Source organism: Durio zibethinus, chromosome 1 (assembly GCF_047325235.1).
Source record: "Durio zibethinus cultivar Kanyao isolate XHJ-2024 chromosome 1, ASM4732523v1, whole genome shotgun sequence".
NCBI lineage: Eukaryota > Viridiplantae > Streptophyta > Magnoliopsida > Malvales > Malvaceae > Durio > Durio zibethinus.
Genome location: NC_143162.1, coordinates 32,962,202 through 33,023,149, shown reverse-complemented (window position 1 = coordinate 33,023,149; position 60,948 = coordinate 32,962,202). Strand labels below are relative to the sequence as shown.

Below are 60,948 nucleotides of genomic sequence, written 5' to 3'. Positions count from 1 at the left end.
TTTAATTTACTTCTCGCTTGGAAGGAGGGTTTTAAGAAGATGATTTGTGAGTTAGATGCCAAAATTTTTTATTGACTTGATTAATTCTAGTGATATTGCAGTGTCCATTAGTCATGTATTAAGGGAGGGGAATTTTTGTGCCACAGTTAATCTAAGTGTGGTGGATTGAATTTGGGCCCAGACCTCCATAATATGTAATATAAAGAATGGGCCTGGATAAGTAAAAAAAAACAAAACGAAAAACTAAGAAACGAAAGGTGTGGCCGTGAGTCGTGAAGTGGCCGGGGATGGAGTTTCATAGCATACAGTAAAAATATAGACGGCCCGTGGGGCTCGAACGCACGATCACAAGGTTAAGAGCCTTCCGCAATGAATTAATGTTGGTTTTATTTTCAAGGTTGGAAATGCGTTTTAGTCCATCCATTGTGAAGCGGTTCTATATGTTGCCCTTCCATGTCCTATTTCTAGAAGTTTATAAAAAACCAGAGAAAGCCCACTTCCCTTGGAGTTATCCATGGCCGAGTCCAGACACCCAAAAGTTGACAAGAAAATCCATCAAAGATCCGGCGCATCTCTTCCTCTCCTTTAATTCATTGTCATTTTTTCTTGAAATTTCAGGTATTGCAAAACCCACGTCGCCTTGACAGTCTCTTCTTCTATCTTCGAAAGCTATCCGCTTTCTTCTCAGGAAAGAAAAAAGGCCTCTTCAATTACTACGAAGATAGTGAAACGATCAAAGAAAAAAAAAAAAAACCATGACGACAGTTATAACTGGTAATTTCGGACCCGCGTTTTGCTTGTTCAGACTCTTCAATAGAAATTCGGCGCATTTCTTGTTCAGACCCTTCACTATTCCCATCTTCAGAAGAAGTTTAACCGCTAAAGTTCGCGTTTCTTCTACTGCCTTTTTTGAAACTAAGCCTATGGTATGCAACAAGAAAACCCGGATAATTGGGTTAATGGTTCTGACTTTTTTTTTTCAATTTTAAATGGTATAATTTGATTTCGAAGTTATTTGTTTTATTGTTCTTTCTTAGAATTTTTAACTTCGTAAACGTTTTGTATGTTTTAGGAATCTGTAGAGGTGGAGAAAGAGGACAGTGGCGGTGAAAGCGGTTTAGCTTGTCCCATTTGTTATGAACCATTAACCAGGATCGGTGACTCCCCTTTATGCGTGTGAGTTCATATTGTTGTTTTTTCAAATGATACGTTTTTCAATTTCAACTTGTGTTTGTATTGATTTGAATTTTGGAATGGAACAGAGGATCGACAGCTGGGTCTAATTTGCAGTGTAACACTTGCAACAAGACTTATTTTGGTAACGAAACGCATCTTGACCTCGTTGCCTCAAGTGGGTGCAAGCAGCATGATGAATCTATGCCGCTGACTACTGAACTGTTCAGGTCTGTCCCTGTTATTCCTTTTTTTACTTTTATAGTTTTGGATAGTGTTGTAAACATTTGCATTTGAGAGTTGAAATTAAATGGAAATATCTGCAGGTCATAGGAGATTGAAAATAAGAGTTTTACTAGTTTCACAAAAAGGTCATAGGAGATAGAAAATTAATCGAGTGAGTCTTTGTTGTGGCACATGATTTCTCTCCTTTGTCTCCTTTATTTTCTATTTCCTTTCTCTAATTATAGAAATTGTAAATAAGTAGGCTGTACTGACTCTGCCAACCACATCTTCTGTCAATGAAAGGGTTGTTTTGCTATCTCAAAAAGGTCACGGATCTGTTGTTTAACTAGTACACCATTGACCATTTCGCATGTTGCTCTCACTACTTATGCCCTCATTTAATTAGTATATGTGCTTGATGCTATGTCCTAGGATTGTTTTGCTTTTATCTTACTTGCAGCCTGTTGGTCATTTCTTAACCAGGACTCCTGTGGTATCGTTTCTCTATGAGAGGGGATGGCGTCAAAGTTTTCTATTTGGTGGCTTTCCAGGTCCAGAGAAAGAGGTAATATGAGATGACAACTTCTATAATCTTGTTCATTAGGAAGGGACTATGAAGTGTTTAATCAGCTTATATCATAGGTTAGCTTTATGTTTTGTGAAGCATCAACCTGAGATCCTAAAAGGTTGACACTTGCAGTGTTTATCTTAATCATGCGTGGGTGTCCCTTGGAAGTGATATCTGTTCATCTGCCATGTATATTAAACGAAAACTCTTAGAAAATAACAATATTTGAAATGCTAACAAATATAAAATATCAATGTGTAATCATCCTACAATTTGTGCAATTGATTTGGCATGATATGCATGGAATAGTTTTCTCAATTCATGTCATTGTTGTTTCATTCTTTCATTAGTGCTAGAGTCAGTAAGTAACTAATGATTTACATTGCAGTTTGATATGGCTAAGAATTACCTAAAGCCAGTGCTAGGTGGAAACATTGTTGATGCTAGTTGTGGTAGTGGGTTGTTCTCCAGACTTTTTGCCAAGAGTGGATTATTTTCACTGGTTGTTGCTCTGGACTTCTCAGATAACATGCTGCGACAATGCTATGAATTCATCGAGAAGGAGGAAAACTTCCCCAAAGAGTATAAAAGTTCACCTTTAGATTAAGCTCATTTGACTTTAAATATTTTTAATTTTAAATTTGAGATGTTACCTCTGACTTATTTATTTATTTCAAAGGAAAGTGACCTTGGTCAGAGCTGATATCTCTAGACTTCCTTTTAAGTCAAGTTCAGTTGATGCTGTGCATGCTGGTGCTGCTTTGCACTGTTGGCCTTCACCATCAACAGCTGTAAGCAGTTCTTTTAAATGTGGTGATTAATCATTACAGTTGCTTGTTGTCCCTAATATTACTGGCATAGAAGGGCTTACGATATAGGTTGATACTCAAAGGTGAAATCTTAAGGCTCATTTCTTAAAATGATGGCAGCAAGGCTGGAAAACTTTCATAACTTAGACTCTTGTATGTTTTGTTGAAATGAGTGTTTTATGCCAACAGTACACTTTGTGGAGTAGAAAATAGAGTTCACCAGGAAACTGGAAGTGTTGACATTAATCTATGTTGAAATAAATATTTTCTGTATTTTGGAGAAATCTCTAGTAAGGATATTATCCCCCTAAGCTGGTAATGTCCTCCAGACTAAATACTTATTCCAATAAGAATTAAGGTCATTGAACAAATTTGAAAAGAGCAAAATTGTTTCCGGCAAATATAGCTTCTGAAGAAAAATAAAATATGTGTTAAACTTGGCATTAATAACATATATTATAGAATCAGCTTTCCAAAATGTATGGATCTGCACAAGAATCTGAGACGCTGTTTTGGTATTCCTACTGCATCTAATGCTTACTTGGTGGCATGAGATCATGCTCTTTGTTTCTTGAGCTTTTACCTTTTATAGCCTATGTTTTAAATGATTCTATGTTTTAAATGATTTTGAAATGGTTTACCTAGGTGGCTGAAATAAGTCGAGTTCTTCGACCTGGAGGTGTTTTTGTTGCTACAACCTACATACTTGATGGGCCTTTTGCGTTTGTGCCATTTTTGAGGACTTTCCGCCAGGTATGGTAATTATTTCAGCTTTGCTAAATGCATTAACCACTTCACAAGTTTAGACTGGAGTTCATTATGCACTATACCAAAGCCGAATTTGGCACTTGATTTTGTTTTTTGAATAATGAGAATTGAATTTGTCATGTTTTTCATTATTTGCCCAGTGTTATTGAATTAACTGAAGAAGCTTTATCTAAACCTTTCTTGCATCAGGAAAGTTGGTTATTCTTTTGATTGCTGATGTTGGCTTATTTTTCTGTGTAGAATATAATGGGAATCGCAGGCAGCCATATCTTCCTTTCTGAACGTGAACTTGAAGATCTCTGCAGAACTTGTGGGCTAGTTGGTTTTACATGTATAAGAAATAGACTTTTTGTGATGATATCAGCTAGAAAGCCCAGCTAACGAGCCATCTTCCTAATTACAGTTGCACAATATATTGTAGTTTCAATAATTTTACAAAGCCAAATTTGTAAAGCTATAGAGTGTCTCTTTTCCAAGTTTATGTTTCTCATGTTTCAGTTCTTTGGTTTATATAGATGATTTTTAATTTGTAAGGGACTTGTACCGTTCACAAACATGCAAAACAAATGGAAAGCAAAAAGGTATAGCGTTGTTTCATTGATGCTTATCCGAATGTGATCAAATTTGACTGTTCAGATGTTGCCATTTCAAACAAAAATGTAGCTCTTCAATGTGTGTGCCTTTGAATTTGTAACTCTTAGTTGCATTTGGCGGTAAAGGACAGTCTTCTCATCATTTTCATAGGGATCAAGGTCAACCTCGCCTTCGTAATCCACTTCAATAACGCTTGTCTGCAACATATGTTTTTTTTTTTATTCAAATGATTGAGTTTGAGAATGATCTCCACGTTCAGGCATAGTATCTGACAATGGCTCTTGCATATCTTATTCTGTTAGTGCTTTAGTCATTTGTGCTCGCTCTCTATCCCTTGGGTAGGTGAAGTAGAGGAAAGAATAGATGAAACAACGGAGAGCCATTGCAATTCCTATTGCTATGTAAAGTGCTTTTGCCAATGATCTAGAGGAAAAAAATAGATGAAACAACAGAGCCTCAGCTTCATTTTTTTTTGGCTTTTCATGTCTTTTATATATGTGAACTTCCAATGCTATGATCTAGACTCTTCATTCCATGATTCAATATTTGATGGGACATTTTGGAATACATTTACTTTTGTCCACCTCCAAAATTGAGATTGATAGAGGACTCGTATAAATGACTTAGACCCACATATTTTATACACAATGATTTGGTTCTCCTTTCCTGATTTTCTTACTTCAGTAAGACTCCAGCCTGTACCATGAACTTGTCTGTTCTAATTTAGCTCTATCGAAATGCTAAATATGTAACAACTTATGACTTAAACTGGTTTGATAAATGCAGCTTTTTTAATATGTACAATGTAATTTCATCTAACAAATAATATTAAAAAAAATGAAGGGTGGGGGGTGGGGAGTTTGAGAAACTTGTATGTAGCCGGACATTCCAGGAAATGCGGAAAGCTACAATGATTAAGACCAATCCATGCATTACACCTGTGGACAGATCATCAGGTAAAACAAGAAAGATATTACTGCTAGAGCGATGGCTGATGCTGAGCTTATCTGGGCCAGAATGATCCTTCCGGAATCTGGCAGACGTGCGGAAAGCAAATCCCCCATCCTACCTCCAAATAGGCCCCCCACAGAAGTAGCAATGACAAACATGGCTATCAAGAATGCGGTTTTCTTGTGGGAGAATCCAAGTAACTCCAACCCCATTGGTGCAAATCACTAACCAGTAAGACCCTGAGCCACAATAATTTGGAATGTTGGAATCTTTGTAACTGTTTTAGCTTCCTGAACTAGGTCCTTCACTTCAGGCCATAAGGATCTATTTGAAATTTGATTGCTAGATTATTTTGTACCACAATCTGAATTTGGATCATAGGCAGTGAGATTGGACAAATGGAGGCTGTGTGGGCTACGTGTAACACAGGCAAAATAGTGGACTTTGTTGGAGATCAGCTAAATTTAATCTGGAAATTTATTTTCTTTTTTGGTAAAGAATCTGGGAAAATTGAAGTACTGTACGGTAATGATAATTGAGGCTCCAGGATCAAGATATCGTGCTTTTTGACTTTTTTTTTTTTAGTACAGGGGGTGGAAGAGGCTCATAACCTAGACCTCATGCCCCCCGTAGGCTCCCCTCGGCCACTAGGCCAGGGGGCGGGGGACATCGGGGCTGTTGGGTTTAATTGCCTCTTTTCTATATAACCACAGCATAGACAGATTACAGGGACCTGAGCTCGGATGTGGCTTACTTTGGCCACAGAGTGAATTACAAATGGCAACTCAGGGTGAGGAGTGCTACGCATGGGCAATGAAGGGAAAAAGATGGGGTTAAGTTTGGCTGTCGCTGTCATGCTCCAATAAATCAGTAGAGTAAAATGTCACCAAGAATTATAGTAAAATATTAAATATATTATATAAATTTTAAAATTTTTAATATAATATTTAAATTATAAATATATTAATTAATTTGATAATTTAAAAAATTAAATTATTTGTTAATATTATTGTTTAGACTTAATCAAATTAAAGATATCATATTAATTAATAAATTTATAATATAAAAATCATATTAAAAATTTAAATAAATAACATATGTGGTTTCTAAATTTTTTATCGAATTTTATTTTGATTTTTAAATTTTAAAATATTCTAATCAAATCTTTAATTATTTAAATATATATTAATATAATTTTTTCGTCTGCTGAACCGTCTAAATTAATAAAAAATCTCATTCGACACAACACGTAATCTTTAAAATTTTCAATATATGAAAATTTAAAGTTTTGTAATTAAAAAACATGGAATTAAAAACAAAAAAAAATTAAATCAAAACATAACACAATAAAAAATAAAATATTAAACTGACTCAATAAGGATTTGTTTCTCACTAATCTGTTGAGTACATGTAAATTAACTCAACACATATATTAGTTCGTAAAAGAATTTAACACAAATTCGTATCAATCTATTGCTAATGTATACATTTACTGATAAAAATATTATAAATTAAGATAACTCCAAATTCTTGATAGGATTCAATTTTTTTAATGCAAAAACAAAGATAAATTATCTAAGTTTCCTATAATTATAAATAACAAGAAACTTCATTTTTATCGATAATAATAAGAGCCTATAAAATTCTAACACAAGACACCACAAAATAGGAACCAAAAAACTATTTTTACCATCTTGAATATCAACCAATGCCATTAAACCATCAACCAATCTAAAACAAATGAAAATGATTTCATCAATTTCTTTTCTCTCAATTTCTTCTTGTTTTCTTCTTCTTAATTTTAGAAGGAACAGAGAAAAAGATAGAAAGCAAGGTTGCTAAAATCTCGATTAGAGAAGGATTGGATTAGCCTTAACAATATTCAATTTGATCCCCTGCATTTCATTCGATAAAGGTAAAGCTATTGTTGAACTTCAACTTTCGATAAAGGTAGTGGAAGGGCCATATGCTACCCTTTCAAATGGTTCTATCTCTTGGCCATTAGAGGAAAAAAAGGAGCAAGAAGAAGGAAGGAAAAAGAAAGTAATAAACAAAAACAAAAACAAAATAATAACAAAGTATTGATTTAGCTTTTTTTTTGTTTTTAATTTCATATTTTTTAATTACACATATTTAAGTTAACTTTAAATTTTCATATATTTAAAATTTTAAAGGTTACTTGTTATGTTACATAAGATTGTTTTGTTAATTTATATTATCCAGTAAATAAAAAGATTATATTGATATACATTTTGATAATTGATGACTTGATTATAACTTTTTAAAATTAAAAAATTAAAATAAAAGTTGGTCCAAAATTTAAGAGTTACATACGCTATTTGCTCTAAAAAATTTTAAATTTTAAATGTCATATTAAATATTTTATTATATTTTAACCATAACATTAACCCACTAAATTTACTTTCCTCGTGTAGCTTCACTCTAATGTAGGGGAATAGAGACGTTACCGTTCCCTACAAAAAGAAAAAAAGAAAATCGTGGGTGATTAATATCATGAATGATTTCAAATAGTACAATGCCAACCACCCAAACAATTGAGCCAGGCTTAAAGTCCATTGTAGAATATAGTTTCAGGCTGGCAAGGGAAGATGAGTTAAAGCCACTATAATAAAAACTTGGCCCATTTTTATTTGGTTCAATGAAACTTTAAGAATAGTACTAGGTATAAAGAAATTTTTGCCTATGAATTTTCGGCTCATATGAATTCTACAAAATACAATGATTATTTTTGTTTGGTAAAAGAATTAAGGGTGGGGGGATGAATACAATGATTCATTTTGTCATGCCATGTTCCCCCTATCTTTTAAAAAAAAATGGTGATTTTGAATTGACGTGAAAGTATTAAATTAAAAACGGTGGAATGTGAATTAGAGTCTAATTTATAAGCCAACAAATAATTTATTTACAATTAATCACTGGTTAACAAATGAAGAAAATGAGCTATATTAAAAATACCTTTGAATTGCCAAATGAACCAGATAGAATGGTGTGGCCCTATAAAGAAGATGGGATGTATTTTGAAAAAAATGGCTATAGGGTATTAAGAAAGAAAATGGTGCTACTTGGTTTGAAACAACCTTCATGTTCATTTTTTGTTGATAGATGGTGTGTAAACCAGAAGAAGGAGAATTGAAGTTTAACTGTGATGGTGCATATTGTCAGTAAATAAATAAGTTCGGTATTGGAGTGGTGGTTAGGAACTGCTATGATGAACTGGTGGATGGTGTTAGGAAAATGGTGAAGGCTGATTTTGTTAGGCTAAAAAGTCCCAATCCAATTAAGTCAGTGAAAGTATAATCAAACAATCAATCAAACATACAAGAAATAATAATTTAACGTGGTTCGATCCAATCGACCAACGTCCACAGATGCGAAACAAGATTTACTAGTTGTAGAAAATTACAAACATATAAATCAAATCATCAATCACTTAACAATCAATACCCATGACCCTTTCAATTTCTTCTAGTCTTATGAAGTATTTTCAATCCAAACAAACACATACCCATGTACACTTTTTTAACACAACCAAACACATACATATATGCACCCATACATCATATCTATGTGGACCTTTTCAATTTTTTTTAGTCTATTCACAAACAAACATACATACCTATAAGACATAAATTCTCAATACTCTTATGGGGTGTCTATCCCATAAAATCCTATAACTCTCTTACATATTTTTTTCATACCTAATTCTGTAGAGACTTCATATATTTATAACTATACAAACTTACCTATTAAGAATTTTTTTTCTTTTAGAATTCTTCTTCTGTAAGTCAAACTTGCCCATCAAGTAATATCTAACAAATTTCAAACAAATCTCTAACAAATCTTAAACAGATCTCTTATGAAATTTAAGTCATTATTTCTAACAATCTCTACCTTGACTCAAATTTAATCAATAATTTATTTTCATGTTAGATATGTTTGGCACCACCTACAATAGAAGTCTCACAATCATTTTTTTATGTGCATTTACACTTCATACAAATGATCTTCAATTCTCAAAACTTAAACTCGAATTTTTTTCTTGAATCGAGCTCCTCTATGCTTACCTATTTTCATGTCTTGAACCTTCAGATCACCACAGCTTTGATACCACTTGTTAGGCTAAAAAGCCTCAATTTAATCAAGTTAACAAAAGCATAATCAAACAATCAATCAAACACACAATAGATAATAATCTAACGTAGTTCGATCCAATCAACCTACGTCCACGGATGAGAAAAAAGATTCACTAGTTGTAGAGAATTATAAATATACAAATCAAATAATCAATATCTCAACAATCAATACGCATAAACCCTCTCAATTTTTTTTAGTCTTATAGAGTATTCTCAATTCAAACAAACACATACCCATGTACACCCTTTCAACACAATCAAATACATACCCATATTCATCTATACATCATAATTATGTGGACCTTCTCAGTATTCTGTAATCCACTCACAAACAAACATACAAACCTATAATACTCCTGTAGGGTGTCTATCTTATAAAATCCTATAACTCTCTTACATCTTTTTCTTATACCTAACCCTATAAAGACTTCACTTATTTATAATCATACAAACTTACCTATTAAGAATCTTTTTTCTTTTAGAAATTTTCTTCTACAAGTCAAACTTACCCGTCAAGCAATATCTAACAAATTCTAAATAAATCTTTAACAAATCTCAAACAGATCTCTTATGAGATTTGAGTCATTATTCCTAACAGATTCTGTAATTGTTACAGTGCAGACTTTGGCATGTAGGGAAGGAGTGAAGTTAGCAATGAAGAAGTATAACAGAATTGTGATTGAAACTGATTCTAAAAATTTGTTCAGCTATTATAGTAACCCTGGGTGGAAGTTAATGCCTGTATTGTATGACTTTGTAAAAATGTTAGGTGTTATTGAGGAAAAAATTTAGGTCGATTCGAAGAAAAGCTAATGAGGTAGTTAAATGGATAGCAACTAAGCAAAATGAGGGGATGGCTAAGGCAGCCACCATCTTTTCTGGTGCTTATCCTAAAGCAAGGATGATCTTACAGCACCATTTTAGGAGTGTGTAGTTTCTATCTTTGTTAGATTGAGTTCAGGTGTAAAGGTTTTGGATTGTCTAACAGACTTGTGGTGTTGTACTTTGATGAAAGTTTTAATGAAAAATAATTTTCTTGAGGCAAAAAAAAAAAAAAAACAATTCCCCTACAAAGCATTTGCCTAGCCTAGATTCAAGCATGGTTTGCGTCAAATTTTAATGGTCAATTTTTTTTTCTTTTTAAACAAGGGATATCCTTAGTTTGAATCCAAATTATTGTCAATATAACTAGCTACCATGATGTGAAATGATAATACCCAATGTACAAATCCGATAATCTTTGACTTCATTTATATATTAATGAAAATTTTAAAATTTACAAATTAATTTAAAAATTATGTATGTTTATTTTTAATTATATTAATTTTTTATTTTTTAAAACATTTTATTGACAAATGCTCTAAAAGCATTCTTTAAGAATTAAGATTATTGTATAAAGTAATATTTTCATCCAATGTATTAAAAATTATACATAAAATTATCAATTATTCATTTAATGCAAAATTATTACTACCTATAATAAGTAGTGTATAAAAAAACCACAAAGAGTATTTTAAAAAAACCTTAAAGAGTGTTCTAAAAATGCTCATCAACACTTTATTTTAAAATATATAAAAAAATATGAAAATTTTTAAATCTACTTATGAAATTCAAAATTTTTTTATGCTATATCAGATAATTTTTCATAATCTTTTACAAATTATTATGTAAATGACCAATCGAGTCAGGTTGAACTTAAAAAAATCTGATTGATAAGCTTAGTCTTTGAGCAAATCTAGTCTCAACATGAATCAAATGCATAAATATGGAGTATGATTTAAGATTGTTAATATCATACCATATAATATTTTGATTTTTTTTTAAAAAGGTATATGTTACTATTAGTTGTTTTGACATATTATTTCAAAATTTTTTATTTAACACAAATATATTTATAAATATACATAGATTTGTAGATAATAATACTTAATAATATACAAAATAAATATACAATATATTCAAAAATTAAATAAATAAATTTAAAAATTAGCAAATAATATCATCAATTTATTATGATATTTTTAAATACTTAATGTAATCATATTATATATGAATAAGCATTATTCTTTTTCATATAAAAATATGTTAAGATAAAAATAAATAAATGAAAAAATAATTTTAGTTTTAAAATTCTTAAACTTTAGAGAAGTGCTACTACTTTTTTAAAAAAGATTGAAATACTTATAAACTTTAATTTAGAAAGATAAAGTGTAAAAAAAAAAAATAAGTTGAAGTAAAAAATAGAGAAATCCAATTTTCAAGGGTTATTTGGCTCTTTACTTTTATTGTTATTAGGTTAAAGATAATCAAACAATAAAAAATAAATTAAAAATTATAAAATAGTTTTATATTTACTTACTAGCTAAAATAAACTACTCCACCAAAATTTATAAAATTCAACAGAAACCAACAAAAACAATCTATATTATTTGATACCAAATTCAATGTAAAAAACCATCGCTAATAGGGATGTTAATAGATAATAAATAAATGTATATTTGTTATTATTCAATCCTTTTATGTCGAATTCAGATAATTATAAATGGATAATCAATGGATTTGAATAAAAGATTTACTATTCGTGATGGATTCAAAACGAATACAAATAATATTCCTTGGATATCTAGTATTCGAATCTGTTTAAATTTTAGTGAATAGTAATTGATATTCATATCGTTACTTGTTTATATATGTAAACTATATAAAATTTTATATTTATAGAAAGTTACAAATTTTAAAAAATAAGTTTTATTTATTATTAATTAAGAGTGAATTTGATATTTAAATTAAATTTTTGTTTATTTTATATTTTGACAAAAAATTTAAATAAATTGATATTTTAACGAATTCAAATATTTAAATAGATAATATTTATCTAAACAAATTTGAATATTATAAATATTAAACAGATTCGGATATGAATATCTTAAAAAATTATGAAAATCTATTCTGTTGCCATTTCTAATTGCTAATATAATTGAAATACATCAATTGATACAATAGATACTAAATAAAATTAACAACAATAATATGATCTACCAGGACTTGAAAAAAAGAGTGTCATAATGATTTTTCATCCAATGGGACTCGATCGTTAGACTTAGTAAAAATTTTCAGAGTCACCACTAATCTTTTTTTTTTGTAGGGTGTAATTGACCACCCAAAAATATAATCTTTTTTATAAAAATCTTAAAATTAATTAAAATTTATTAAAAGACGTTTAGGTTTGCAAAATTATGGTTGGGTCTAAAAGTATGATTATGAGTGAAAAAAGTATTAATATCCTTACATTATTCGTCCAAAGAACAATTCCAATTAAACATGTGTAATCATTTAATTTTGAAGATATTATTTTCATTATATTTAAATTTAATTTCCTAAAATTTATTTATAAAAGAATATTTTTTTTGTGAAATTAGTATTATTATTATTATTATATTTGTATTCTATAAATTCTTCAATACTTTGATGAAATTTATAAAAAATATTTATTAAAAAAATTTCAAAAAAATTAACCATTTATAAAATTCTCAAAATTTTGTCATAAAATATTTTATTTATTTAAACTAATTTTAGGATTATTCTAATCTTTAGCAAAATCTCACAATTTTATTAAACTAATTTTAGAATTATCCTGACTTTTTTATAAAATCTTAAAAATTTTAAATATATTTTAAAATTATCCTAACTTTCTAATTAGATCATAAATAAAATTATTTTTTATTGATGACAATTAAAATGCTTAGTTAAATTTTTATTGTGAATATTTTTCTTATTTTTCTTATTATTATTATTATTATTATTATTATCTCATCCTTAATGTTGATAATTTTTTACTGAAGCCATAGTCTTTTGGGTTGGAGCAAGTGAGCTCTTTGCGCCCGTGTCTTAGGACTAGGGTTGGCAGCCCAACCCGAAACCGACGGGTTTCAACCCGATCCGACCTTATAGGATTAGTTTTTTTTTTTTTGAAAATCGAATTTCGGATCGGATCGGTTATTAATAAGTGAAAATTGGGTTCGAATTTTAGACAAATTCAACCCGACCTAATATTATATAAAAAATTATTTTTAAAAATTTTTATTTATATATATTTTTATATATTTATATTTAAAAAATAATATTTTATTAATTTTGATCGGATTAGATTGGATACGATTTATATAATGTCATATTCGAGTAAAAAAATTTTAAAAAATTTTGAATCGGGTACAAATACAAATTTTATGATTTTAAAATCGAGTCAAATTGGAGAGAGCAAAAACTTACCCAAACCCGACCCGTTATCATCCCTACTTAAGACACGTGTCCCATGCAAATGTGCTTTTTGCATAATTACATTGAGTGGTTTTTTTGTTATTCCAAGATAAAACTCTTTATATATATATATATATTATAGTTAAATTTAGTGATCATTAGCCAAATAAGTGTGATTTCAAACAATTTGGTACAAATTTTGACATTCTTAAAGAACTGCTTATTATCTTTCAAATTGAATGTTCATTTTGTATTTTTTTTGGAAATTTTTATAACTTATTTTTTTTATATTTTAATTACTCATAAAATTATAATAAAATAAAAAAGTGATCAAAATAAATATTTTACTTGACTAAAAAATGTAAAAAAGTGGACATACAATTTGAAACAGATGGATATCAACAAAGACGCTCGAATATAATGTTCTTTTTCTACACTTATAAGTCCATTCTTTTAGCTTTATTGAAAGCAAATTGTGTTGGCAAAAGCATACACTGAACAAAAGGTTCCCTAGCACATGCATGTTGCTGAATTACATATACATTCCGGTTACCTGGCCATATGTGGAACAGTGAAAGGCAAGCAAGAAATCAGTAAGTAACAAAAATAATGCACGGAATAATAAATATTTATTACTTCGAGTGATAACAATTTTAATTTTTTTAAGTAAAAATTTTAAGTTTAAATTTTATGAATAAAAAAATAAACGTTAAAAAATTTTATTTTTTTTATAAAATTTAATTCGATTTAATTTTAAAATAATTATCAAACATCAAAATATCGCAGATAAATAAATAATGCATGGGATAGGAGGCATTTGGGCTTACCTGTTTTTATCGAAATTAAAGCGTAAGTAGTTTCAAAAACTGAACTATAGCTCGCCCGGAGCGAAGGTGAAAAGCTCGGCAACCAAAACTGGTGTCGGAGGTAACTGCGAATCTCATGTTCAGGAAAGTAATGGTATATGTACCATTAAAATAATATTCATATTAACTAAAATTTTAAATATAAAATAAATAAATAGATTTTGAAATTAAGAGGAACAACAATTAATTCAAGAAAGATTTTGAGTTGAATTTTTAATTTCTTTTTTAAAACAATTTAAATTTTCATAAAATATATATTTATTATTAAATCAAATATTCAGGTGAGACAATGTTTAACTGTTATATATAAAAAAAAACCTTCCAGAAGAATATCGTGTTAATTATGAATTATTAAATAAAATGTTTGGATCTGATTATCTTTAACTTTTATATACAAAGCCATTTAGGAGAATATTATGTTACCAATTCATAGTTTGTTTCAATTGTTTCTTTCGAAAGAAAGAAAATTTTCCATTATTAAAAAAAAAATTTTAAAAAAAAGTGCAATGAAAAGTGTTATAAGTAGAAGAATTTTGTTGAAGGTCCAAATGAAAATACAGAGCTGCAGTGAGCGGGTTTTTATTTTTGCTGTCTCTCAAGATTCTGTCTGATAAATGAATAAATTTATCAATAAAAGATATGTATTAAAATTTTAATTTTAAAAATTTTAAGTACTGAATTTATGATATAAAAAGTTGTTCTTATGCTACTGAAATTAAATGTTAAGTAAAATTTTTATTAATCTTTTATAAAAAAAATGATATATGATTTTATAATTATTTTTACTTGTTAAAAGTTAAAGAGGAAAGAATAAATTATTAATGTTAAAATGAAAGAATATGAAATTAATGTAATTAGATAACATTTTTTCCTTAAATAAAATTAACTTAATACATTAAATAGTTAAAATAAAAGTCACATTAGCATTTTCAATATTTTTTCATTAAAAATCTTCAATTAGGTAAATTTTAAATAATATATCAAACACATTAAAAATATATAATTTAAAATTTTTGATGATTTATCAATTGCATTGTAAGTAAGCAAGAATTCATATTCATTTTACTAACATTGGGCGAGCTTAAATCAACATTCAAAAGCCCTCAATATAATGTTATGTTCCTTCAATAATTAGTTGATGTAGAGAGAATAAGGTTAAGATTATTATTTTATACACAATGATAGAATTTTAGAATTTCATAAGTGTTGTTAAAAGATTTAATGTATGTACATTTAGTAATTAATTAATTAATTAATTTTTATAAATATATCTAATATATAAAACTTATCACATTTTTAATTTCTTTTGATGTTTGGTGGAACTTAAAAACTCTTATCGATTATGACAATGGGATATGGTTTGCTTCTCGCTTGAAAGCAGGGTTTTAAGAAGATGATTTGTGAGTTAGATGCCAAAATTTATTATTGACTTGATTAATTCTATTGATATTGCACTTCACCCTCTTAGTTGCCTAATTGGTGACATTAGTGAGTTAAACGAGAAGGCAATTGCAGTGTCAATTAGTCATGTATTCGGGGAGGGGAATTTTGTGCCACAGTTAAATCTAAGTGTGATAGATTGAATTTGAGCCGAAACATCCATAAAATGTAATATAGAGAATGGGCCTGGACAAGTCTGAAAAGAAACGAAAGGTGACGCCGTGATTCGTGCAGTGGCCGGAGCTGGAGTTTCAAAGCATACAGTAAAATTAAAAACGCCCACCGTGGGGCTCGAACCCACGACCACAAGGTTAAGAGCCTTGCGCTCTACCGACTGAGCTAGACGGGCTTTTGCAGATTTATCCTATTATTATATATTTAAAGTTAAAATCCAATTTATTAAGAACCACTTTGATGATGATGTTTTTTGTTTTTATTTTCCATTTCTTAAATGGAAAAGCAAAAAATCAATTTATAATTTTTTGAAAGCTAAAGATAGTTTATAAGAAAACGAACAATAATTAGTTAAGTTGGTTAAAATAAAAAAGAAATTGAGTAAAAAGATTCTAAGAGAAATATAAAATATCTTAATGTCGTTATATCAAAAATCAAAAATAAAGAAAGAGCTCCTTTTTTTATTTATTGATCTTTTAAATTTTTTTTACTTTATAAGCAGTGTTAAAAAGACCGTCACGTATCTCAAATTTTTAATTAATTTTTTTTAATGGTTAAAATTTAAAAAAAAAATCAAAGGATCTTTCATTGTAAATGGTTTTTGAACTGCAAATTAGAAATGAATTAATGTTGGTTTTATTTTCAAAGTCGGCGATGCTTTTAGCCCATTGAGAAGCGGTTCTATGTACTGCCCTTCGCATGTCCTATTGCTAGAAGTTCAGAAAAGACAAGAGACAGCCGAAAAGGAAAGTAAAAGAAAGTAAAGGAAGTAATTTTTTTTGTTATGATAAATTTTTAATTTAAAAAAATAAAAATCAAATAACTTTTAATTTTATTTTGTATTAAGTTTTTTAATATCTGAATTTGAATAAAAATATTAAGGAAAAGAAAGTTAAAAAGAAATTTTTATAAAAAATTATTATATCTTATTTTTATTAATACTAAAAATTTAATAAAAAATATAAAAAAATTATAATTATCTTACAATTCTTTCAAAATTATCTTTCTTTCAAGTAAGTTTTACTCTTTTTTTTTTCAATATAAAATTTTTTTGTAATTTTGTAATAATTTTAATGAATGAGTGAACGTAAATAAACATATCATGATTTAAAAATATTATAAAATTATAAATAATAATAAATTATATTTTTCATGGTTGATAATTTTTTTATTTTTTTAATTATTCAAATAAAAATTACATATATCTTTTTATTTTAAAAAAAAACTTTTTTTTAATATTTATCCGAACGTAACGATAAACTTCAGTAATCGTCAAACCTACGTCTCCTTGACAGTCTCTTCTTATATCTTCGTAAGCGACCCGCTTTCTTCTCAGGAAAGAGAAACGGCCTCTTCAATTACTACGAAGATAGTGAAACGATCAAAGAAAAAAAAAAATCGTGACGGCAGTTATTACTGGTAATTTCAGACCCGCGTTTTGCTTGTTCAGACTCTTCAATAGAAGCTCGGCGCATTTCTTGTTCAGACCCTTCACTATTCCCGTCTTCAGAAGAAGTTTAACCGCTAAAGTTCGCGTTTCTTCTACTGCCTTTTTTGAAACCAAGCCTATGGTATGCAACAAGAAAACCCAGATAATTGGGTTAATGGTTCTGACTTTTTTTTCTTCAATTTTAAATGGTGTAATTTGATTTCGAAGTTATTTGTTTTATTGTTCTTTCTTAGAATTTTTAACTTCGTAAACGTTTTGTATGTTTTAGGAATCTGTTGAGGTGGAGAAAGAGGACAGTGGCGGTGGCAACGGTTTAGCTTGTCCCATTTGTTATGAACCATTAACCAGGATCGATGACTCCCCTTTATACGTGTGAGTTCATATTGTTGTTTTTTCAAATGATACGTTTTTCAATTTCAACTTGTGTTTGAATTGATTTGAATTTTGGAATGGAACAGAGGATCAACAGCTGGGTCTAATTTGCAGTGTAACACTTGTAACAAGACTTATTTTGGTAACAAAACGCATCTTGACCTCGTTGCCTCAAGTGGGTCCAAGCAGCATGATGAATCTATGCCGCTGAGTACTGAACTGTTCAGGTCTGTCCCTGTTATTCCTTTTTCTTTTTTTTTTATAGTTTGGATAGTGTTGTAAACATTTGCATTTGAGAGTTGAAATTAAATGGAAATATCTGCAGGTCATAGGATATTGAAAATAAGAGTTTTACTAGTTTCACAAAAGGTCATAGGAGATAGAAAATTAGTCGAGTGAGTCTTTGTTGTGGCACATGATTTCTCTCCTTTGTCTCCTTTATTTTCTATTTCCTTCTCTAATTATAGAAATTGTAAAACATAGGCCGTACTGACTCTGCCAACCACATCTTCTGTCAATGAAAGGGTTGTTTTGCAATCATAAAAAGGTCATGGATCTGTTGTTTAACCAGTACACCATTGGCCATTTACCATGTTGCCCTCACTACTTATGCCCTCATTTAATTAGTATAGGTGCTTGATGCTATGTCCTGGGATTGTTTTTCTTTTATCTTACTTGCAGCCTGCTGGTCATTTCTTAACCAGGACTAATGTGGTATCGTTTCTCTATGAGAGGGGTTGGCGTCAAAGTTTTATATTTGGTGGCTTTCCAGGTCCAGAGAGAGAGGTAAGATGAGATGACAACTTCTATAATCTTGTTCATTAGGAAGGGACTATGAAGTGTTTAATTAGCTTATTATATCATAAGTTAGTTTTATGTTTTATGTGAAGCATCAACCTGAGATCCTAAAAGGTTGAAACTTGCAGTGTTTATCTTAATCATGTGTGGGTGTCCTTTGGAAGTGATATCTGTTCATCTGTCATGTATATTAAACGAAAACTCTTAGAAAGTAACAATATTTGAAATGCTAACAAATATAAAATATCAATGTGTAATCATCCTACAATTTGCACAATTGATTTGGCATGATATGCATGGAATAGTTTTCTCAATTCATGTCATTGTTGTTTCATACTTTCACTAGTGCTGGAGTCACTAAGTAACTAATGATTTACATTGCAGTTTGATATGGCTAAGAATTACCTAAATCCAGTGCTAGGTGGAAACATTGTTGATGCTAGTTGTGGTAGTGGGTTGTTCTCCAGACTTTTTGCCAAGAGTGGATTATTTTCACAGGTTGTTGCTCTGGACTTCTCAGAAAACATGCTGCAACAATGCTATGAATTCATCGAGAAGGAGGAAAACTTCCCCAAAGAGTATAAAAGTTCACCTTTAGATTAAGCTCATTTAACTTTAAATATTTTTAATTTTAAATTTGAGATGTTACCTCTGACTTATTTATTTATTTCAAAGGAAAGTGACCTTGGTCAGAGCTGATATCTCTAGACTTCCTTTCAAGTCAAGTTCAGTTGATGCTGTGCATGCTGGTGCTGCTTTGCACTGTTGGCCTTCACCATCAACAGCTGTAAGCATTTCTTTTAAATGTGGTGATCAATCATTATAGTTGCTTATTGTCCCTAATATTACTGGCATACAAGGGCTTACGTTATAGGTTGGCACTCAAAGGTGAAATCTTAAGGCTCATTTCCCAAAATGGTGGCAGAAAGGCTGAAAAACTTTCATCACTTAGACTCTTTTATATTTGTTGAAATGAGTGTTTTATGCCAACAGTACACTTTGTGGAGTAGAAAATAGAGTTCACCAGGAAGCTGGAAGTGTTGACATTAATCTATGTCGAAATAAATATTTTCGGTATTTTGGAGAAATCTCTAGTAAGGATATTAATTCACCTAAGCTGGTAATGTCCTCCGCACTAAATATTTATTCCAATAAGAATGCAGGTAATTGAACAAATTTGAAAAGAGCAAAATTGTTTCCGGCAAATAGAGCTTCTGAAGAAAAATAAAATGTGTGTTGAACTTGGGGTTAGTAAGGTATATTATAGAATCAGTTTTCCAAAATGTATGGATTTGCACAAGAATCTGAGACGCAGTTTTTGTCTGCATACTGCATCTAATGCTTACTTTGTGGCATAAGATCATGCTCTTTGTTTCCTGAGCTTTTACCTTTTATAGCCTATGTTTTAAATGATTTTGAAATGGTTTACCTAGGTGGCTGAAATAAGTCGAGTTCTTCGACCTGGAGGTGTTTTTGTTGCTACCACTTGCATACTTGATGGGCCTTTTGCGTTTGTGCCATTTTTGAGGACTTTCCGCCAGGTGTATTAATTATTTCAGCTTTGCTAAATGCATTGACCACTTCACAAGTTTAGACTGGAGTTCATTATGCACTATTCCAAAGCCGAATTTGGCACTTGATTTTGTTTTTTGAATAATGAGAATTGAATTTGTCATGTTTTTCATTATTTGCCCAGTGTTATTGAATTAACTGAAGAAGCTTTATCTAAACCTTTCTTGCATCAGGAAAGTTGGTTATTCTTTTGATTGCTGATTGTGGATTATTTTTCTGTGTAGACTATAACGGGAATCGCAGGCAGCCATATCTTCCTTTCTGAACGTGAACTCGAAGATCTCTGCCGAACTTGTGGGCTAGTTGGTTTTACATGTATAAGAAATAGACTTTTTGTGATGATCTCATCTAGAAAACCCAGCTAACCTTGCATCTTCCCAATTACAGTTGCATATTATATTGTAGTTTCAGTAATTTTACAAAGCCAAATTTGTAAAGCTATAGAGTGTCTTTTCTAAGTTTGTGTCTCATGTTTCAGTTCTTTGGTTTATATAGATGATTTTTAATTTGTTAGGGACGTGTATCATTCACAAACATGCAAAACAAATGGATAGCAAAAAGGTAATAGCATTGTTTCATTTATGCTCATCCGAATGTGATCAAATTTGACTGTTCAGATGTTGCCACATCAAGCATAAATGTAGCTCTTCAATGTGTGTGCCTTTGAATTTGTAACTGTTAGTTACATTTGGCGGTAAAGGACAGTCTTCTCATTATTTTCATCGGGATCAAGGTCAACCTCACCTTCGTAATCCACTTCAATAACGCTTCTGTCTATAACATATGGTTTTTCTAATTCAAATGATTGAGTTTGAGAATGATCTCCGCGTTCAGGCATAGTATTCCTGCATATCTGATTCTGTAAGTGCTTTTGTTATTTGAGCTCGCTCTCTATCCCTTGGGTAGGTGAATTAAAGAATAGATGAAACAACAGAAAGCCATTGCAATTCCTATTGCTATGTAAAGTGCTTCTGCCAATGATCTAGAGGACAAAATAGATGAAACAACAGAAAGCCTCAGCTTAATTTTTTTTGGCTCTTCATGTGTTTTATATATGTGAACTTTCAATGTTATGATCTAGACTCTTCACTCCATGATTCAATATTTGATGGGGCATTTTGAAATACAGTTACTTTTGTCCACCTCCAAAATTGAGATTGATAGAGGACTCGTATAAATGACTTAGACCCACATATCTTACACAATTATTTGGTTCTCCTTTCCTGATTTTCTTACTTCAGTAAGACTCCAGCCTGTACGATGAACTTGTCTGTTCTGATTTAGGTCTATCGAAATGCTAAATATGTTACAACTTATGACTTAAACTGGTTTGATAAATGCAGCTTTTTTAGTAAGTACAATGTAATATCATCTAACAAATAAATTTTAAAAAAAATGAAGGGTGTGGGGGGGGGGGGGAGTTTGAGAAACTTGTTTGTAGCCGGAGCATTCCAGGAAATGCAGAACCCTACAATGATTAAGACCAATCCATGCATTACACCTGTGGACAGATCATCAGGTAAAACAAGAAAGATATTGCTGCTAGAGGGGTGGCTGATGCTGAGCTTATCTGGGCTGGAATGATCCTTCCGGAATTTGGCAGACGTGCGGAAAGGAAATCCCCCATCCTACCTCCAAATAGGCCACCCACAGAAGTAGCAATGACAAACATCGCTATCAGGAATGCAGTTTTCTTGTGGGAGAATCCAATTAACTCCAACCACATTGGTGCGAATTACAATGCAGACCAAGGGACTGAACCAGTAAGACCCTGAGCCACAATAATTTGGAATGTTGGAATTTTTGTAATTGTTTTAGCTTCCTGAACTAGTTCCTTCACTTCAGACCAAAAGGATCTATTTGAAATTTGATTACTAGATTATTTTGTACCACCATCTGAATGTGGATCATTGGCAATGAGATTGGACAAATGGAGGCTGTGTGGGCTACGTGTAACACATAGGCAAAATAGTGGATTTTGCCTGATTTGAACGGTTGTCACCTAAATTTACTCTGGAAATTTATTTTCTTTTTTGGTAACGAATCCGGGAGATTGAAGTACTGTACGGTAATGATAATTGCGGTTCAAGGATCAAGATTATCGTGCTCTTGGGATTTTTTTATTTTTAGTACAGAGGGTGGAAGAGGCTCATAACCGAGAATTCATGCCCCTGTAGGCTCTCCTGGGCCACTAGGCTAGGAGGCGGGGGACATCGGGCTTTTTGGGTTTAATTTCCTCTTTTCTTGTATAACCATAGCATAAACATATTACAGGGATCTGGGCTGGGATGTGGGTTATTTTGGCCACAGAGTGAATTACAAATGGCAACTTAGGGTGTGGAGTGCTACGCATGGGCAATGAGGGGAAAAAGATGGGGCTAACTTTAGCTGTCGCTGTCATCCTCCAATAAATCGAGTAAAATGTTACCAAGAATTACATTAAAATATTAAATATATTATATAAAATTTTAAATTTTTTAATATAATATTTAATTTATAAATATATTAATTAATTTGATAATTAAAAAAATTAAACTGTTTGTTAATATTATTATTTAGAGATAATCAAATTAAAGATATCATAGTAATTAATAAATTTATAATACAAATATTATATTAAAAATTTAAGTAAATAATATATGTGGTTTTTAAATTTTGGACCAAATTTTATTTTGATTTTTAAATTTTAAAATATTCTAATTAAATTTTTAATTATTTAAATTTGTATCAATATAATCTTTTTATCTACTGAACAGATTAAATTAATAAAAAATCTCACTTGATATGATATATAATCTTTAAAAATTTCAATATATGAAATTTTAAAGTTCTATAATTAAAAAATATGAAATTAAAAAAATCTTAATTCAAAACATAATACAATAAAAAATAGAATATTAAACTAACTAAATAAAGATTTGCTTCTCACTAATCAATTGAGTACATATAAATTAACTCAATATATATATTAGTTCACAAAAGAATTTAGCATAAATTTGTATCAATCCATCGCAAATATATACATTTACTAATAAAAAGAATTATAAATCAAGATAACTCTAAATTTTTCACAAGATTCAATTTTTTTAATACAAAAAGAAAGATAAATTACCTAAATTTCTTGAATCATATACAGCAAGAAATTTCATTTTTATGGATAATAATACGAGCCCATAAAATTCTAACACAAGACACTACAAAATAGGAACCAAAAAGCTACCTTTGCTATCTTGAATTTCAATCAATGCTATTAAACCATCAACCCAATCTAAAACAAATGAAAATGATTTCATCAATTTCTTTTCTTTCAATTTCCTCATGTTTACTTATTCTTAATTTTAGAAGAAACAAATGAGAAAATAGAAAGAGAGGTCACTAAAATCTCAAATAGAGAAGGGTTGGATTAGCCTTAACAGTATTGAATCTAATCCATTGCATTTCATTCGATGAAGGTAGAGCTGTTGTTAAACTTCAACTTTTGATGCAGGTAGTAGGAGGGCCATATGCTACCTTTCTAAATGGTTCCATCTTTGGCTGTTGGAGAACAAAGGGACCAAGAAGAAAGAAGGGAGAAGAGAGTAGTAAAAAAAAAAAAAAAATCAAATTATAACAAAGTATTGATTTAGGGTTTTTTTTTTGTTTTTAATTTCATACTTTTTAGTTACATATATTTAAGTTAACTTTAAATTTTCATCTATTTAAAATTTTAAAGGTCACCTGTTATGTCATATAAGATTTTTTATTAATTTAGACAATCTAATAGGGGAAGGATTATACTTATATATCTTTGGATAATTAATGATTTGATTAAAACTTTTTAAAATTTAGTCCAAAATTTAGGAATTAATTATGTTATTCACTCTAAATATTTTTAAAATTTAAATATCATATCAAATATTTTATTATATATCAACCGTAGCATTAACCCACCAAGTATACTTTCTTCAAGTAGATGTAGGGGAACAGGGACGTTACTTTTTCCCACAAAAAGAAGCAAAAAAAAATCGTTGGTGATTAACATCATGAATGAATTCAAGTAGTACAATGCCAACAACCCAAACAATTGAGCCAGGCTTAAAGCCACTATAATTAAAACTTGGCCCATTTTTATTTGGTTCAATGAAACTGTAAGAATAGTACTGGGTCTAAAGAAATTTTTGCCCATGAATTTTCGGCTCATCAATATTCTGCAAAATACAATGATTATTTTTGTTTGGTAAAAGAATTGAGAGTGGGGGGATGAATACAATGATTCATTTTGTCATGCCATGTTCACCCTATCTTTTAAAAGAAAATGGTGATTTTGAATTGACGTCAAAGTGTTAAATTAAAAACGGTGAAACGTGAATTAGAATCCAATTTATAAGCCAACTAATAATTTCTTTACAATTAATCATTGGTTAACAGATGAAGAAAAGGAGGCTATATTGGAAATGCCTTTGAGTTGCCAAGATGAACCAGATAGAATGGTGTGGCCCTATTGGGATGTATTCTGTTAAAAATGGCTATAGGGTATTAAGAAAGACAAGGGTGTACTTGGTTTGAAACAACCCTCCTGCTCGTTTTCTGTTGACAGATGGTGTGTAAACCAGAAGAAGAATGACTGAAGTTTAATTGTGATGGTGCATATTGTCAAAAAACAAAGAGGTCCGGTATTGGAGTGGTGGTTAGGAACTGCCAAGATGAACTGGTGGAAGGTGTTGGGGAAATGGTGAAGGCTGATTCTGCAACGGTTGCAGTGCAAACTTTGGCATGCAGGGTGTTGGGCTAAAAGCCTCCAATCCAATCACACCAGCGGAAGCGAAATCAAACAATAAATCAAACACACAAGAGACAACAATTTAACGTGGTTCGGTCCAATTGACCTACATCCACGGATGAGAAACAAGATCCACTAGTTGTAGAGAATTACAAACATACATCAAGTCATCAATCTCACTCAACAATCAATACTCATAAGACACTCTCAATCTCCTCAGTCCTATGAAGTATTCTCAACCCAAACAAACACAAACCCAAACTCTTGTGCACCCTTTCAACACAACCAAACACATACCCATATGTTTCCATACATCATACCTATGTGAACCCTCTCAGTCTCCTCTAGTCCACTCACAAACAAACATACACACCCATAAGACGTAGAGCTCCAATACTCCTATGGGGTGTCTATCCCACAAAACCCTACAACTCTCTTACATCTTTTTCTCATACCTAACCATGTAGAGACTTCACTTATTTATAACCATACAAACTTGCCCATTAAGAATCCCTCTCCTCTTAGAATTCTTCTCCTGTAAGTCAAACTTGCCTATTAAGAATCCCTTTCCTTTTAGAATTCTTCTCTTGCAAGTCAAACTTACCTATTAAAAATCCTCTTTCTCTTGGAATTCTTCTTTTGCAAGTCTTCTTGTCAATCAAGCAATATCTGACAAATCCCAAACAAATCTCTAACAAATCCCAAACAAATCTCTTATGGGATTTAAGTCATTATTCCCAACACAGGGAATGAGTGAAGCTAGCAATGAAGAAGTATAACAGAATTGTGATTGAAACTGATTCTGAAAATTTGTTCAGCTATTATAGTAACCCTAGGCGGAAGTTAATGTCTGTATTGTATGACATTGTAAAGATGTTAGGTGTTATTGAGGAAAAAATTTATGTCGATTCGAAGAGAAGCCAATAAGGCTGTTGAATGTGTAGCAACTAAGCACAAGGAGGGGATGGCTAAGGCAGCCACCATCTTCTCTGGTGCTTATCCTAAAGCAAGGAAGGTCTTGCAGCACCATCTTAGGAGTGTGTAGTTTCTGTCTCTGTTAGATTGAGTTCCTGTGTAAAAGGTCTCGGATTGTCTAGCAGACTTGTGGTATTGTTCGCTAATGGAAGTTTTAACGAAAAACAATTTTCTTGAGGCCAAAAAAAACAAAAACAATTTCTCTACAAAGCATTTGCCTAGTCTGCATTCAAGCATGGTTTGTGTCAAATGTTAATGGTCAACTTTTTTTTCTCTTTAAACAAGGGATATTTTGGGGGAAACGAATATGTCTTTTGTTCGAATCCCAATTATTGTCAATATAACTAGTTACCACGATGTGAAATGATAATGCTCAATGTGCAAATCTGATAATCTTTGACTTCATTTATACATCGATGAAAATTTTAAAATTTACAAATTAATTTAAAAATTGTGTATGTATTTTTTTTAATTATATTAATTTTTTATTTTTTAAAACATTTTATTGACGAATGGTCTAAAAGCATTCTTTAAGAATTAAGATTATTGTATAAAATAATATTTTCGTCCAATGTATTAAAAATTATAAATAAAATTATCAATTATTACATTTAATGCAAAATTATTACTCCCTATAAGTAGTGTATCTAAAAACCACAAAAAGTAATTTAAAAAAACCTTAAAGAGTGTTCTACAAACACTCTTCAACACTTTTTTTTTTTATAAAATATATAAAAAAAATGTGAAAATTTCTAAATCTGCTCATGAAATTCAAACATTTTTTTTTATGCTGTATGAGATAATTTTTCATAATCTTTTACAAATTATTATGTAAATGACCAATCAAATCAGGTTGAACTTTTAAAAATCAGATTGATAAGCCTAGTTTTGAGCAAATCTAATCTCAACATGAATCAAATGCATAAATATGGAGTATGATCTAAGATTGTTAATATCGGATCATATAATATTTTGATTCTTTTTTGAAAAAGGTATATGTCAATATTAATTGTTTTGATATATTATTTTAAATATTTTTTGTTTAACACAAATATATTTACAAATATGCATAAATTTGTATATAATAATACTAATAATATAAAAAATATATATACAATATCTTCGAAAATTAAATAAATAAATTTTAAAATTAACAAGTAATATCATCAATTTATTATAATACTTTAAAATACTTAATGTAATCATATTATATATGAATAAGCATTATTCTTTTTCATATAAAAATATTTTAAGATAAAAATAAATAAATGAAAAAATAATTTTAGCTTTAAAATTCTTAAATTTTAACAGCTACTTTCTTAAAAGGTATTGAAATACTTATGAACTTTAATTTAGAAAAATAAAGTGTAAAAAAAAAAGTTGAAGTAAAAAATAAAGAAATCCAATTTTCAAGGGTTATTTTGTTCTTTAGTTTTATTTTTATTAGGTTAAAGATAATCAAACAATAAAAAATAAATTATAAATTATAAAACATGTTTTATATTTACTTACCAATTGAAATAAACTATTCCACCAAAATTTATAAAAATCAGTTAAAACCAACGAAAATAATTTATATTATTTGATATTAAATTCAATATGAAAAACCATTGCTAATAGGGATGTCTATAGATAGTGAATAAATGGATATTCATTGTTACCCGATCCTTTTATGTCAAATTTGGATAATTATGAATAGATAATTAATGGATTTAGATAAAAAAATTTACTATCCGTAATTGATTCAAAGCAAATACGGATAGTATCCCTTGAATATCAAATATTCAAATATATTTAAATTTTAGTAAATAGTAATAGATATAAAAATTTATTATTTGTTTATATATGTAAAATATATAAAATTTTATATTTGTAGAAAGTTTTGAATCTTAAAAAATAATTTTTATTTATTATTAATTAAGAGCGAATTTGAATTTTTAATTAAATTTTTGTTTATTTTATATTTTGATAAAAATTTAAATCACTTAATATTTTAATAAATTTAAATATTTAAATAAATAATATTTATTTAAACAAATTTAAATATTATAAATATTAAATAAATTCAAATAAAAATAACTTAAAAATTATGAAGATCTTTTCCGTCGCCATTTGTAATTGCTAATAAAACTGAAATAAATCAATTGATACAATAGATGCCAAATAAAATTAACAACAATAATATGACCTACCAGGACTTGAAAGGGAGACAAGAAGAGAATGTGAATGAATTATGATTGCAAAAAGAGGAGCAGAGAGCACATCCCTAACTCGGTTAATGGATTCGACCCCATCCACCAATCCATCCATCGCAAGGATGAAAATAAATGACAAAAAGAAGGCAAAAGATTAATTTTTATTTTTATATTTACGTAATCATCATTGTATCTCTCTCCTTATTATCTCTCACGTGGGGCTTTCCATCCTACCATTGACAAGTGTATTCCGTCCTTCCGTCTCATCCTTGACACGTGTCCTCTCCCGTCTGCCAGCATGAGCTCCCACTGACGTCCCGTTTTGCGTCACGAACCCTCCTAAACGCCTCCGTTTGTACAATCAAAGTGCTGAAAATGCAATAATCGGGTAATATTATTCACCAAGGATATTATATAGTTTAAAAATTGATAAGCTTACGAATAATCTCAAAATTAATATTTCTACTTTGAAAAATCAACTTTGATTGATTCCTTTCAAATTTATAATGTGAAAACCTGTCCTCAGTTTCTCTGTCGAAAATTCAAGTGACAATTGATTGATTTTAACGCCATACCCTTCTCAAACTTGATACAATAGCATGAAAATTGACCGTGATATTGAATCCAGGTAATTTTGTTTTTTCTTTACAAGTATAGCTTTGTATTTGGAATATAATATCTTTTCAAACTAAATTTCATTTCTCTAACTAGTTCAGATAAGTCTAAATTAGATAATCTTTTCGTATCTTTTCATTTGCTGGCTCTATCAACTAATAAATTTTAATTTAAAATTTATATAATTATATATTTTTTTAAAAAATTAATATCTAATAAATTTTAAATTCAGATTTTATTATTTTTAATCTTTTTCTTTCTTTTCATATTTTAACCTCTTTTGTATAAAAAAATAATTTTCATACTCAATTTATTTGGATATTTATTGAAGGAAGATTAATTTTAAAGCATTTTTTACAAAATTTTCTTAATAAAAATGCAACTAAATAGTAAATAGGGATTAAATAGTACTTTTTCGTTTTCATGAATTCAGCTGAAAAGTTTTTTTCTTATCTAAGCAGTAAGGAAAAAAAAATAGTGGGAAAGTAAATACTTTTGTAAAGAAGTCAGTTCATGCATTTAACAGTGAGGAGAATCAAACAAAAGAAATGGTGGAATAAATTAACAAGGAGGGCAGAAGAAATAAAATCCAGTTTCTTCTGTTCTTATAATTTTAAACTACGTTTCTTTTTCCTGTGTTTGACGCAGTGGAAAATATTATTCCAGGCGCAGCCTTCTTTCGGTGAGTTCCAGGGAGAAAAAAGAAAACCCAAAACTCCACAAACACTGGCTGTAGGTATAATTATTTTTTTGAAGGGGATTCTAACAACAATTTCCAAAGTAGAATATTCGCACAGTTGCATGCCATCCTCCCTTGCTTTTACTAAGCATGTGAAAAGGGGCCAATTTGCTTAATTTTACATTTTTTTTTTATTTTCTATTTAGCTGGTTGATAAATCGGGCATAACAACAAAAAACATCACAGTTCTCAGTGGTTGCTGTCAAGACATTTATCTTTATGATGCTCAATAGGAGGGGAGGAAAGCGTTTTAGTGGGAAACATGTGGGGTTCATGAAAATCACTTAAGACCTGCTGAAGCAGACAAAGATAATGTCTCCATGTCTGCAAGAAGGAACCCCATTTTCTCTTTTTCGCTAAATTTTGAGCTTAGGGAGAAAACTGTTTCATTTTTATGTTATGTTAGCCCCTTCCAAATATCATCAAATTTGTTTTAACATAATGAGATAAAGCGTAAAATTATCATTATACTTATTGGAGCGGTTCAAATTTATCATCAATTTTATTGATATAATATTATTATCATACTTTCGATCGGTACAATTCATGTCAAAATAAAATATATTACATTTTATGAAATCATATATTTAAAATTAACATTAATAAAAAATTAATCACCAATAAATTTTAAATTCATATCTTCTTAAAGAGCCGGCTAACTAAATTATAGATGGAGTGAATTCTACAACTTGAATGATATTGTTTTTTCCGTAAAGAAGACGGATGATTTTTGTTGGACATAGATATTTCTAAAGAGGTTAGATGTAATTAAGAAAAGAGAGTATTACATTTATGTAACCTTAGCAATCAATAGAGGAAAAGTAAATACTATGTGTGTCCCCTAAAGGCTATTACTCTGTTTTTGACTGGTAAAAAAAGTATTAAGTGTGGTAAACTCACCTTCGGATGTAAGATTTTCTGCCTTTTGTATTACTCTAGCTAAATAATAGCTTGAGTCGTGGAAACGGCATTTTCTCCAACCAAACTGAGGTATTCTCTCATTGATGCATTTTTTGTACCACAAACAACCGTGCTCAATGGCTATCTTAATTCCATAATTTTTGTTTGAAGTTCAAATTTAAAAGGAGAGAGATAAAAACAATGATAAACTAATACATGCAAATAATACAAATTTTATGTCTTTTTTATATTAAAAAAATATAAATTTTTAATATTTTAATTAGAGTTAGTTTTTGATTTATATCAATATAAATTTTTAATTTCATAAACAATGTTAAGAGATTGATACATATCTCATTTATATTTTTAATTATTTTTAATTTTTAAATATATCTTAAGAAATATGTATTATCTTTTTAATTTTACTTGTGGATAGGATGGATCTCCTTTTTATATTAGGATGTTTATAGATACTTCCAGGAATTATAGATAAGAAAATTTGAAGAGAGAATTTTCTAGTACACTTTCAAAATTTTCTCTTGGACACTCTAAAATTTATAAAATAAAAAAATTTGAAGAAAAATTTTCTCAAAACATCCCAAAATTTCGTCAATAAAATTAATACATCCGGTAGTAATTTTTTATATATTATAACTGAATATCTTTAAAAAAAAAAATCACTATTACTTATAAAATCTAAAACTCTACTGTAACTATATTTAATAAATTCTTTTTTAATGAAACTGTTAACTTGGACCACTATAATTTCCCTTGTTACATTTGTGCACAAATTTGTGAAAGACATGATCCATATGTTTAATTCCAGATGATGAGTTTGCTTAACAGGTTGAAACTGCAGATCATCATAACCATTGACCACTAACTTGTCCATAACCTTGGCATATATTTGAAGTTTGAACAAAAGCAGGCCAGGAATTGGTTTGTCAAGAGACCTCTACTTATGGAAGGCCTATCACTACTTTCGAAGAACAGGTTTGAAGCTTGAAATCTCAGGCTCATCAGATAAGTACAAAGTTCTATGTTTTTTTTTTTTTGAAGTAGCGGGACAATTCCAAACCTTTCCAGACCCAATGCCTCGGTGAGTCTAAAAGGGACTAGGTGGCTCGACATAACTTACCTTAAACAAAATATATTGTATTGAATTTATTTATTTATTTATTTGCAAAGAAAACAGGGTTTTTCTGGTGTTGTTTCCAAGCAAGGACTTTTATTCTGTAGTGGGCTACCGAACTGCACCATGATAGAGACCTGGCTGCCTAGGACGCCAACCTCTTCCTAATCAGCCAACAGATTTTGTTCTAGTGTGGTCACTGCTAACCCCTTTGGCTTCGTAGATAGGTTAATGCTTGCTCATATTTTGGCTTCTGTTAAGGACCAGACTCATCTCTCCCTGCATTATAGCCTTATCTTGATTCTAGTTCTAGCACTCCTCCCCCAACTGTAATGTCACATGCTTTAATAAAATATTCTTCGGTCTACAAAACCAAAAGAAGCGTCAAAGGAATGGAAAAAATGAGGGAAAATGTCAATTCTTCTCTCTTTTGGATGGGTAAAAAGGAAACCCAAGCGGTCTAAGATTGCAGCATTGGCAGGCGTGGTTGTTTTTAGTAATTATTTGCATTTGTAGTTCTTAAAATTAGAATTAAATTTTATTTTAGTTTTAAAATTTTAAAAAATTTTAATTGAATTTTTAATTACCTAAAATTATTTTATTTTGATTTTTTTAATCTATAAAACTGTATAAATTAACAATAAATATTTATTGGTTTCATGTGAATGACATTAATTAATATTTCACGAGATAAATTAACGAACAAAAATAATATTTTGCTTAAAATTGAGGGATCAATGATGTTACTTTCTTTATTTTTTTATTTTTTAGATATATTTTTAAAATATTAAATAATATTTTTATATTTTTATCTTAAGATAATTTATTAGGGAAATACTTTTTATTTTTAATAAAAAATAAATTTTAAAAATTAAAATAAAGTTAAATATTTCAAAATTATTTTTTAAAAAAATCCATATCATTTTAAATGAAAAAAAATCTATTTTCTATTAGAAATATCATTTTACTATAAACCATAATAGAAAATGTTATTTTTCTATCCAAAAAAAATTATTTTCTATTAAAAATATTAAATATCTTTTCCTTTTTCTTTTTTCGAATTTGTTTTATAAAATATAATTTATAAAGAAGATAAAAGGAAAACAAAAAGAAAAATAAAAATAATTAAAGAAAAGACTGATTTTTATATTTCAAATATATTTTATGAAATAATATAATTTAAAGTGACATGAAAATTTTTTCTTAATATTTTAAAATGATAAAGAGTTTTTATTTAAATTTTTAAAATTGGCGTAGAATTTTTTAGTTAATTTTTTAAAATGATATTGAATTTTTTCAAAAAGATTTTGAAAATTTAACTTAATTTTAATTTTTAAAAATATATATTTCTATTAAAAACAGAAAAAAATTAAATAATAAATTATATGACAATAAAAAATATAAAAAATATTACTTTTACATTTAACATTTTATAAAATATATCTAAAATTAAAAAATTAAGATAATAGTATCATTAACTTCTAAATTTTGAACGAAATTTTATTTTGATTTTTTTATTTATCATATAAGATATCAACTAATGGTATCCAATATCCACGTGAAGTCAGTTGATATTTATTATTAATTTATATAATTTTATTGGTGGAAAAAATAAAATATAATAATTTTAAACAATCAAAATTTTATTTATAACTTTAATTTTTAAAAGTTCAAATAAAATTTGAATCAAAAGGAGATTGCTATTAGCCTTTTTTTTCTTCTCCAGTCTTCAGACATGACCAAACTGTGACAGGTTGCAATTTACTTTCATCATTGCTTACGTACTCTAACTTACACAACTAAAACACAATCAATGCAAACAAGGATGATTATTTTGGTTGGAAAAGATGCATCAACAGCCTGATCAGAGCTGAAAAGGGGGCTTTTGCTTATATAAAATATCCATACTTCTAAGTGTCAGCTTGAATTATTATACATACAAGGCAAGGTTCTTGCTTAATGCCTTTTTTAGCATATGTTTTATAATCTAACTAATCTTGCTTTGCCCACAAAATTATAATACTGCTATACATATAGAATATGTGAATATGTTTATGTTTCCTCAAAGAAAGGATGTGATCAAGTGAAAAGGTTTGTGACTTTTGAAGCAGCTGGTTCGAAATTGAAATGGTGAGGGGGAGGTGGGACTTGGCAAAAAAGAAGAAAGGAAATGGTGTGTCAGTTAATTTAAAAACCGAGGATTGGCAGTGCAGTCGCTCTCACATGACTAAGAGAAGTGAAAGAGAGTGAGTGAAAGGTGGATGGATAGAGATCAGAAAACAATCATAATTGCTAAAAACCAGATTATTCTCTGGCATGGGCCACCATGATTCCAAAAGAGAAAATATCACATGTCCATTGCCCACAACTCTCTCAAATATGTCCTCTTCCTGCAAATTGCCATACCGCTAATAATCATCCCCTTCCTTATGTTACTTGTTTTCCAAATATTTCATCATTATCATGTTTTTCTTGACAGGGTTATTATTTGCATCCTCCTTCTCCTACTCATCTCCCTAATTCTCATGTTTAATCATTTCCCCAAGCTTTCAAAATGATTCACAAAGAATTTTAACCCCAAACTCTCTCTCTCTCTCTCTCTCTCTCTCTCTCTCTCTCTGATTCATATGGCCATTGATCATCATGTGTATCTCTCAGTATATTTTCCTGTGAGTAGGCCAAAAGATCTACCATGCGAAGCAAAATCTAGGACGACCAATCAAGTTATGAAAAAGGAATTAATGATCATTGACTTTTAGGCAGATAGCACTCTCATTGCTTTATTTCATCAAATAAAAATTAATGTAATCCCATCTCTAATTATTTCGTAAACATATCTGACATCTACAGCTCTTTGGAAAATTTTTGATAATTCAAAGCTTACCAGCCTAAATTTCACAAATTATACATAGACCATCACACGCAAAGAATCATTCTTTCATCGACTTGATCAAAAATTGTAGCGTGTGTACGGATCACACGCTTATTATTATTCTCCATTAGTTTGTGCATTGATATATTATTATTATTTTCTTATTTATAATAATGGCAGCTATGATAATGCCAGAGGAATAGTCTAATTTAAGAAAATGAGATTTTCTTTTAAAAAAAAAAAGAAAATGATATTTTTGTCTGGGGGTTTATCTCTTAATTCTTTTTCCAATTAAAACTAACATATAAAATTTTCTCTCCTTTCTTAAAAATAATAGTCATATATAAAACCGTTGGTTCATTATTTCTCTAAATCAAAAAGAAAAGTAATGGATTTTTATTACAAAAAAGATCAATCGTAGTATGACAATATTGAGTGAGATTTGAATTTCATAATTATTAAATATCAATTATTAAAAATAATTATATAAATTAATTAAGTTTCATATTTAAAAGAATGGATTTTTTTCATTTCTATCATTTGTAGATTTACAAAAAAATTAATTTAAGAGTTTATATTTTGATGCATTATTAGTATATAAACTTTATATATTATTAATAAATTAAATGATATTATTTTATTAATTAGTAAATATCAAATTTTAAAATAAACATATAAAATATTAATATTTTTTTTAAAAAATTATTTATTAATAAAATAATATCATTTTATTCATCTCATTAATGGGATAACATCATTTAAAATTATTTTAAGAATTAACCTAGCTAGCTCCTAAAATTTCCATAGGTAATACGAAGCCTAACAACTTTGATAATTGAGTATATCTTAATGTCGACGGCACCTGTTTTTAAAACTAATAATAATTTATGATATTAATCAAACTTAAAATCAAAATAAAGGACAAGAAAGGAGAATAATAACAATTATTGAAATAATAGGATTAGGAGCCATGTTTTAACTTGTAGTTTATGATTACGGCTGGTTGGGATTCCTTCAATCTTGCCACCGATTGCTCCGCACTATCTCTCTACCCCCTCTCTCTATAATTAATTAAAAAGGTAAATTAACAAAAGGAAGAGACATGACATAGGAAAATAATAATTAATCACATTAATTAACATTAATACTATTGAATTTATAATTATATTTGAAGAAAATTATTATTATTTTAAAAAATTATTTCATTCATTATCAATAAAAATTTTAAAACTTATAATTGAAAGTGATAAGTTGATATATAAATCCCTTAAAATATATTTAAAAATAAAAATTAATTAAAAAATGTGTCAATTTTTTAATTTCATTTATTGAGTTGAAAAATTAAATTGATATTGGATAAAAAATGAATTTTTTTTTGAGCGATGAAGAAAAATATTTATAGCATAATAGAAATTAAAATACCCAAAAGAGAAAATTTGAGGAATTATTGGGATTGTACGTAAAATCAATTAATTCAAAAATCCTTGTCATTTTTAATTTTTTTTCTTGTAATTATTAGAAGTTGAACAGGTTAAAATGAAAGCCCGTGGGACAGGCGAGGGAAGGTCGTTTGTCCTATATATATATATATATATATATTATATTATATATATTTCACTTTAGTCACATATGATAAGTATATAGTTCCCAAGACGAACAAGATTTCGGACCACTTGGGAAATGGGTAGACAAGGACCACGGGGAGGGGGTTGGGGGGATTCAAGGAATAGAACAGCCCTTTTATTAACGGCACCGACCTATTTATTTTCTCCCTCTAGCCAAGGTACGAGGATGAAAGGCTTTTGCTTATTGCGGTTTCCTTGTTTCTTATCATAGATAGATGATGCAGTCGAGTTCCAAAACCCAATATTATTGAAAACATAATTGTACTAATGTACATGTTAGAAGAAGAAGAAGAAGAAGAAGAAGAAGGACAATATTTATCTGCAGCACATATCTGACAGAATATAGGAACAATGATGGAATTGAACACATATTGTTAATTAAATTTCTTATTTATTTCTAAAATGAACAAAAGAAAATATATAAAAAAAGAGAATATGATTACTGCTGCAAAACCATCTTCACATTCTTCTGCATGACAATTTTCTGAAACATTGATTAAGTTCTAGTAGTAAGTAATTCTACTCTGCGGGACAAATCCATGAATCAACTGTACCTTCAGCTCTAGACGAAACGTTCTCCAATCCCTTCTCTTGGTGAAAAACTGATGAGGAAGCTGAGTAGTTCAATTTGCAGTTGTTAACTCTTTGTGAGTTATGATGATCACTACTACCATAATTCCCATCGTTCAATCCAACCCCATCTCTCCAGTTGCTTACATGACTTTGTAAGCCACCGAGGTTTGCATTAACATGACCATGACTCAACCCCAGTTCATCAAGGGAAGGCATGGCCGAACTTCCCTGGGACTTCTCACCGAAACCAGGCAAATTAAGAGAAGGGTGAAGAGGAGGAGGTTGTAGGAAGGACTGGAATGATAGGACTGGGCTCTGGTTCTGCAAGTTTAACATATTCTGAGGCTGCTTTAGTAGGCCTAAATCAGAAGGAAGTTGATAGTTACCAGAAGTGGGATTGAAAGCATTGGTTGTGGGAGCGATAGAAATGGGAATGGTGCTATTGCTAGTAGTATTGGTAATATTAGCAGCATTAACTAAAGGATTATTTAACAATGAAGGAGAAGATGAGGATACAAACGGCGTCGGCTGAATCCTTTTTGCTGAGGGACGTAGAGGGTAGAGAGAACCTAAAGGTTCCAAATGACTGGACCGAATACCAGAGCCAGAGCCAGAGCCAAAAAGGTCGAGCCTTCGAGAATATGATGAACCTGAAAATGGTGGTGCAGGGATTCCGGTGAATTCTTGCACCATTGCTCTAAAATTCGTTGTGTCGGTGGTGAGAACTGTAGTTGGTGCTCTCCTTGATGCTCTTGTTCGCTTCTTTGGGTTCTTGACAACATTTGTCTGATCAGATTGTGTTAAAGATCTAACACCATTGTCATGAGCTGGCCTCGATTGCACCGATGATGAGCTTGGAAATGAACCTTGATTGAGTCCTTGTGCACCTAAGATAGACTGACATGATGTAGATGAGCCTGTTAGGTTACCAAGGTCACTGCAGTTGGGTTCAGATCTTAGGCTTCGAGGTCTAACCCCATCAAAATTTAGCAATGAACTGTTTGGCTGAGATTGAGAGAAAGGGTTGAGATAATTTGCTGAAGGATCAAAGAAAGTGGGTGGGTGGTCTTGGTGGTGCGGGACAAGTGACGAGTGTGGATTTGATAAGGGACTAAAGTGGCTTGAAGTGTTCAAAAATGCTGGGACGGACTCAGCCCGTGAGTCATACTCTTCATCACCACCACTAGAAGATTGCATACTACTACTGTTACCAGAATCCATAGCAAAAGCTTTGATTATCTTTTTAAAAGTGCAAAAAGAAGTTGAAAACCTGCAAAGAGCCCGGGATATATAGATGGTGATAGTTGCACAGTCGCAAGAACAGAAACAAAGATATAGTCTTATCTCGAAAAAAGCAATTATGAAGACACTGCAAAAGTATGCAAGAAATGAATGAAAAAAAAAATATTCTTCTAAAACAGCTTTGGGAAAGAAGCCATATCCTTGAAGCTTCCCCTCATATCGATCCTGATTTTTCCTCCCGTCTTTCACCCGCGGAAGAAAATTACTTTCTATAAAAAAAAAAAAAAAGAGAGAATAATATTATTGTTTCCAAACAAGAAAAGCAAAGAAGAAACTTTTTCTCTTCTTCTCCCTCACCTTATACGATAATCTGAATTAGGGTTTTTGGAGCAGGAAAAGAGAGAAATGACAGGAGAGGAAAGGTTATTAAAGCTTTTTTTGCTCAAAAAAAGAGGGAGAGAGAGAGAGAGAGAGAGAGAGAGAGAGAGAGGGGGGGGGGGGGGGGGCGCTCTCTCATCAAACAAATGTTTCCACTAAGAAGATCCTCTCAAGAGAGTGCGGGGTGGGGTAGCCATTGGAGCAGAGAAAGAGTTGCCGGTGGCTGGCAACGGGTCAAACTCAAAGTGAATGAGATGGAGAGAGGTTGGCTTAATATGTTATATGAATGTGAAAGCATGAAAAGGATATGTGATATAAATTTAAAGTGAATAGAAAATACCATGATAAATAATAAATAATAATAATAAACATTTTTTTTAGCAAGGAATTTTAAAAGATAATAAAGGGAATATGAAAAAGACAAAAAAGTTGTATAAGATAAAGTAGCTAATAGAAATACGAAGCTAACAAAAACATTACTCTGCCGCAGACTCACTATTCAAAATTCTCACTTATTATTAAACCCATTCAAGAGTCAACTTATTCCTGAGTCTAAAATTTAAAAGATTTAGATACAAATTTTAAGTCAGATAAATTATTTTAGATTTAAATTTTATAGTTCTTTTTTTTTTTTTAAATCAAGTCTTGAATATAAATTTTAAGGTCAAAACCTAACGCAGCCCAAATAATTACTACTTCATTTATTTCGAAGTATTTGTCATGTATTAATTTTTAAGGAAGTTTTAAAATATTTTTTTATTTTAATATTTTTAATATTAAATTTTAAATTTTTTTTATAAAATTAAAGTTTCATGATTTGTAATATTAAAAAATAAAAAATTTTAAAATATAATTTTAAAATATGAAAGGGTAAGATTTTTAAATATTAAAAAAGCCATAATTTTATGACATCCCAAATATATATATATATATAGAGAAAATGAGACAGAAAAAGCATATATTTTTATTTATATTAATATCCTATGTTTATATATATTAATTAGGTTCAAACATCAAATCAAATTAATAAAAGAATTTTTAACATTTCTTTTGTTGATTATTTATTTTATAATAATTAATATTTATTATGAAAATATTTTTATTTTTATTAAAAAAAATTAAAATATGAGAATACTTAAATAATCTTATAAAAATAAACCTAATTTGAGCAGCAAAATAAGGTTTTTAGTCTGAGTCGAGTTTGATTAAGTTTGAATCTTGTTAATATCTTATCTAGGTCGGTTTCAAATTCGACTTGATTTGATCAATAAACAAATCTACTTATAATTACCTTTTTCTATTTATTAATGATTATATAAATACTTTTATAAATTTATTTATTCTTTTCAAACTAAAATTTTAACATCAATAATTTTTTTAATAAATGAAAGTACGATACAGACATAAAAGCAAAGATTGTATGTGTTAAAATTTGAATTTAAATTTATTGAATTCACTTAAAAATAATTCAATGAAAAATAATTTTTTATGAAATTAATTATAAGTATAGATTACAATTATAATCAAAATTATATCAAATCACTGAATAATTAAACAATAAATTAAAATTATTTAAATAAATTAACATAAAATTGAATCAAATTTACACATGATAACATTTGAATTATAGACTTTGAAATTCTAGATCTTGCGACTAAATTAGGGCCTTATCAAAAAACTAAATTAAGCCCTATGTTAGCTGACATTAATAATCTACATTTGAGATTTTCATCCGTGATGGGAATCAGTTAGGTATCTTTTCATATGAAACTGATCGATTAATTAATGGGCATTAGGGTTTTTTCTTTCTCATGGTTATTGCTTAGGGAAATTTTCAGTTTTCATGAATTTGGCGTACGTATGGAAGATACGGTTGGGGACAACAATTATTGATGAACTTTTCTATGAATTTTATAGTGTTATGTAGAGACTAGGAGTAGTAGTATTATAATTGCGTATCGGCAAATTCTCTACCAAACCTCAGCCTTTGACCAAGTCAGAATTCAGAAACAAAATCCAAGCTATAATTGAGCTACATCAGAGAATCTTTTACCATATTCATCATCTGCAATGGGTATGGAGAGCAAATTAATTCCGTTATTTCCCCTCTCCCCCCCCCCCCTCCTTTTTTTTTTCCCCATCTTTTCCTTTTGTATTGTTAAGATACTAAAATCTAAATCCACTTGCTCGCTAATCTGATTCAGAAAAATTTGTGTTTAATAACCATGTGTTACTTAGCACCCCCTGGTTCCCATGAATTTGAGCTTTCCTCCAGTACTCTGCTCTTCCATTAAACAGAGCAAGGTTAACCCCAATGCGGAAATCCAGCGGCCAGACACCATTAGGTCTACCAGCTGCTCTCCTAGGCCCAACCCTTTCCGCAAAACGAACAAAACTGAACTTCCTCCCTCGCCTACTACTACTTTTTTTTTTGGTGGTATAAACACATCAACAACGATACCATGATCCTGAAAAATACGTTGTAGTTCACTCGCGGAGGAATGTTGTTGACGAAAACTGTTGACACGTCTCTTTGAAGTCTCTCCGTTGGAGGATAAAACAGGCCGCTTCCTTTAAAAATAACATACAAAGTTTGCTACGCTGCTCGTTGTATTCTTTATCTTTTACTTACTTTTATGAGAAATGTGCATTGACCTGTCCTACCCAACCAAGTACCATACTAAACCCTAAAGGATCCAAACGGAAGGCTCTTTTATGGCTACACGAAAATATTAAAATTTGGGTCTCCATCGTTTGTACCAATATTATGATTTGCTGCTTTTCTTTGACATCCATCTTTCTTTCTTATAAAATTCACAGCCTTGTAGAAACACATGTGACTACCGGGCCTTGGCTGGGAGACAAGGGGTTTTACTGCTATTATTTGTTTGTCATCTACCTATAATATATTCTCATCAATTTCCCAACTATCTTTTCCTTTTCTTTTTTTCTCCATTAATTTATTTGTTTGTCCTTTTCGAACGTTTTGAAAGATGCAGCAGCATATAATTGAACTTTCGAGCGAGGAAGTGTAAACAATAGATATCAATCCACCTAGATAAACAAATTTTGAACATGTTAGAATCCTTAATGGGATTTTTTATATATTAAATGTTGTATATATTATAAAAATAAATTTTTTCTAAAATGTTTATTAAGTGCTTTTTATAAAACAAATGTTTAGAATTTATATAACTTGTAAAAACAAATTTTGAAAAGAAAAAATAAAGCAAATGAATTCGAATGCAATCCAAAAAAATTCAAGAGATCAAGTTTAGAAGATATTTGTTTATCTCTATGTCTAAGATACCTTAAAATGGACATTCGAATGCCACGTAAAATTACATTCTCTATGAAAATTTGCTTGTAACATTTGAATGCCATGGATCGAGAATAAGAATATCTTAATTGGGAATTCAAAAATAAATATTTGTTGGATATGTTGATTCATTCCAAAAACGGTGATGATTTTTCATCCAAGTGACTTCTATTCATGGAGTAGTGTTTTAAATAACAATTGCGACTTATAAATATTTTCATCAACATTCATTTAATACAATTTTACATATAATTTCTTAAAAAATTAAATTATTCTTTCTCACTCTTATTTGTTCATGATTATATGTGTTAAAAATTATTTGAAGTGCAATTTTAAAATTTTTTTATTAGACATCAATGTATTATGAGAATAACGTCTTTAAAAATATTTTTTAATATAATAAAAAAACTACTATCCTAATTTTTTTTTTCTAAAAGAACCTTAAGGTTCTTCTATTGCTATTCTCTATTAAGCACGTTACTCTCAAAACAATAATTTTAGAATAAATATAAAACAAAATGGGTAATTGCTTTGATTTGATTACCAAAAAGGACAAAAAAAAAGGTGATTTGGGTTCTTATTAAGGTTTGAGATTTTGACGTTAGGGTGGCATCCAACTGCCCCCCACACAATTCTCAAAGTATCTTACACGCAAGTTTGTTCCCCATCTTTGAAGAATTTTGGCTTACCTAAGCCACAAGAATATTCCCATTTCCCACCACCAACAACAACACGTACCTACTATAGTTCTCTTGAGCTGACACTGAATGTCAGGCAGGCGCCATTGCTGATTCAGCCATAACAGCATCTCCAAATATTTTGTGGAGTACAAACTAAACGAACCAGCAATTTCTAACGTTAATTGCACCTCTCGTGCTGTTGTCTTGTCGTTTCCCAAGCACCGCCTCCAGCCTGTTTTATATTGATAACGGCTCTTTTTAGTAGATTTGTTCATAAATTGGGTGGGATAAATTGATTTTTTAAATTTTTTGTTCAAGGTTCGATATGACCCTTCCATTTCAACAAGCTTTAAAATATTAAAATTTATTATTTTAAATATATTTTAAAATTAAAATTTAATAAAAAAATAATTTCATTAATTAAATAATATCTTGAGCAAGACTCAAACTTAAAAATTTTATCTAACCTTGATCCGAATCAGATCAGATTTGACCGACTATCGGACAAGCCTACTTTTGACATCTGCTGCTCAAACATTGCCTTCAGCTTTATCACTCTTTGCATCACTAATTCTTTATTATTTTGTTCATTTTATCTCATTATTTTTAGACCGTCATCACTGTTTTAAAATTTATAATTGTTAAGCTCGTGGTTGTGCTTAAGAGGGCATTAATCACTTTAATTCTGGATATGATTGCCCAATGTTAATTTGAACATCTCAAAATCAAACTGCAAATGAAATCAACAACTTTACTGTCCTAAAAACTTTTTTTTTTGGTCTATCTTTTTGTTGCTAATAAGTGGGTTAGTTGAACCTTTTTAAAAGTGGATATAATGTCAAAACGCGTTAGATTAAAAGGGTTTTACTATTTTTTTTTTGGTACTATATAGTACACATATCTCAATCTGTTCTATTGCTAGTCAATTTGCTGCATTTAATTTGATTTATTGTCTAAAAGAGCTTTAAGATTATTAATTCTATCCCCATCCATCAGGTGCTGACAAAGCTTGCATTGCTACCTTGGTGTAGTATGGATGGCCTATAACACCTTTTGGGATCATAGAGTTCGCAGCGAATTACATTTATAATTTGATTCTAACTCCCAATAATATTCCAAGTCTCTCAATAATTCTCTTTTTTTTTTTTAGCTTTTTTTTTCTTAGTTGAAATCTGCATTTTGAGCAAGAAATGCATGCATTAACCACTGAATGAAATACACCCTAGTGTTTGACATTATGATCAAGTTTTTAGTGAAGGTGAGGATGATTTACCTACTTTAGTAATATAATGCTCTGCAGAGCTACTCTTTTAGTCCTAGAAAGACTGGGAACCTACTTGCCATCAGGTTCACAAGTTCATGTAATTTGTTTAGGTAAATTAACTGGGTAAGGAACTTCATAACTTGATTTGGAATTGTTTAACAGCCTGTAGTTTTTGATAAATAGGAGCAAAAGATTTAGTGTGTTCTAAGAGAAAATAAATGTGAAACTGATGATTCAAATTGAAATTTTTGATGCTTCAAATGATGGGGAGGAAGAAAAAAAAAAAAGACAATGACCTGATATGATGGAAAACTAAATTAGGCCAATGCTCCTTTGGTGTGGAGAGTAAGAGAAAGCTGTTCTTGAATTTTTTTTATATTTTTTATTATTATTAAGAATCGAGACACTCAATTTTAAAATTGATTTTAATACGACTAAGCTACCACCTTATTGGTAGAATGTTCTTGAATTTTGTTTTTGTTAATTGTTACCTTTTGGATGATGCCAATTTTGGCAATGATTAAGTTAAGGTTATCTTTATGTTGCGAGTTTAAGGCTTGATCTGTTCTTGCAAAGAAATAGAACCGACTAATAATTCCCATGAACCCAGTGGGCCTAGTCCTAATTTTCTTCACTCTTTTCCATATGGTCTCCACCCATTAACGAAGGCCGTGAGCAAGGACAAGAAACCTTGACAAATAGGGAGCCCAACCATCAATATCATCTTGGATTCTGCAGGTTAATTTTATTCCTCTTGAGTTTTCCAATTTAGAACATTGACATTCAATTAAACCACCAAGTTCATGTCATTTACCTTCAACTTTTTCTTTAACCATGTATTATTTTAGAAAACCCAAAGAAAAATCATACTCTAACATTGTCAAAATTTGATCAATAATTGTTAATGATATTGCCATTGTTTCTTTTTTTACTACAAAACTTGACCAAGCAATAATCGCTCAATTTATCTTCCTATCATTTCTGCAATAAATTGTTCCTTTTTCGCATTGTGACAAGCATGTATCCTTCTTCAATAGGGAAATATCTCTATGTCTCTGCCAACATAATTTTGAAGTTTTACCCAGTTTTCCGATCATTATTGCAAGTTTTCCTACTGTCACGTTGGTGATCAAATGTTTTGATAAAAGGAAACTAGCAATTACTGTCAAGTTTTTGTTACAGGCATTTTACCTTTAATCGTTATGATTCTTTGTTAAATTCTGAACTCCCTCATACAGTCATATAAACCTGATCTATTTTAATTTCTGTGATCAGAAAGCACCAAAGCAATGGATCTGGTTAGAAGCAGTTTTGAATTAATTGATGGTCTTTTTGTTGAATATGATACTTAGATGAAAATCAACTCAGAAGATATAACAATTAACACATTTTACACTTCTGCTGTGTTTGTGAACTATCTTATGTTGAACTGTAGCTGAAGAAATCTCAAAGGATGATGGCACATGGTTGGTTTGACCTTTATGAGTACTATGTTTATGATTGATGTAAAGTAAGGAGTCGCAACGAAATAACTTAGTCTTGATTGAGTTGAAAGCGATCGGTTACATTTTAGTGATTTATAGTCGATAAAAGTTTCTGAAAACTGATATTTCATCTACCGACTCCCTGTGAACATCTTCTTGCTGGTGAATCACTTTTGTTGTAAGGGTTTCAAATCAGCAGTTTTATTTATTTATTTTTTTTTGGCATTCTCTGTCTCTTTTATCAGCAATTCGTGGCATGTCTTTTTGATTACTAGTATTCTTCATAAGTATCAGAAAATCACAGATCATGTTGATGTGAATATCTGGACATAAAGTGGGACAAAACCTATTTGTGCAAATTAAAACCATCAAGTGCTGGCTTATGACAACAGGTTGAGTTTATACTTGTTTTTACCACCATTCTCGCACTTCAGCTCCACTTCTTAGCTACCTGATATAGGCAACCATTGGCATCAAATCAATTGACATGGCATCTTTAAAAAGTGGCAATCCCAATTAGAAGGTTGGGGTACATGTTACTGTCTATAAATGTCACATCTCTAGCTCCAAAGGTCAGGTTGCAGTTTTAGTTCTATTTTTATTTCTATATTTCTTTGGTTACATTTCCGCTCATGTGGAAAGTTACGTAACTTTTAAAAAATTATTCGATATTTATATTTGTTAATTAAACTTAATAAATAATTTTAAATAATATTTATTTATATATTAATTAAATGAATTAAATACGAATAAAGATCTGTTTAATTTATTTATATTCATAAATAAATTCGTTTAAAATTTATTATTATTTATTTATTGTTCATTTATAATAATAAAATTATATTTTTTATCTTTTATTTTAATTTTATTTTAAAGTTTGTTTATATTTATTTGATTTTGTTTATGTTTATTTAAGGTACGTTTATTTAAATTTATTTATTATTTATGAACATATTTATATATATATATATTCATAAATATATTTATTTTGTTTAATTTAATTGAATCGAATACGAACTGAATATAAATATTTTAATATTTAAATAAACTAAATTTGAATAAGCATAGCAATATTTTTATTAAATTCGAATCAAGTTCACGTACCTTTAAAAATAAAAAAAACAAATCACAGACATATTTCATTCTTTCACATTGGATTTGTTTATAGCCCTATGCGCAAAAAATAGGGAAGCCACTTCTATAATACAGTTTATTTGACACCATGTTTGATATTTAATGCAGAATAAAAGGCTTTTTCTTTCCTTCATGGCCTGTAAAGCTGTAACCCTCCTTATTGGATTTGGATATGCTCTGAAATCTGTTTTCAGAGATAAGAGTCTACCTAATATGATCGTCTTATTATGTCATAATTTGTATTAAATATTTAATTTAAACTCAATTGATTTTAAGTGAAGATACTTAATTCAAATATAAAATTATAAGGATATGGGATAACCTCACTTTAGTAATTTGAAACTTTCAACATGCTTGTATTTGCTTGGAACTTAATTTTTTATCATGAAGTGCTGCCATGGGTTTCGAATTCTTCACATGGCAGCTGCCGGACCATACAATGGGTAGAAAGAAGAACAGGTTCAATGCTTGCCTTTTGGATAAGGTGTTTTTTAATCAACTAATAGGATCACCAGGCAAAATTAAAAAAAGAAAAACACAAGAAATTATTTAATAGAGGATGCTGGGTGCAGCTAATCTTTCACATTTTTAGCCATAAACTATTTTGAAAAATTCACAACCCTGGATATAGTTCTCCTTTGGAGTAGGTCTATGGACTGTGGCATTCATTTTCCTTTTAGCCTTAGATTTTAGTTAATTCCTCTTCCTAGACTTTTCTTGCTTATGGTTTTCGATTAAACTTAGGAATAAGTAGTCATGCTATCTATGCTCAAGAAACTTGTGCTAATTTCTGGTTCAAAATCACATGGCCTGTTCTTGTTTTGTCGTGCCAAACAAAGTGCTATAGACCTTGCATCTATCTTCAGTTGTTATCAAGATCTATTGGCCTATCTGGTCGAGAGAAAAAGCCTGATAATTCGATAATGCACGGCAGGTTACTTCTAGAGTTGACCATGTCTCATAATGATCTTGTATCCATCCGACGAATTTGGAAACGAAATAAAAAATAACAGAATTATCATCAATATTTTTTTGGTTAGGTGCAATTGGTCACTTACTAAAACATATCATTTTAATAAAGTTTTAAAATTAATTAAAATTTATTAAAAAGATAATTTTACAGTCTACGAAATAGTCTGGGTTCGGAAATCGGTTACGTGTGGGGAAAGATTAGCACCCTCACAGCGCCCGTTAAAAAATGGTACCAATTAATAATGTGTTATCTTTTGATTTTGATAAAAATAGTCTAATTTTTGGTGTTCGAAAAATAATTTTCTTGATTTTTATTAATTAGAAAAAAAAATTTATTCTCAAGAAAAATAAATTAAAATCTTTTTATTTAAATAATTTTTAAAATGTTCCAATACGTTAGTAACATTAAAAGAACTTTTTCTCACCTAAAGGTTTCTTAGACATCGCTTCTCGAAATACCTAAGAATTTCATCTTCGACGGCTTGAATTTACTTTTTGTAAAAAATGTCATGCATGCAATGTAAAATATTACTATGTTTATGCACATATTTTATTCTCCTTTGTTAGAAATTTTATTAATTTTTTTATTAATATTTATTTTTAATTCAAATTTTGAAGAAAAATGAATTTAATTATGTTGAAGATTTTCTATAAATATTTCAATACACTGATAAAATTTCACAAAAAATCTTCTCACCTAGAGATTTCTTAAAGTATCTCTACTCGAAATACTTTTAGAATCCCATCATCGAATAAAATTTCTTTTCTTCTCATTTTTTTTACTTATATTTTTAATATTAATCAATTTTTATTTATTACTTTAAAAAAAAGAAAATTTTTACTGTATTGAAATTTTTTTTATAAATACTCTAATACACTAGTAGTATTTTAAAAAAATCTTTTCACCTAGAGATTTCGTAGGCATCATTACTCGGAATACCTTTGAATCTCATCGTTGGATAAAAATTTCCTTTTCCTACATTTTTATTAGTTTAGTATTATTATTAAATTTATTTTTATATTATTTTGTTTTTAAAGTGTATTTTAAAAATTAACAAAATTATAAAAAAAATTTAACCACATATTTCATCATTTAATCTAACAAATATAAATATTTTAACATGATAAATATTAATAAAATAATATATATAAAATAAGAAAAATTAAAAAAAATTTTTTTTACTTGAACCGGACCGGTCAACGGTTCAGTTAACGCGCGATTGAGTTATGAGGTTCGAGTGCGATTTGGCTTGGTCTAAGAACGGTCTGGTTGGCTCAACGGTTTCGTATCGATTCGGTTCGAGTTCAGCGGTTCGATTTCGATTCAGTCAGATCGATCAGAGGCTGATGGAGAAGTGGGTCGTGGGTCGGGTCAAGGGTTGGTGCGCGGATCCTCAGAGGTTAAAACGACATCGTTTTGGTCTTTATTGAAACATCGTTGTTTTGGTTTTCACCGTTTATATAAAAGGTTCAAATTTTTTTGATCATTTTCCTTTCCTTTTAAAAAAAATGCCTGTTTTCTCTTTTTTTTTTTCAGGTTGACCTAAGGCCGGTGGCCGTCCGTCGTGACGACTGTTGTGATCCTTGTCGACGACAAGCTCTGACCGGCGTCGTCGGTGTCAAAAAATTCTAAAATTTACCCACAAACTCTTTTTGATCTCCTGAACACATATCTGACCTTCTTTTCATCAAAAAGAGTTTTCACTTCCCTAGATCTGCTTTCAAAGTTTCAGTGAGACTATTTTTTTATATTCTGACTCTTTTTTTTTAAACTGATATTTTTTTCTTCTTTGTATAGTAAGCTCTTGATGCTGGGTTCTTCCCTACGGGAAGGACTGTGGTTTTTTTTTTTTTTTTGAGTTTTTACAGTGTTTTTTTTTCATTTTTTTTGTAGCGTCTCCTTCTTTGTGTTTCTTTATTGTCTGACCATGAGCTCTATTTATAGAGCTTTGACATTGTCCTGTGCCTAAGAGAATGGCATAAGGCTAGGCATGGGGGTGCAAGCACGAGCCCCATGCCTCTTTTATTTGTTTTTGGCAACATCTGACAGTGGTAGGGGATAAGTGGTAAGGTATGGTGGTCAGAGGGGTGGAAGGTAGGGCATGGTGGTCAGAAGGGTGTAAGGCATGGTGGCGTGGTGTCGGGGAAGGCACCACTGCCATCTTCGATTTTTTTTTTCTATTCTATTTTTTTATTTTTTTTGTATTTCATATTTTGTATTTTTGTATTTCGTATTTAATAATATTATTTTTTTTAGATAAATTTGATGTCCATAGTTGCCCTTCTTTATACATTATTGATAATCAGTAATAGGGCAAAGACAAAGACAATAATTTTTTTTCGGAATTCAAATGAATTTTTTTTCTTTTTTTTTAAAACATAGACTACTCAAAAAGTTTTTTTTTTTTTTTAAATTGAAAATGCTCCTCTCACTTGAGGCTCGACAACTTTTGAGAATTTAAAATATGAAAAAGACTCATCTCAGCAGATGCTCAACAACTTTAAAAATTTCATCTTGAAAAGGGCTTTTCTTAACAGAGGCTTAACAACTTTAAAATTCATCTTGAAAAGGGCTCCTTTCAGCAGAAGCTCAACAACTTTAAAATCTCATTTAGAAAAGAGCTTCTCTCAGCAGAGGCTCAATAATTTAAAATTTTATCTTGAAAAAGCTCCTCTCAACAGAGGTTCAACAATTTTAAAATCTCATTTTTTCTCAAAACTGAGTTCTTTTCTTTTAACAAGTAAAATTTTCTCTTTTGAAATCTTTTGTTTGATCAGGAAATGGAAAGTCTCTGTTCTTATTAAAATTACTCATGGATGCATGTATTGAGTGCTCTAAATGCAATACATGTAATGCAATCAAAATTATTCATTGTAGTAAAAAAGTTCTTAAAATCTCTCGTTTTTGGCTTCTTTTATTAGAATTCTTATATGACCAATCTGTTCATAATATTTTTCTTCTTCAAAAGTTCACAACATCAATGTCTTGTCATGTTTTTCTCATCTTTTTTCATTTGCCTTTGTCAACTTTTTTTAAAAAGTAATGCTAAGATCTTTCATGTTTGTTTTTATTTTCATCATTTTAAATCCAAGACCAATAAAATGCAATCACATATTTTTCCTATCCATGTGGAGGAAAAAATGAGAATAAAAGAATGGATAGGTGTTATTTCCAAAGAAAAGATAGCATATTGGTTACAAGTGTATGGTAAAGTATTTGAGTTGAAACAATGGTGCTCAAATAATGACCATAAGATAATCATGAATAAAATATTCTCAAATTCTTTTTCTAAAACTAAATTAGATGACTTTCTTGATCCTTCAGAGTCCATCAAACTACACTTGCCCTTGTATTATGGAATTATGCTTCTTCTTCGCATCCAAGCCGTCTTTTTTAGGTTTTCAGCTTAGATGAGTTGTTATTTTTTCATTTTTTTTATTTTTTTTTCAAGCAAAATATTTCTTCACAACATCTGAGTTTATCGGAGTAGGTAAATCACTTCTATTCATCTCTGCCAAAATCAATGCCCCATTAAAAAAGACTTTTTTCACCACATACGTGCATGTCCAATTTGGTTTCCATTTTCTTCGATTATCATGTTGATTTGGAAGGATATTTTCAGCACTAAATCTCTTTCCCTAAAGCAACGAGAACGGATTTTTTTGTCATGTGCTCTCATCATTTTTTTTTTATATAATTGACCATAACAAAGTGCTGTAAGTCTTTTATCTTCAATGAGGTTTAACTGCTCGTAACGATTTCGAACCCATTCTGCCTTCTCTAATTCTACTTTCATCAAGACTTTCAGTGAGAGAATTTCCACTTCGATCAGTAGTACAGCTTTCATTCTATATACCAAAGAGAACGGAGTGGCCCTAGTAGATGCTCGGACTGATGTTCTATAAGCATGCAAAGCAAAAAATAACTTCTCATGTCAATTTTTATAAGTATCAATTATTTTCTTTAGGATTCTTTTGATATTCTTGTTTACAGCCTCTACTGTCCCATTCATCTTTAAACGATATGGTGTTGAATTACGGTAACGAATCTTGAACTGAATGCAAACTTCATTCATCATTTTACTGCTTAAATTTTTTGCATTATAAAAAATAATTGTCTCTGAAAGCCCATATCTGCATATTATCTCTCTTTTTATGAATTTGCATACCACAGATTGGGTCATACTAGCATATGATGTGATTTTTATCTATTTTGTGAAGTAATCAATCATCACAAAAATAAATCTATGTCTATTTGAAGCTTTTGAAGTGATGGGACCGATGACATCCATACCCCACATAGAGAATGGCCATGAAGGAGCCAAAACATGTAACGCTGTTGGAAGAGTGTGGATCTTGTCAGCATAGTTATGACATTTATGACATTTTTTGGCATAATCAATATAGTCACTCTCCATTGTCAACCAATAGTATCTAGCCCTCATAATTTTTCTAGCCATCATATGACCATTTGCATGTGCCTCACAAATTCCATCATGTATTTCTTCAATAATCTTTTTCGCTTCAGCTGCATTCATACGCCTTAAGAGTACTTGATCTCGACCCCTTTTATAAAAACGTCTCCATAAAAAAAGAAACTCATAGCCAATCTTCTAATAGTTCTCTTATCATTTTCAATTAAATGTTCTGGGTATTGCTGGGTTTTAATGTATTGCATGATGTTATGATACCATGGCTTTCCATCAACTTTTTTTTCAACACTTGAACAATGTACTGGTTCATCTTTCACATCCAGCTTGATGGGTTAGATTTCAGTATTTGCATCTATTTTAATAATTGTAGCTAGAGTAGCTAGTGCATCAGTAATTTGGTTTTCCTCTCTAGGCAAATGCTCAAATTGAACTTCTTTGAATTGTTTAACCAACTGAGAAATGTACTTATGGTACCGTATCAACTTGGAATCTCTGGTTTTCCATTCTTCTCGTAACTAATAGATGACTAGAGCTGAATCTCCAAACATATATAATACTTTGATTTTCTTTTCGATTGCTGCTTGTAGACCCATAACACAAGCCTCATACTCAGCCATATTATTTGTGCAATTAAAATTTAACTTGGCTGTAATGGGATAATAGTACCCATTAGGAGATATTAAAATTACCCTAATACCATGACCCAAAGCATTAGTAGCTCCATCAAAATACATCCTCTAAGACTCTTCAACAAGTTCATTTTCTTCAATGGCCATCACATCTTTATCAAAGAATTTCAGGTTCATTGGTTCATAATTTTCGACAGCACGATCAGCCAGGAACTCGGCTATGACACTTTCTTTTATAACTTTTTGAGTCACATAAATGATATCATATTCTGAAAGCATAATTTGCCACAGCGTTATTTTTTTATCAATGAGGGCTTTTCGAAGATATACTTAATAGTATCTAACTTTGCTATCAGTCAAATGGTATGATAAAGCATGTATTGTCAGAGCCTTCGAGTTGTCCAAGCTAATGCACAACATATCTTTTCTAATGGTGAATCCTTTGACTCATAATCAGTGAATTTTTTACTCAAGTAGTATATTGCTCATTCTTTCTTGTCAGTTTCATCTTTTTGCCCTAGCACACATCTCATTGAATTTTCATACACTGTTAAGTATAAGATCAAAGGTTTTTTTGGGATTGGCGATACCAACACAGGTGGATTTGACAAGTATTCTTTGATCTTATCAAAAGCTTATTGGCATTCATCATTCCATTCTCTTAGATCATATTTTTTGAGAAGCTTGAAAATAGGATCGTACTTATAAGTGAGTTGAGAGATGAAACGAGTAATATAGTTTAATCTCCCTAGAAAACCTCATACTTTTTTTAGGGTACGAAGAAGAGATAAGTTTTGGATGACTTGTATCTTATCCGGGTCCACTTCGATTCCTCTTTCACTGACCACAAAGCCCAATAATTTTTCTGACTTAGCACTAAATGTACATTTAGTGGGATTTAACTTTAGCTAAAATCTTTTCAACCTATCAAACAACTTTTTGAGATTGACTATATGATCTTCTCTTTCATGAGATTTCATAATTATATCATCCACATATACCTCTATTTTTTTATGCATCATGTTATGAAAGAGAGTCACCATAACTCTTTGATAAGTGACACCAACATTTTTTAACCCAAAAGGCATAACTTTGTAATAGAATGTCCCTCACATGGTCACAAATGTAGTTTTCTCCATATCATCTCGAGCCATCTTGATCTGATTATAGCCTGAGAAACTATCCATAAAGAAAAATGTGGAATGCCTAGTAGTATTATCCACTAGAGTATCAATGTGAGGTAGAGAAAAGTTATCTTTAGGGCTTGCCCTATTCAAATCTCGATAATCGACACACATTCTCACTTTTTCATCCTTCTTAGGAACTGACACTATGTTGGTTACCCATTTAAGATATTTTACCACTTTCAAAAATCCAGCATCGTTTCTTCACTTTTTCTTTAATTTTTAGCAGCATCTTTGGTTTCATGTGCCTTAGCTTTTAATACATCAACTTACATTCTGGTTTTAAAGGTAACTTGTGCTCTATAATATCAATATCGAGTCCTGACATATCCTGATAAGTCCACGTGAATACATCTACATATTCTCAGAGTAGCTCTTCTAACTTTTATCTTTCAGTTGGTAAAAGAGATATACCAACTTTAACCTCTTTTCTATTTTCACCATCTCTCAAATTCATTAATTTGATAATTTTCTGATGGGGTTCAATTGACTTATCTTCATGTTCTATTAATTTTAACAAATCAAGAGGCAGTGTGTAGTTATCTGAATCTTCTTCATTATCAAGTTCATCAACATGAATTAAGTTCTCAAAATCAAATATGAAATTATTGCCATGATTATCTTCGTATTCATTATTTGGGACCCTGCAAAGGGTATGATGAAAAAAATATTGGCACACAAAAATGAAATAGCAAGAAAATGATGAAAAAAAAGAATGAAAAGTAAAATGAAGATGAAAAACAATAGAAAAAATGTGGATGTATCTTCTAAGTCTTTTATTAAAATGACAAATATAAACACATCATAAAAGATCTCTTAATACTTATAGAAAGTAATTAAGGACTTAAAGTTTCACAGTACATTATTTTTCCAAAGTTTTAAAGACAACAAGCAACTCTGTAACTTTCTAATTATCCAGCTCAAAATTTAGAGGATAAGGGTACACGAACAGCTCTTCACTTCGACTTTTTTTTTCTCTATTATCCACCATTTGAATGGCCAGCTCTGAAAATTCTTTCATGAATCTTGCACTTAGGGCTTTCGATAAATCTGGATAATGTATCCTTCAGAGTGAAAAGAATCATAGAGGTATGAAATAACCATGAGCTCTAACTCCGGCTCATATTCCTTAAGATTAGCTATCTTCTTATCTCTTTTCTCATTTACCATTCTTATTCTGTCCCTTCTTGTTGGCTTATATCCCAAGCTAAATCTGTTTTTTTTTTTATATATGGTCGATGACTTCGTGATTCCTTGAAGGTTCTTCCTAAGTTCGATTTCAGGTCACCATCTCATCTTAGTAAGTTGTTTGACTATCATTTTAGTTATCATAGACAAGTGTGGTGAAAATAATTTAGATCTTCTAGCTATATATGTTGTATTGGCAATCTCGAAAGATCTATAAGAGCATCTAAAACTTTATCTATTGATTTCACATAAGGAGTATTTAATGGTTGAGTTACCAATAAATCTTCTTTTCCTATCACACATGTTAGCTTTTTTTCAATAATGAATTTGACTTTTTGATATAATGAAGATGGAACAACACCTGTCATATGGATCCACGACCTACCCAATAAATAACTGTGTGAAGTAGAGATGTCCATAACTTAAAATTTTATGTTGAAAGTACATGGGCCAATCTGCAATGACACATCTATATCTCCCAGCACCTCTCTTCTGGTTCCATCAAAGGCTCTCACTATCATATGACTAGGTTTCATATAAGATCCATCAATAGAGAGTTTTGCCAGAGTAGTCACAGGCATAACATTGATAAATGAGCCATTATCAATCAAAATTTTAGTCATTATATGACATTTACATTTCACAGTAATGTGAAGAGCCTTGGTACTTTCTCTACCTTTAGAAGGAATCTTTTCATCACTAAAAGAGATATAATTTAAAATTATCAGATTACCAATAAGTTGTTCCACATATTCAATAGAAGCATTGTGAGACACATATGCTTGATTAGTACTTTAAGCAAAGCATTACGATGTGACTCTGAACTGAACAGTAATGACAACAGTAAAATTTTAGCTGACATCTTGTTAAGCTATTTTATCACGCTATACTCGTTATGTTTTATTAACTTTAGAAATTCACATGCTTCACTCTCAGATACTGGCTTCTGATATTCTGTTTTTGAGGTTGCGTCAAGTTCACTCTGACTTTCATTTTTTTCTCTTACCTTGGCTTTCTCATTTTTAGCTTTTTCTAGAGCCTTTGAGGTATAACACATCTCACTTCGAGTTATGTCTCTTACACCCATTATGTTGACAGTATCTAGGTTGACTACGACATCATAATCATACTTCAAAGGTATTGCTTTATCATTCTGATATGAAAAAGGGTCAGAAACTTTAATTGTCACCACTGATCGGGAGACGAGCTTTTTTAGCTTCGATGTTGATTTCTTATCATAATAGATAGTTATCGATCTACATATAAATTTATTCTTTGAATCAATAGTAGACACTTCAACTTTCATCAACTCTTCTCTCTCTTGGTAAAACTCTATTCGACCCATATCCATCAACTTTTGCACCTTTTGATGAAATTGGTGATAATTCTCGATAAAATATCCTATAACACCTCTGTGATAATTATAACTTTCAGTTAAGTTAATCACTTTAGAGTAATTTTAAGGTTTTATTAGCTTCAACACGTCAGCTTTGACCAAGACTTTGAACACCTTAACCATCGGAGTCTTAACTTCATTTATTTTTTTTTTCACGTGACTTCTTTGCCCATCAATTAAAGTATTTATTAATGGTCTGGTATGATTTGGTAGAAGGTTTCCATTAACATTTAGAGTCTCTTGTTGGTTGGTATCAAAGTTTAATACCCCTTCATTGATTAACCCTTGTACTTTAAGCTTCAAAGCAGTACAGTTCTCAATGGAATGACCTTGATTCCCATAATGATAATCACAATGTGCATTGGGGTCATACCATTTAAGAAATGAAGGTTTCAAGGGTTCAATGATAACAAGAGCAAGCAGTTGTTTCTCAACAAGTTGAGGATACAAATATTTGTATGTCATGAGAATGAGATCGAAAGTAATTTTTTCTTAGGTATTTCTTAAGGCTCTTAAACCACTATTAGGACTAGGTCTCCATTCTGATCTGATAGGTGCAGTAGAATGATTATAGGTGGGTGTCTGAAATGATGGCTGAAAATGGGATGGATAAGCTGATTGTGGTAACGACTGGTATGGTTGATATGAATAAGGGATGGATGTAACATGGTTTACGAAAGGGTAATGGGTTTGGTAGACTGGTGTAAAATAAGGTGTGAAACCTTTAAATTGTTACCTCATATAGTTCACTGCTTGAGATTTATTCTCTTTCTTTTTAGGAGCTCCACATTTTTTTGCTCTACTTGTCTCTCATGCATCGAGCTTACCATTTCTTATGGTATTTTCAATGATCTTACCTGATATCACCATATCTGTAAAGTTCTTGGTTGCATTGCCTATCAATCTCTCATAGTACGATGCTTTCAGGGTGTTCACAAATAAAATAGTTATTTCTTTCTCAATGAGAGGAGGTTGAACTTGTATAGCCACGCCTTTTCATCTTTGTGCATACTCTTTGAAGTTTTCAGTTACTTTTTTTTCATACTTTGTAGAGATAGATGGTCTGGAACCAGATTCGTGACATATCGATATTGTGTAAAGAATACCTTTATAAGCTCTTACCAAAAATAAATACGAGTCTTATCTAGTTGGACATACATCTAGCTGCAGATCTCATAAGGTTATCTTGAAATATGTGCATTAACAACTTCTCATTACGAGCATGTGCTGCCATTTTTCAATAATACATAGTGATATAGGCATCAGGTATTTTGTGCCATCATATTTTTCAAATTCAGGGACCTTGAATTTAGGTGAAATGATCATATCTAAAACTAAACAAAGGTTAGTCGCATCTGTGGAGCCATAAAAATTTATTCCCTTTACAGTTTAAGCCTTTCTTCCAATAACTTCATATTCTCTCAAGCACTGGTATCTTTTACTTTTTCAAGTGTCTGCATCCCTAGCTTTTCTCTTTTCTTGGGATCATCCAAATCAAGAACTAAGATTGGCTCAAGTGGTTTTTCCATCATAACGAGATTAACAAAATTTTGAAATTATCCTGGAACAGGTGTGGATGTCATTCCTGGATAAGGATTGGGATATCCACCAGGAGTAAGAATTGGTACTTTAGTTTCTTAAAAAGGTTGAGTCGATCATGGCTCAAACCCTGAAAGATAGATAGGATCTACCGTATCTGATGATTGCTCTTGAAAGCTACGATTTTTTTCATTGCTTTTCCCTTGTCAAGTTTTTTGAGCATGTCCATTATTGTACTGAGATCTCCTCTTAGTTTTTTTTAAACTTTTTTTATTCTCTCAAATCGACTAGCCTGCTTTTGTTCCATGATTCTTGTTTGAGTCTTAGTATTGTATAAATGACGAGTAGGTTAGGTCAAAATTTTTGATGGGTGAGCTATTCTTAAACCTTTATTACCACTAAGTTTTTTTTTTGTTTTGAAAAAGAAGAAAGAAAGAAAAAAATTAGAATGCTAAGAATGCTATGTGTTAAAAATTTTATTTTTTATTTATTTTATGAAAAATGATATACATGATGCATGAATGCAAGTGGAAGATATTTGTTCTTGGATGAATTTCAACATTAGAAAATTTTATTGATCTTATACAACTTTTATTACATAGAATCTACCATCTTAGAGTTATATCTATAGAAGCGTTTGACTTGTTCATAATAGTCTTTCGCCTTATCTAAAAAGTTTACTAAGCGCTGTCCATATTCTCCTATGGGATTGATTTCTCTTCTTAATGCTTTTACCCTTTTAACCATCTCTCATGCTTTTTTTACTGCCTTGTAAATTTGATTAGTCAAGTACTCTATGTATTATTACCTCTCTAAGGTTTTTGCCTTCCATCTTATGTGAGCATCCCTTTTTGAATCACATGTAAAAATCTAATCTTTTTCTCTTCTATACCACTCATCTATTATTGCTGAAATATGACTCTTGTGGTCTTGTAGTTGTATCTCTAACCATTAGATCACCTGGTGAAGTAATTTTTTTTCATTCAGTACTTCGAAGTACTTTTTTTTCTCTTTTATGAGCATGACTTTCAACATTTCCTTTTCGTTTTGGCATTCCACCAATCTTACTGAGGTTGTAGAGTATAATCCCTTTCAATTCAGACATTCTTGACAAATTCTAGTGGTTTTCTCTTACTTTTCTTGAGCTTTGTGCTTCCATTGGTTCATTCCCTTTTGGAGCTCATCCATTTCGCATTGTCGACTAAGATAAGACTTGGTGACTTTTTCAGTTTTAAATTGAACCCGTAACCTCTTATTTTTCTAGTGTGGATCTTTCAATCACTATTGGCCACATCTCGTTCTTTTATGACTTTTTCTAATCTGCTCCCTTGTATCTCTGCTTCATATTTCAATTGACCTACTTTCTCACGAAGTCTCAAATTTTCTTTTCTTATTTCTTTTTTTTCAGCTTTTAATTCTTTCTTGACAAGTTTCACTTCTGATAATTGCACTTCTTTTGAAAGATTAACCAATTGATATGAGCTATCATCAGAAAAGAGTACTATATCTCTAGGCCTCATTGTTTTTCAAATCTGGTAATCAGAAGTGACTTTGTCGATGAGAGGCCTTAACCTCATTCCTCGTGTTCTCTTTCATGCTTGGATCAATTGCTTCGAGGTTCTTGATGGATTCGATTCCTCATAAATGAATTCTACTTGGACCAGGCCATAAGTAGTAGGAACAAATTACTTTGCACCAAATTACTTAAATACCATCAATGGAGCGTAACTTACAATACTCCATAATCCTAACAACGGTATCCACGACTCATTTCTTCCACGATACAATAAAGGTACACAAGGCATCCAAGGTACCATCCATTCGATTTTATCCCCTGTAAGCCTTCACAAGAAAAGGATCCACTCTTTCTTAGTCTTTAATGTCGACTATTGGCTTTTACAAAACTCTTCGATTGGTGTCTTATTTCAAAGATATGGTTTCAAAAATGTACTTTTTCCACACTTAAAATTACTTCTAACCCATACGTATAATAGAGATGCACATCCTATGAATCATCATTTTCCATTTCGTCGATAAAAATTCAATGACCTGATGGTTTCGGCTAAGATTGCTAGAGCGAGATTAATTGCTTAGGTTTTAATTTGCTCAAAAAAATCTACCACAGTTATCTCAATGTAACCTAAAGTTTTTAAAAAGATTACCATGCCATACAATGCTAGAACAAACACAGCCATACCTTAATCATCATTTAAATGCTCCTGAATGAAGTTTCGAAGAAAGTCCCAACGAATGTTGAGATGTTCACCTTTAGACTTCGTAAAAGAATCGATGGTTTCTACTTTAACCCCCATAAGCTTGGCTAACTTTTTATGATAACTTAATTTTGGCTTCGAGTAAATACTTTATCTAGATATTATAGTTCTATCCCAAGTAAAATTAAATACTCATCGATAGTTGGCACCAAATCTTTCTGATTAAAAGTGAAGCATCTATAAGATGGATCTTAAAATTGTATAGCTGCCTTGACTACCTGTTCATCCATCACTACTGAAATGAGGGATGCAATCTGCCCATATTTTTTATAAAATCTTTCTTTTTTTTCTTCACTTAACTGACCTAGACAGTAGCTAACTCTTTTAAATCATTATGTATGAGATCTAAATGCACTTTCTGGGGTAATTCAGACACATAACTGGTAGGCAAACAATCTTCATTCTTTTGTTGAACTTCTTTCGACCAAACATGTACTTTATTATACGACTCACATGGTACACTGACTGAGGATGAGCAAATTTGTAATTTTATGAGATCCATTAAAACTTCTTGAGAGAAATACGTCCGAGAGCAAATATCTTGATGCAAAATTATATGATATGATTAATGCAAAAAGAAAAAAAATGAAACAAAATTGAGTTAGTGTGAGGATGTGGTTTAAGAAAAAAATATTTTTTTTATTTTTTATTTTTTATTTTTTGTGTTTTGAGATTTTTTTGTTTTGTTTTGTATTATGCATGACTTTTATTCTTAGGTATTTCCTACAAAAAGGTGGACAAGGCTCTACATAAGGCTGGTTTTTTAGGCTTATTATATGTTGGTTTTGGATTGATAGTGTCTAAAGGTTCCCAAATTGTTCCTCACTGTCATCCATGTTGGACTTGTAAGGCACCATGATCCTCACCCATTACAGGCTACGAACAGAAATGGTTCAATTTGAGTGGAAGTATTTCGCTTGCCATTATGAAGGTTATCACCTCATGAGAGCATAGGTACTTTACTTCCTCCTATAAATGACGGAGCCCAGGTATAGAGCTCTTGAATGAGATGCATCGTGCCATTGTGTGCAAATATATCTTAATTTATTGAGAGCAATATATACAAAAAAATAAAACATAAGAGGCATAGTAAAAGAAATGTGTGTGAATTTTTTTCTTTTTATTTTTGATTTGTTTTTTTTTTACCTTTTTACCTTTTTTATTGAGAATGAAAAATAAAAATCTAAGAAATTGATTAAGACTATTTAAATCAAAATTTGAGGATAACAAGTAGTTAATTTTAGCCTGACTCTTGAAAACAAAAGGCGTCCCTAGTA

At 30.4% G+C, this 60,948-nt stretch overlaps 3 protein-coding genes, 1 non-coding gene and 1 pseudogene across 5 annotated transcripts; 2 read left to right on the top strand and 3 right to left on the bottom strand.

Moving 5' to 3' along the window:
- The first annotated feature begins 467 nt into the window (after positions 1–467).
- LOC111310777 (putative methyltransferase At1g78140, chloroplastic) lies at positions 468–4,140 on the top strand. Its single transcript, XM_022910182.2, has 8 exons — positions 468–926; positions 1,073–1,176; positions 1,263–1,403; positions 1,882–1,963; positions 2,355–2,548; positions 2,646–2,757; positions 3,421–3,528; positions 3,784–4,140. Exons 1-8 carry the CDS (start codon positions 756–758, stop codon positions 3,922–3,924), a joined length of 1,053 nt encoding a protein of 350 aa, XP_022765917.2. The 5' UTR covers positions 468–755; the 3' UTR covers positions 3,925–4,140.
- An 11,941-nt stretch (positions 4,141–16,081) lies between these two features.
- Positions 16,082–16,154, bottom strand: TRNAK-CUU (transfer RNA lysine (anticodon CUU)). The gene has a single exon. It is a non-coding gene; the product is annotated as a tRNA-Lys (tRNA).
- Positions 16,155–17,313: 1,159 nt separating this feature from the next.
- Positions 17,314–20,759, top strand: LOC111312381 (putative methyltransferase At1g78140, chloroplastic). 2 transcript variants are annotated; one of them, XM_022912591.2, is made up of 8 exons: positions 17,314–17,550; positions 17,698–17,801; positions 17,888–18,028; positions 18,506–18,587; positions 18,984–19,177; positions 19,275–19,386; positions 20,033–20,140; positions 20,396–20,759. In XM_022912591.2, the coding sequence occupies exons 1-8, from the start codon at positions 17,548–17,550 to the stop codon at positions 20,534–20,536; spliced, it is 885 nt and encodes a 294-aa protein (XP_022768326.1). In that variant the 5' UTR covers positions 17,314–17,547; the 3' UTR covers positions 20,537–20,759. The 2 variants fall into 2 exon arrangements, with proteins under 2 accessions (XP_022768326.1, XP_089621502.1); XM_089765376.1 differs by lacking the exon at positions 20,033–20,140.
- A 688-nt stretch (positions 20,760–21,447) lies between these two features.
- On the bottom strand, positions 21,448–29,797 carry LOC149520553 (uncharacterized; annotated as a pseudogene).
- Positions 29,798–36,352: 6,555 nt separating this feature from the next.
- On the bottom strand, positions 36,353–38,427 carry LOC111311274 (uncharacterized). Its single transcript, XM_022910648.2, has 2 exons — positions 38,156–38,427; positions 36,353–38,067 (listed from the first exon to the last, which is right to left on the bottom strand). The coding sequence occupies exon 2, from the start codon at positions 37,775–37,777 to the stop codon at positions 36,503–36,505; it is 1,275 nt and encodes a 424-aa protein (XP_022766383.2). The 5' UTR covers positions 37,778–38,067; positions 38,156–38,427; the 3' UTR covers positions 36,353–36,502.
- Between the last annotated feature and the right edge of the window lie 22,521 nt (positions 38,428–60,948).

Bases quoted from the DNA above. Each gene is read 5' to 3' on its own strand.
- LOC111310777 (XM_022910182.2), top strand. From the start codon at position 756: ATGACGACAGTTATAACTGGTAATTTCGGACCCGCGTTTTGCTTGTTC. The intron at 1,404-1,881 runs GTCTGTCCCTGT...TTTCTTAACCAG, and splicing joins CTGACTACTGAACTGTTCAG to GACTCCTGTGGTATCGTTTC. The intron at 2,758-3,420 runs GTAAGCAGTTCT...TGGTTTACCTAG, and splicing joins GGCCTTCACCATCAACAGCT to GTGGCTGAAATAAGTCGAGT.
- LOC111312381 (XM_022912591.2), top strand. The intron at 19,178-19,274 runs GTATAAAAGTTC...TTTATTTCAAAG, and splicing joins GAGGAAAACTTCCCCAAAGA to GAAAGTGACCTTGGTCAGAG. The intron at 20,141-20,395 runs GTGTATTAATTA...TTTTCTGTGTAG, and splicing joins TTTTGAGGACTTTCCGCCAG to ACTATAACGGGAATCGCAGG.
- LOC111311274 (XM_022910648.2), bottom strand. From the start codon at position 37,777: ATGGATTCTGGTAACAGTAGTAGTATGCAATCTTCTAGTGGTGGTGAT.